At 38.0% G+C, this 72,089-nt stretch overlaps 2 protein-coding genes, 1 non-coding gene and 1 pseudogene across 6 annotated transcripts; 1 reads left to right on the top strand and 3 right to left on the bottom strand.

Moving 5' to 3' along the window:
- The first annotated feature begins 15,767 nt into the window (after positions 1 to 15,767).
- LOC122048818 (protein GLE1-like) lies at positions 15,768 to 34,251 on the top strand. Of its 4 annotated transcripts, XM_042610348.1 has the most exons (17): positions 15,768 to 16,382; positions 16,869 to 16,926; positions 18,261 to 18,373; positions 18,474 to 18,644; positions 18,724 to 18,825; positions 21,267 to 21,390; positions 23,198 to 23,346; positions 24,606 to 24,771; positions 26,765 to 26,984; positions 27,668 to 27,768; positions 27,940 to 28,010; positions 30,833 to 30,920; positions 32,095 to 32,181; positions 32,586 to 32,669; positions 33,230 to 33,358; positions 33,639 to 33,761; positions 33,841 to 34,251. In XM_042610348.1, the coding sequence occupies exons 3-17, from the start codon at positions 18,327 to 18,329 to the stop codon at positions 34,063 to 34,065; spliced, it is 1,887 nt and encodes a 628-aa protein (XP_042466282.1). In that variant the 5' UTR covers positions 15,768 to 16,382; positions 16,869 to 16,926; positions 18,261 to 18,326; the 3' UTR covers positions 34,066 to 34,251. The 4 variants fall into 4 exon arrangements, 3 of the variants coding, with proteins under 3 accessions (XP_042466282.1, XP_042466288.1, XP_042466276.1); XR_006130738.1 differs by lacking the exon at positions 16,869 to 16,926 and having other exon boundaries at positions 33,643 to 33,761; positions 33,841 to 33,963; XM_042610354.1 differs by lacking the exon at positions 16,869 to 16,926 and having other exon boundaries at positions 24,645 to 24,771.
- Positions 34,252 to 34,776: 525 nt separating this feature from the next.
- LOC122048809 (beta-1,4-mannosyl-glycoprotein 4-beta-N-acetylglucosaminyltransferase-like) lies at positions 34,777 to 37,178 on the bottom strand. The gene is made up of 2 exons (XM_042610335.1): positions 36,471 to 37,178; positions 34,777 to 36,176 (listed from the first exon to the last, which is right to left on the bottom strand). The coding sequence occupies exons 1-2, from the start codon at positions 36,537 to 36,539 to the stop codon at positions 35,076 to 35,078; spliced, it is 1,170 nt and encodes a 389-aa protein (XP_042466269.1). The 5' UTR covers positions 36,540 to 37,178; the 3' UTR covers positions 34,777 to 35,075.
- Positions 36,870 to 42,167, bottom strand: LOC122024429 (annotated as a pseudogene).
- Positions 42,168 to 68,728: 26,561 nt separating this feature from the next.
- TRNAA-AGC lies at positions 68,729 to 68,801 on the bottom strand. The gene has a single exon. It is a non-coding gene; the product is annotated as a tRNA-Ala (tRNA).
- Positions 68,802 to 72,089: the final 3,288 nt, after the last annotated feature.

The following is a 72,089-nucleotide window of genomic DNA, read 5'->3' as shown; positions in this document are numbered from 1 at the left end:
AATCAATTTCAAATTCGAAAAAATCTTTAGGCAGATGGAGACCATACCTGACTTACCTTTTTGGCCGTAGGTTCTCCCCCTGTTGAATTAATTTCTTCCGAAGATTCTCCCCCTTCATCGATCTCGGGATGTACTTCGGTTGTTGGGGCTGTCTTGGTAATTTCTTTCGTCTCGGATTCTTCTGATGACGGCTTGATGTCTATTGAGGAGACAACTTCAACCGGTTCTTCATAGAGCATTAAGAACTTTTCCCAAAGTTCTTTTGCGCTTTTGTACTCTCCGACTCTGTCGAAATCTTTAGTTGGTATTGCACTTAGAATGTGAAACTCTGCCCGAGCATTTGCCATGGACTCTTCACGTTGCTTCTCGTTCCAGAGGCGTATGCCGATTTTCTCTCCGTTCGTGTCTTTCGGTGCTTCATAACCTGTTTTCATTATTAGAGAAATACCAATATCAGAGTTAAGGAATACCTTCATTTGTTGCTTCCATGAAGAAAGCTCCCCCTCGAATGATGGTGGGTAGTCGCTAGCTCCGGCCATTATTGCTTCAGACGGCGGTTAGTCCTTACCACTTGTAGGACCGTTGGGCCGGCTAGAAGGGTTGGTAAATAACCTGTCAATTAAAAACAGATAACCCTTCCTCGAACGATTAAGCTAACACTTGTAAAATGAATTAAGCAGATAAATAGAAGCATAAAAGAAAAGACGAGGCACCAGATGTTTACTTGGTTACAACCGATGTGGTTGTTAATCCAAGGAAGATTAAGCTCAAAAACTCCTTCAGGCGGAGAAGCCAGAAAATAGAAGTTTAACTACAACTAAAGCATACAAGTGTTTGGAAATAGAATGATCGTGATTGTTGAAAGCTCGGACCAAGGCTATATTTATAGCCTTGGTCGGGCGCCTGGAAGGGTTCCGGCGCCTAGGGGATAAAATTTATCCCGTTCTGATCGAGTAAAAGCTCGATCTGTGAAAGTCACTTCCGGGCGCCCCCCGGAGCCAAAAGTCAACCCAATTGACTTTTGGTCCTTCTTCTCCGGTTCAGCTCGCCTCGGGTCTTTCCTCGGCTCCTGCCCGCTTGCTTGGGTGATCTCGACATCCGGAATAGGGCTCACCCGAACCCATCTTCCGGTCTTCTCGAGCGTGCTTCCTCGTTTTCCCTCAGTACTCATCCAGACGCCCCTCGGACCTTGCGCGGCGTCTCTTTCTCCCGAGCAATCTTCCGGCACCGCTCGGACCGCACTTCCTTCTCGTCACTCTTCCTCCTCGTCCCTCGGACGCACCGCGGCCGCTTCTCGCTAAATCCGCCTTCCTTCCGTTCGAGTACCTGTGCTCCTAAGCTCCTGCACACTTAGACACAAGGTTAGAAACAACGCAGGACCTAACTTAACTTGTTGATCACACCAAAATAACCTTGGGGTTCCAACAATTATGAGGAAACTTTTTCACCGGTAGCCATCCTTAAGTCTATCTGGATACTCTTATCCATTGCAGCTCATATGAATTATGAGATTTGGCAAATGGATGTCAAGACAGCTTTCCTTAATGGAAGTCTTGAAGAGAACATCCATATGAAGCAACCAGAAGGGTTCATTGAAAAAGGCAAAGAGCATCTAGTGTGTAAGCTCAATCGGTCCATTTATGGACTGAAGTAAGTTTCAAGATCTTGGAACATCCGGTTTAATGAAGTAATCCAGTCATATGGATTTATTCAAAGTCTGGATGAGTCTTGTGTATATAAGAAGTGTAACGGAAACGTGGTGGTATTTCTTGTACTATACGTAGATGATATTTTGTTAATTGGCGACAAGATAGTAAGGGTATGGTTGTCCAAACAATTTGATATGAAGGACTTAGGAGAGTGTGCACACATTCTTGGGATCAAAGTAATAAGGGATCGCAAGAAAAGAATGTTGTGTCTGTCCCAAGCTTCATATATAAATACAATCCTTGTTCGTTTTAGCATGCAAGATTCCAAGAAAGGTTTCTTACCTTTTAGGCATGGAATAGCTCTATCTAAAGAGATGTCTCCTAAGACATCAAAGGAGATAGAAGACATGAAAGCAGTTCCTTATGCCTCGGATGTAGGAAGCCTTATGTATGCAATGCTATGTACGAGCCCAGATATTTGTTTTGCCATGGGCTTGGTCAGCAGATATCAGAGTAACCCTGGATAAGGATATTGGATTGCGGTAAAACATATATTAAAGTACCTGAGAAGGACTAGAGATTATATGCTAGTTTACCAAGCAGACGATTTGCTCCCTGTGGGTTACACGGATTCAGATTTCCAATCAGATAGGGACAACAGTAAGTATACATCAGGCTATGTGTTTACTTTAGGAGGTGGAGCCAAGCAGAGTATGTAGCAGCCTCTGAGGCAGCTAAAGCAGCAGTATGGCTCAGGTACTTTCTAATGGACTTAGATGTGATTCCTGGTTTGCCCAAAATCATCACAATTTATTGTGATAATAGCGGTGCAGTTGCAAACTCGAAGGAACCACGAGCTCATAAGGCAAGTAAACATATAGAGCGCAAGTACCACCTGATACGAGATATCGTGAAGCGAGGAGAAGTTGTCATCGCCAAGATTGCATCAGCGGATAACCTGGCAGATACTTTCACTAAGGCCCTTCCTGCGAAAGCTTTCGATCGGCATGTGGAGGGAATGGGAATCAGCTGTATGGTAGAAGATATGGCAGCTTAGTCATTAGTATAAGTGGGAGATTGTTAGAGTGTATACTGAAACCTAAGCTTTTGTAAACATTTGTTTTGAATAAAGAATCACATTTGGTCAAATTATCTACATTTGTTTGTAGTTGTTCAATTAATTTATATTGTAGATAACATAGCATGTGGTGTCACATGCAGAAGATGATGTTATCAGTATCTTATAAATTATAAACAATAGCTCACGACCAAAATGGAAAGGAACAAATCATTAGAAGGTCGTAGTGTAATTAGGTATCAGTTTATCTTGACTGTATAATTACACTAGTACACTTAGAGTGTATTGAGTAGGACCATTTGAGGTCGTTTCTTTTATAATGACTTTATAAAGAAACAAAGACCTCAGTTATTATGGAAGTGTGTACTCTTAATCCTAATATAATAACAAGCACATATGTTTGATATTTATTTCTTTAATTTATTAATGGGTGAGATTTAGTTCGATGAATCAATAAGCCCGATAAATTGGGAAATGGTATCACTTATAGTGTGTGTTGTTGATTATAGAAGGAAGTTGTGTCCTAGAGATACTAGGTTGATAATGTCCTCAAGAGGAGCTCATAAGAATTGTCATGTTAAACCCTGCAGGTGGACTTAGTCCGACATGATGATAAGGTTGAGTGGTACTACTCTTGGACTAAGATATTAATTAAATGAGTTGTCAGTAACTCACTTAATTAGTGGACATTCGATATCTTAAACACAGGGAGACTAATACACTCATAATAAGAAGGAGCCCAAAATGTAATTTAGGATTGGTGCGGTAGTTCAATAATAGTTCTCTAGTGGAATGAATTATTATTGATAAAATTAAGTTGTGTGTTCGGGGATGTAATTTTATCGGGAGACCAAAACCAATTCCTCCTCTCGGTCCCTATCGTAGCCTCTTATTTATAGAGTACTATACCCATCTATACCCACCTTCTATACCCACCTAAAGGGGGCCGACCAAGCTAGCTTGGGAACCAAGCTAGGGTCGGCCTAAGCATTGTTTAGGGTGGCCGACCCTAGCTTGAACCCAAGCTAGAGGGGGCCGACCACATTAAATTAAAAAAGAATTTTAATTTTAATTTTTTATTATGTGGAAGATATAATTTATTACAGAGAATTAAAATTAAAATATCTCTCTTTAAAAGATCTACAAAAGATTAAAAGAAAGAGATTAGATCTCTTTCCTTATTTGTAGATTGGAAAGATATTTTATTTTTTCTCTTTGAAAATTATTCACATGTAGAAAATTAAAATTATAGAAATTTCTTTTTATCAACCATGAAGGGATTTTAAAAGGAAATTTTATTTTTTAAAATTTCCAAAGACAAATAAGGAAGTTTTAATTGTTGATTGAAACTCTTCTAATTTTTCTATTTGTGGTGGCCGGCCATGATTAGTTGATTAAGAAATTTTATTAAATTTTTCTTAATTAATTATTGTCAAAGAAAGTTAAGGAAATTTTATTATAAATAAATTTCCTTATTTGCTAAAGCCAAGGAATATAAAAGAAGGGGTAGGGGTGCCTTCATGGGTGACAACCTCTATTATTCTCCCTCTCCTATTCCTTGGTGTGGCCGGCAACATCTTCTCCCTCTCTTCCTCTTTGTGGTGGCCGAAACATCCCTCTTGCTTGGAGTTCTTGTGGTGGCCAGATACTACTTGGAGAAGAAGAAGAAGAAGAAGAAGGAGAGAAAGCTTGCATCCCTTGGAGCTTGGTTGGTGTTTTTCTTCTTCCTTGGTGAAGCTCTTTTGTTTTGGCCGAACCTAGCTAGGGAGGAGAAGAAGGTGATTGGTGGTTTCTCATCTTGGAAGATCGTTGCCCACACAACGTCTGAGGTTAGAAGAGGAATACAGTAGAAGATCAAGAGGTCTTTCTAGAAGGTATAACTAGTAATTTTTCCTTTCCGCATCATACTAGTTATTTATGGAAATAATACCAAATACAAGAGGCTTACGATTCTAGAATTTCGAATATGTTTTTCGATGTTGTGTTCTTTTATTTTTTTCTTTTCCTTGTGATTTGATTGTTCCTTTCGGTTAACCTAAAGTTATTTTAGGAAATTAAATATTAGCTTTCTATAAAAGGTTTTGTCTAGTCGGTGGTGGTTGCTCCCATATCCAAGAAGGTCATGTGCCTCGCCACGTCAGTACTGGGAACCAATTATGGAAATTAATATTTAATGGAATTAATAACTTAAGGTGACTTGGGTCGAACGTGTTAAGTTCCGCAGGAGATCCAAGTCAAAACCTAAAAGAACAAATAGATTAAGTTTTGGATCAAACGTGTTAAGTTCCGCAGGCGATCCAAAATTTAATTTAAAAGAACACATGGTAGCTAGGAAAAGGTTCAGACCTTTGTACAAAATTTTTGTGCAGTGGAACCTCTAGGTTTTCCGAGTAGCAACCAACAAGTTTATGTACGTAGACTATCCTATGTATACAATGTAAACTTTTGGAACTACATCGACATATCAATTCTAATTCATCACTAACTTTCGGAGAGGTTGAAATTATGGATCACTTTTCTAAGGATATCTTGTCACGAGATCCTACGAACCCCAAATAACCTTTCTCCTGCTTTTGTGAGGTTGAATTAGAATTGATCCATTAAGATTAACGATAGCTCATTGCTCCTCACTATATCGGTCTGCTTGTGTAGTTGACTCTCTACGTCTCAATTTTTTACGGGTAGGATGTAACACCCGTAAATTTTCTCTATTCAAAAAGGCAAAAAGAACTAGAAGAATAGAAAAAGAAATAAAAATAGATTTAAAAATGACTTTGGGCAGGATTGAACCCAAGACCTCTTATATATAATTGGTTAGAGTTTCCATTAGGGTGGTGGTAAAGCATCACACTAGCAATAGAAAATAATTCCTTATAAGCAGATTTTGGGAGAAGAGATGCTTCAACTTCCACTTAGTATAAAAGTTGAGGGATGAGAACAAAACCTAAATCTCTTCATTTTCCCTTCTCCCATACCTAGCCGAAACTCCTTCCACCTTCTTCTTCTCTTGTAGTTTTGGCCAATAACTCTAGGGTTCCAAGGTTCTAGGTTCTTCAAGAAGAGAATCTAGAGGGGAGTTCTCATCAGGATTCATACGTACGAGGTGGGTGGTTTGGAGATCAAGGCATACAAAAGAGAGTGTTGCTTTTCTTACACCCTATAAGAGTAAGATCTAGCGAAAGAAAGTGAGTACTCCTCACCTGCAGTATAAGTTGTTTTGATTATGCATGAAGGAACCTATTTGTGGTAGGTTTGTATGGTTGTATGCATGGTTAAGAAATTTCATGTTAAAGTGCATGTTAAAAGAAGATATAATGCATGATATGTAAAGATGTCCCTCTAAGTTTTGAGATTAAGAGCATGTGAGTACTTTGATTTGTTTCCCATTAAGTTTCTGGGACTAAGAAGCATAATCAAGTGCCCTAAGATACTTCCCTATATGTGTGTGGGGATTAAGTGCACATAAGGTGTTTGTCGAAATGACAACAAGTGCAATTATAAGAAAGTACTGAGTAGAAGAAAGTATTTTACTTTAAAATGACATGTACTGGACACAAGGTCCATGGGATGGGCTCCTAGATTGCCCCTAGGCATAAGTTCGCCTAGTAGTACCTTAATAGGTTCAGGATTAGCTACCTCAGATTTTATTAAGGATGCGCGCAAGTGGTACATTGCGGGGCCCAAGAAAATTGATTATTATGTTCACTACTATGTATGATAAAGTTTTCAAAGTGCATTGGTTTGTTGAAGTGAAACCATCATTAAGTGGAGAACTTGAGTTATAAAGTGTAATGTTGGTGAACTCCATAATATGCCAGGATTTTTATTTTCGTTACATTACTAGCAAGGTTTAAGTTGGTGTTTAGCATTTTAAAACTGTTTAAAAATACATATCATGTGTATATTTACAAAGCATATGTTTTAGCGTAAACTATACTCAAGTGCATGTTTATTGTTATCTTTTCAAGCAGTTTTACAATAAAAAGGCATGTTCTGTTTAATGCGTAGTTTTGTGAGTAGATGGTATTTACTAAGCCTTTGCTTATAGTTTGCATTTCCTTATACTGCAGATAAAGGTAAGGGAAAGATCGAGTAGGAAGGGGCAGCAGGAGCAATGTTTGATAGTATGGGTGACGAAACAATGGGAAGCAATCTTGGAATTTGCTAGTGTCTCACCATGTTAGATTTTGGTGCTGATGGACATATGTTCTTATCTCCGCTTAGTATAAAAGTACTATTAAGAATGGTGTACAATGAATTTGCGGTTTGGTAGTAGTTGAAGTGTCAAATATTCTCCCTAAGGTTGTGGGATAAAATGATAAGTCAAGGAGGAGTACAAAGGGGGAGAACCACTCCTTTTTGGGTGTAGGGCGTGACCCCCACACGGCCGTGACACGGTCGTGTGGAGTCACACGGGCCCAACCCTCTCCCTCTCAGCCAAGGTTGCACGGCCGTGTGCCACACACGACCATGCAAGGTTTAGTCTCTGGAAAAGTTGCACGGTTGTGTGTCACACACGGCCATGCAAGGCTTAGCCTCTGGAAAGGTTGCACAACCATGTGACACAAGGTGACACGGCCGTGTGGAAGCCACACGGTCGTGCCCTGCTCCTGCAGGGAGGGTCTTACACGACTGTGCCCAAACTAGGGCTCAGTAAGGCTACACGGCCGATCATCACCACACGGCTCAGATCCTCAAGCAATTCTAAACTTCATCTTAGCTCTGTTTCACTCCCCAAAACATGACTTAATAGTCAAAACAAGTTCAGAGTAGATCTCTGAACCAAACAGTGTACATACAATAGGGTCCTTAGTAGTATGGAAAGAAGTAACGTCCGTGGCTGGAGTTAGGGTGAAGAAGTGCGGTCGTTACAGATATGGTATCAGAGCAAGTTCCATCCTTCCGTCACCCACATGTCAAGCATTGATCCTGCAGCTTCCAAGTAAGAAAGTACCTTTTCTTCATGTACTTAGTTACTGTTATGTTTAGTAAGAAATTCTTGTTAAGTTTTAGCATGCTCATATGTGAAAGTAGTAATGAGAGCAAGTAGGGTTGATGAGTGGCTGACGTATGTTTTCACTAGTTTTGACTTATGATATATAGAATGGCTAGAGGACGACCAGCTAGACAGCCGAGGGTTAATGAACCTCAACCAGGGGAAAATGAGTCTGCACCACAGCCTAACCTTTTAGAAGTAGTAGCTCAACTTCATAGACAAGTGGCTAAGCAGCAGCAGGTTATTGCCTCTTTAACTGCTAACCAGCAAGTTTCCCCTGTAGTCCTTGTTAGAATGTATACTAAAAGCCTAGCTTTTGTATAAATATTTATTTAGAAATAAAGAATCACAATGGTCAAATACCTATATTTATTTGTTAAGTGTAGTTGTTCAATTAATTTATATTGTAGATAACATGGTGTGTGGTGTCACACAAAGAAGATCATGTTATCAATTATTTATAAATTATAAATAGTTGCTCACGACTAAGATGGAAAGGAACAAACCATTAGAATAGTCGTAGTGTAATTAAGTATTAGTTTATCTTGACTAATAAATTACACTAGTATACTCTAAGTATATTGAGTAGGATCATTTTAGGTAAGTTCTTTTTATACTGACTTGATAAAAGAATTAGACCTTAGTTATTATGGAAGTGTGTGCTCTTAATTCTAATATAATAACAAACACATATATTTAGTATTTATTTCTTTGACTTATCAATGGGTGAGATTTAGCTCGATAAATCAATAAGCCCGATAAGTTGGGAAATGATATTACTTATAGTGTGTGTTGTTGATTATAGAAGGAAACTGTGTCCTAGTAATCTAGGTTGATAATGTCCCCAAGAGGAGCTCATAAGGATTGTCATGTTAAACCCTGCAGGTGGACTTAGTCCGACATGACGATGAGGTTGAGTGGTACTACTCTTGGAGTTAGATATTAATTAAGTGAGTTATTAGTAACTTACTTAATTAGTGGACATTTGTTATCTTAAACACAGGGAGACTAACACACTCATAATAAGAAGGAGCCCAAAATGTAATTTGGATTGGTGCGGTAGTTCAATAATAATTCTTTAGTAGTATGAATTATTATTGATGAAATTAAGTTGTGTGTTCGGGGCGAATACGGGAAGCTTAATTTCATCGGGAGACCAAAACCAATTTCTCCTCTCGGTCCCTATCGTAGCCTCTTGTATATAGAGATTTATACCCACCACATACCCACTTTTACCCAACCCAAGGGGGTCGGCCAAGCTAGCTTGGAACCCAAGCTAGGGTCGGCCAAGACCCAAGGATAGAGCCAAGATTAGTGGCCGACCCTAGCTTGGAGTCCAAGCTAGGTGTGGCCGACCACATAGAAAATAAAAAGGGATTTTTATTAAAATTATTTCTTATGTAGATATCATGATTTTAAAAGAGAGTTTAAAATTTAAATCTTTCCTTTTATAGCTTTCTACAAAAGATTAAGAAAAGATTTGAAATCTTTCCTTATTTATAGATTGAAAGGTGAATTTTAATTTTAAGAAAACTTTCCTTTTTTAACCATGTTCATAATTTAAAAGAGAGTTTAAAAATTAAATATTTCTTTTATAAGTTTCTACAAAATATTAAGAAAAGATTTGATATCTTTCCTTATTTGTAGATTGAAAGGAGATTTTAATTTTTAGAAATAACTTTCCTTTTTTGAAATCATTCATATGTTTAAAAGAAATATTTTAATTTATAAAATTTCCTTTTTATAATCCACCATGAAGGGAAAAATTATTAGAGAAATTTTATTTTTAAAATTTTCGGAAACAAATAAGTGAGTTTTAATTTTGTTTAAAACTTACCTAGTTTTGGAAGCTCTTAAGGTGGCCGGCCACTTTAATAAGAGAAAATAAAATTGATTTTTATCAATTAATTTTTTCTTTTTCATGGAAAAGAAAATAAGAAAGTTTTATTAAACTTTCCTTATTTGCGAAGGCCAAGGATTATAAAAGAGGGGGTAGAGGTGCCTTCATGTGTGCTAACTCTATTCTATTTCTCTCCCTCTCTTCCTTAGTGTGGTCGGCCCTAGAAGTTCTTCCCTCTCCTTTTTCTTTCTTCTCCTTGGTGGTCGAATCTCTTCAACCTTTGAAGCTTGGAAGGTGGCCGGATCTTGTTTGGAGAAGAAGGAGGAAAAGGAAGCTTTATTTCTAGCATCCCTTGGAGCTTGGTGGTGGTGGTCGGACCTCTAATTCTCTTGGAGAATTGATGGTGGCCGAATCTAGCTTGGAAAAGAAGGAGCTTGGTGGTTCTCGTCTCGGAAGATCGTTGCTCACACAACGTTCGAGATTAGAAGAAGAATACGGTAGAAGATCAAGAGGTTATTTGCTTACAAAGAAAGGTATAACTAGTAATTGTTTTCCGCATCATACTAGTTTTCTTTGTATAGTTATTTTTGGAAATACCAAACACAAGAGGCATTAGATTCTAGAGTTTTTGGATTTGTTTCGAATTTGTGTTTCTTTTGTTTTATTTTTCAAATTTATAATTCGATTATTCTTTTTGGTTAAACCTAGAGTTATATAAGGACATTAAATATTAGCTTTCCTTAAAAGGCTTTGTCTAGGCGGTGGTGGATGCTCCCATACCCAAGAAGGTCATGTACCTCGCCATGCAGTCCTGGAAGCCAATTTTAGAAATTAATATTTAACTAAATTTATAACATAGGTGGATTTGGATCAATAGTGTTAAGTTCCGCTCACGATCCAAGTCTAAACCATTAAGAACAAATAAGTTAAATTTAGAATCAATAATGTTAAGTTCCGTTTGCAATTCCTAATTTAACTTCTAAAGAACACAATAAGTTGTTTAGGAAAGGTTCGACACTTGTACAAAATTTTTGTACAGTGGAACCAATACGATCTTCCTAGGACCAACCAACAGTCCTACCGGAAGTCAATTTGGTAACACCTACTATAGCTGAAGCACCATTAGTTACCCCTGTAGCCCCAACAAAGGTGGTGAGACAAGAAGCATACCTGATCCAGTGGCAGAAACTGAAGCCAGAGAGTTTCTCTAGTACCAATGAACCATGGGATGCTCGGGCATGGTTCAAAACTTTAGAGAGTATAATGGAGCTACTGAACTGGCCGGAGGTAGAAAAGATTAAGTGTGTCTCCTTCTGCCTCACTGGTGATGCAAGAATGTGGTGGGAACGGGTCAAGGTAAAACGAAAAGTAGATCAAATGACCTGGTTACCTGGTCTGACTTCGAGATTGAGTTCTTCGAATAATTCCTCCATATGCGAGTCACAAATAAACATTATGATAAGTTCACGGAATTTCGACAAGGAGATTTATCAGTGGACGAAGCTGTGAAGAAATTCAATAGGCTGTCTCGCCTATGCCCTGAGCTGGTCAGCACTGAACGAGAAAGGGTGAGGCTAATGCTCAAGATGCTGAGGCAGAGATAGCTCTAAATGTAGTTGGCGGAATTAATAGACCACAGACTGCAAAAGAGTTGATTAGTAGTGCCCTGATCACGGAGCATTATCAGAACAGTATCAAGCAGCAGAAGCCAGTACTAATGGAGAACAAAGGTCAAGGGAGAAAAAGACCACAGAGTCGGGAAGAGAGTAGTAATACCGATCCCGCTAGAGGAGATAATAGTTTGATCCCTCAACTCCCAACTATCTATATAGTCAAGGAGAAAAAGAGTAATACCGATCTCGTGACTCTCAAGTGTCTGAGGAGTTGAAGAGAGAATAATATCAACCCCTCGACTTCCAGGTATCCATAGAGTCAGGGAAAGTATATAATAAGAAACTAGATGACCGACCAAGGCTCTAGAGTAGGAATGACAATGGGTCAGATTTAAATTCGATCCTATATTAAACCCGTCCCATTCGGGGTAGGTTTAAATCCGGTCAAATAGGTTACGAGGCAGGTCTAAACTCGTTGACCGAGTTTAGAAGCGGTGTTGCGATGGGGTTATGAGTTTCAATAAATTCGGCCTGAATCCGCCCCGTATATATATAATAATATTTATGTTTTATATTTATATTATATAATATAAAATATATAATAATAATAACTTATTGTTGACTTGTATCTTATTTTTTTAAGCTTAGTAGATTGGTGGGTCCAACCTGCTATAGACCCGTCGGGTTTTGAGTGGGGTCGAGATGAGGTAGGTTGAAAATTAGGCGAGATGAATCCGGGTTCGAGTCCATTTTTTTCTGGTAAGGCAAGTTCTAGGATTGGCTAAACTCGGCTTGAACCTGTCCCATTGTCATCCCTACTCTAGAGAATAAGGATCTTGTTTGGATGAAGACTCATGGGCTTCTAACGCAATTGTTAAACGAGAATCACACCTACAAAATTTTGATTTCTTACTCCTGCACTGTGATGATATTATGTTTGCCAAAATCCTTCAAGGTCATGGTGATGGAAGAGAGTTTTCTAACATCAACCATTTTAACGTTCTAAATCAGGTATACGTTCCACGATGCCAAATTTGATCATGTATATATTCCACAATGCCAAATTTAATGTTTCAAACCGGTGAGTTGTCCCTGATGTTGACCAAGTCGTCATAAGCAGAAGGAAAACTATGAAGAGGGAGTTGAAGGTAGAAGAAAGTTTCTGATCAATGATGCCTACATGGCTATTAAAAGAAAGAAGGGAAATAGAGAGTTAGATGGATAACCAAGGATACCCGACTCATCCACTCTAATATTCAAATTAGTCTCCTATGTACACGTATATATTCTTTTATAACATAAAGAAATGTAATATCACATCAACTGTCAATAGATGATTAGCTTTTGAAAAGACGTCATGTCCTAATAAAGAAGGTATCCCATCATCATATCAAGAAATAAAATCACTTTTGTACTGTAAAAGATCTAATGAAAACAAACTACGTCCACCATGTTGCTACGTGTATCATGTCAGTCAATGTGCTAAGCATCTGAATACTTGCTTGGGAGAGAAGTTAAGTCGGAGTGGGGGTGAGCTGGAGTATATGAATGGCAGAGCTGATCAGAGAGAGATGAATTGGTTATATGATTGGGAAACTAGTCCATGGAGTCCAGCAGAGCTGCACAACGGTGAGGGCTCGGAGGGTGCACGGTAGCGAAGGCTGCACGATGGAGCATAGTGAGGGTGCACGACAGAGAAGGCTTCTCGAAGGCCGAATCTATCATCTGCTTGTGTGTACTTCGGAGTGGCGCCGGTGGTTGGTTGCGTAGAGAGAGAAGGAGGCGGTGCTGACAGTGATGACTGCATAAGAAGAAGGGGGAGAGCGTGAGAAGGGGGCCCGATCTAGGGTTTTAACTGGAGATCAGTCGGATTTGAAGGCAGGGGCACCCCGCTGGGTACACAGCAGGGGTAGTAGGGGCCCAGGTGGTGTCGACGCCAATTGCCGCTGTGGAGCGCCAGTGGTCAGACGTGCAGAGGGAGAAGGGGGCAGTGCCGCGGAGGAGAAGGCGTGAGAGGCAGCGACCGCGACGACGATGCGAGGAAGGGGAGAGAGACACAAGTGGCGGCTACGACGGCGACGGGATCATGCTCGGCAAGCTTGCATCACCCGCGGAGAACTTGGTGGCGGTGGCAAGAGAGGAGAGTAGGGCAGTGGAGGTGTCGAAGGAGGCAACGATGAAGGCCCCCTGTTGAGGCAACCGTGTCAAAGAAAAAGGCCTCTCTGGGAGGCGATTAATTTTAGAACTTATATATATATGGCAAAAGGTGGAATCGCTCGTCCTCAACATTCCCGTCGCACCCGACCCAAAATCATCACGAGGGATATATATATATATATGAGAGAGATAAGTTCTGGAATTAATTAAGACGTCTCGATTCATTTTTTTCTAATTTTTAGTCGCTTGGATTTAATGCAGGTGTCTCATTTTAAAAAAAAATCTTAAATTTTAAATTTGAAACCACCTTAATATATATATTATACCCCGTGAGCACTTAATTTTTTTATATTGGACACTATAACATAAAAAAAAAGTTTGAACCCTAGAGAGAAAATCTTGTTGGTACAATTTGCACTAATGATTTAACTCAAATTTTGATGAATAATAAGTAGATTACAGTTAGAGTGTTTGTGATTTAATTGCTTTACCAAGTGTGCAGAAGTTAACAGGTTTGGACGACCTGACACTAGATTGAAATCAGTTAGGTCTGCAAGGCCCAATTACCGGGCAAAGCCCAAATAGATTTGCTAGACCCGATATATGGCGGGAAGCCCGGTTGGGTCCAGGGGACCTGACACTTAGCGAGAAGACTTGGTGGGTCAAAGGCAAGCCAAGCAATTGCAGTTGGTAAGTAAAGATAAACAACTGGAGGAGAGATCCAATGAGAACGTGTTCTCAGTTGAGGGAATAATAGGCGTTGGTCCAACTTAGGTTCATTTCGAAAACCTAAGATGAGACATTAACTAGATCTTGACTAATTATTACTACGTACTATCTTATTGTGCTAACTTTATTTTGCAGGATAAATATGTTTTGGTTGCTTTGACTGACCATTTTTTGCAGGAAAGAGAAGGTTGAAAAAGAGTGGTCCGGGCATCTGAACCAGAAAATTCATCCAGAAGGTGAGTTGAAGCACGACGAATGACTGAACCCACATCAATGGTCCAAGTGTCTGAAGGTAGATAAACTTCGTGGATGAAGTTTCTACGAGAGCTTGCCATGTTAGCACAGTCCAAGTGCCCAGGAGGGGATCCAGGCGCTCGGAAGAGGCTATAAAAGCAACCTACATCCAGTAGATTGAAAACAACATTTGCTACGACTTTCATATTTGTACGCTACTCCGAAAAGCCTCTGATGACACCGAAAGATTGTTCCGAAGTTCGAAGAACGAAGACTTCAAATTTCCTTTTTTATAAACCCATGATCTTTCTCATATGTTTTCAACTTGGGACTATATTTGTAACTTTGCAACCCTAACATATACGTGGGACCATATACAAGTTTTGATACCTTGCGCGATATTCACTTGCATGGCTGTCCGCGACTAGGGGTGAACAAAAGTTCGGTTAAATCGAATTAACCGACCGAACTGACTGAAGTTAAAAGTTTGATTTAGTTAATTTGGAAATTATTTTTTCCCTAGAAATATCGGTTTAATCGGTTTCGACTTTGAAAATTGAAATTCGATTAAATCGATATTATGAGTTCAACCAAATCAAACCGGAACCAAACCAAATCAGAACCATATGGAACTGATATTATAAATTAAACCAAATCAAACATAATCAAACCAAACTGAAAAATTCAATTATTTTGGTTGAAAATCATATTAATCGATGTTTTATTAGTTCGGTCGGTTCGTTTTTTTTGAAAAGTTCGGTCGGTTAAAAAAAAGTTTGGTCAGTTCGGTTTTTGATTTAATCGGTTCGATCTAAACCGATTGCTCACCTCGGGCGCGATGCTTGTCAAGGTGCATGGATTGAATTCGGATGCCCCAATCATATTTTTTTATTTTTTAAAAATTAACATTTACTCAAATATAAATATCAAATATATTATTATACCTTGTAAATGCCTAAAATTTTATCATTTTTATTTTTAAGTTAGACATTATAATTCAATTGGAAAGCTGAACCCCAGAAATAAAATTTTAAATTTTTTTAACTTGAACATTATAACCTATTAGAGAAGCCTGAACCTAGAGGTAAAGAATAAAACAAAAACTAAAAAAACACTATATTAACCAGCTGCTTGGATTCAATTCATATTGAGATTCAGACTCTTAGATTTAAACTAGGCACCCCGAGCGAGCACAACTGCACATTATGTAGGCTTGTAGGATATTAGTTATATATATATATATATATATATATATATATATATATATATATATATTATTAATACTATTACAATTGGAGATAATTAAGTTAGTTTAGGAACAAATTCTATTAATAAATTGAGAAATAAGAAAGATATAAAAATATATAATGATATAAAAATTATTGGAATTTTTCTTGATTTATCAGATTTTTTTTTAGATTTATTTAGCGAAGCTAGCAATATTTCATTGCTTCATTTTAGTTAGGGCTCGTGAAGGTACGTTGGGTCATCCTAAACGTCTCCGTAGTCCGTCCCCGTGGTTAACATATTGAAAAGAGGAGGAGGAATTGATTGAGATAATTAAGTTAAGTTCCATTAATTTCCCCAAATCTAAAACTTCCGCCGCCTCTCGCTCTCCTTCTCCCTCTCATCTTCGAAGCACTGCCTCGGCCACCCGGCTCCTCATCTTCGAAGCCCTGCCTCGGCCACTCGACGCCGTCGTCGGCGCCGCGCCAACCACCTCCAGCCTTTCCCGTTCCGGACGGTGGGATACGGTCGGCTGCGGTGGGCCGTCGCCGGAGAGCTGAGACGTTGTCGGAGCGCCGATCTTCCGCCTCTCCTTCCCTTCCTCGCGCACGCCCGCGGCGTTGTTGCCGTAGCAACCGCCCGACCACCGGCGCCACAGCTCCGGCCACTCGAGCAGCCGACGCCGGTGCCGCAATCCTCTCCTCCGGCCGTGTTTGTTGCGGCTGAGAGCCGTCGCGCGTCCCACGACTGTGCCATGAGCAACGGCTGTAGCTGTCGCTGTTGACGCTATTGTTGTGGTCACCAGCAGCCCGACCGACTACACCACAGCCGCCGAAGAAGAAGGAGAAGAGAGATAACAGTAAGTTAACTTGGAGTTTTTAATTATTGGTTAATTAATGAATTAATGATTGATTAAATTAGTTGATGTAGGTTTGGTTGATTAATTAGATAGTTGAACAAGTTTATCTAGATAATTAATCAATATTATTTGTTTAATACTTAGTTAATAATGGATTTAATCAATTAATTGGTAAATCGATTAAATGACTAATTAATATTAATTGTTGGTTATTTGATTACTTAATTAGGGTTCTGATTAATTAATTAAGATTGATTAATTAATCAATTAATAGTTGGATTAAAATTTATTAATTAATAGAATGATAAATTTATTATATATTTAATCGGTCGAGTAAATTGAAAGGTTGATTAATAGATTCTTAACCAATCAATTAAGAGGTTAAACAATTACTAGAAAAGGGAATAAATGATTAACTTATGCTGATCAATTGGAATTACTAGGATTATTCTAGTACTTAGTTTGCTTCATATCCTGAACTCGTAGGTTTCGAGATCGAAGTAGACCCTGACTTAAAGATGGTTAGGACATTCTATGTTTAGAGGTGGGCAGTTCTTCCTTGACCTCTGTAGTTTCTTTGACCATACTGTATGAGTACTGTTATTTATATTGATTGTATAGTAGTTATTTTTTTTTTGATATCTACTCTAATATTATTTCTCAAACTTGACCTTTGATTGCTTCACCTTACTTGAATCTATTTGATATCTACATAATCTTATTGTTATTCATGCAGATATTTTTTATATACATGATGTTATCGGACCATAGCGTAGCTAAGTGGAGTTTTACTCTTGGATGTGATCGTTTATTATTTACTTGGTACTTGTTACATTGTTTTTGTACCTTGCCCACGAGACACGTCTTGGTAGCGTGGTTCGCCTGCAGTCAGTAGTTTGTTTGTGTACCTTGACTGCCCAAGAGACAGGTTGTGGTAGCATGGTTCGCCTGCAGTCAGTAGCACATCGTACAAGACATGTCATGGTAGTGTGGTTTACATGCAGTCAATAGCTTTATATAGGTACCTTGAGTTTTCATGCGACAGGCAGTGATGGCGTGGTTCGCCTGTCAGCCTATGTGGTTTGATTTGACCCATTTACACTTTAATGATTTCATGTTGAGTCATTCACATCAAGTTAGTAGATGGTTATGTTGTTATCGCTCGAGATTACTCCCTTTGACTTTATTGCACTTTAGTATTATGCACTATCCGTCTTTTGCCCGCTGAGTAATTTGTACTTACTACCCATTGTTTTCCTTTGATTTCTAGGTTAGGAGGTAGAGGATGTGTCGTGGTCCTGGCTGTTGGTCCCACTCGATATTGTTGACTGGATTTGTTTCGAATTGATTTGATGTTTCTTTTCCATTGTTGGTTGGATTTCTTTTCTCGTATCAAATATTGGGGTTTTGTTAAAATATTATGTTTACCTTTTGTAGTTTCAATACGTGCACATGATCATGCATACATGCATTAGCATATTAGGCATTTATAGACCTTCATGTTGCATCGATGGAGTTTTATTGGTTCAATATCAATTGTTTCTTATATTGTCACTAGGGGGTACCGTCCGGTTTGGCGGACAAGTATACCCTTGGGGCGTGACACGTGGTATTACTGAGTAATAATCGGTTAGTTTTCATTGTTTGTTGTTCTGCCTTTTCATATGCTCGTTTTTAAAAATTAATTTGTATAATTGCTAAACAAAATAATCGAGGCATTGTTTGTCAATATGTTATCACCAATTGGATTGGTAGACCTTGAGGTCAATCCAGGATTTGATCAACCAATGTGGGGTTTGGAAATGTTGCTTGTTCCTTGTCACCTGGTGGCTGTTTTCTTCAAAGTTACTAATGCTTGCCTTTTCAATTTCTGTGAAGGGTGTAAAAGTTCAATCTTCTCTACAGCCGCTCACATCTGTCACCATCATTATTGCCATCACAAAGATGAAATGGGATCCTGCGAAGGGTTCTGCCATCAACCCTACCCACTCGTGAGTCTCACCACCTCGCTTATTCTTCCTCATCTTCTTTCTCTTGTTCTGCCTGGGTCAGGGTTCTTTTCCTCTTTTGATTTTTTTCTACTTATTGTAGGGATTACATTCAGCTTGAGCCACCATGCAGCAAGAGCTCTCTTGTGGTTGCTTCAGTTGATCCTGATCAACAATGGACGATGGATGATTTTGTAGCAGGGCTCCAAGCATTAGAGCTGAAGCTTGGATTTTCATCTTCTAAGATACCATCACCTCTAAAGCAGTTTGAAAGGTACTCATTGTTGAGGCAATAATCAAACTTGGGTCAATAAGGTACATTATAATCTGATGCATTACTTTCTTTGATTTAGAGTATTACTGCAAGAAAGTGAAATGCACATGTTGGATAAGACGAGGTGTGAAAGTGACCAGGTAGTTGGGTGGAGGATGACTTGTCCTGATTTTGATTCAAGGTACCTTTTGTAGTTTTCTTGTTTAGTTTTACTTGTGCAAGATTTTCTTTTCTGCATTATTACTGATTTTTTGATACAAAAGGAACATGATCATTTCCTCACAGTACTAACATCGGTATTGCTTTGACAAATGGCTTCAGTAGAGATGTGGCATCAAAAAAATGTCTCAATTGTTGCCTTTTTGTGTGCTCCAAATGGAAAATGCTTGTCGATTCATGACTATCTTCTGGATGAAAGTAGGAGAAATTGTCTTCAAATTGTAACCATTAGAGTACTTTGAACCTTGGAGTAAACATCCCACATAACACAGATTGCTTCTACTACAATAACAATTAACAACAAACCAAGAGTTCCAACAAACTACTAGCTACTAATTATTAAATTTTTTATCCTCATTTCCCTTCAAATGTGATTGAGTTGATTATTAAGATGAGCATGAGAAGAATCTTACTTCATCATTGAGATTGCTTTCACATGGTAGGAGAAGAATCTTTAGAATTCTGACCACTTGGAAAACAAAAGATATTTTCTCAACATGTACAGTGCCTCGGCATTTTTTGCCTTGGGGTAACCAATATCAATTTATATTAACTTTGCATTCACAATTATAGCGTCTCTATGTGGCAACATATATGTTGCTATGAATATAAAAGTCTTGCGAGTTTAAATCGTGGCTTTCTCCGTTTATATGTTATTGCTGCAGTGATGTTTAGATTAGTAAATGACAATCTTCAATATGGGGAACCTGGGCTCAGTCTTGTTCAGGTTAAGGACATTTTATTGTTATTTCTTTCTAATTTTCATAACTATACTCATTTTTGCAAGTTTCATTTTTCTTGTATCTAAATCTCTATAAAAGTGAAAGGGTATTAAATCAGGAAAAGCCTTTTTCTCCAAGAACACAGAATGGAGAAGCACCTATGTTTTTAGTACTTTTTGAGAATAATTGGTATCTCCTGGATTTTGTGAATCACTTATTCTCCATATGATGTCTTTTCCATATTTCTACTAGTTGATTGTTGCTGAAAAAAATTGAAGGAATAGGAGGAATTAAAGATGTCTAAATTGAGGCTTGGCTTCGTCAAAGATTCTATTCCAGCAGCAATAAGATTAAATTGTCTGAAAGCATTTTCCAAATGGGAAAAGTGCATATGATAGAATCATTTTTTATAATTGGAAAGCTGTGCTTGATCCAAGAGATTTAGTTGATTTTATGACCAAGAAACAAAAACATTCAGTTGATTTACCTTTCACTGTTTTCTTAGGAATTTGCATCTAGTGGGTTTGTATAACATTAAGCTGTAGGCCCGTGCAAGAAAATTGGGTAAAATGCTATCAAACATGGGAACATCTCAACATCCTAACTCAATGAAGTTGGAATTTAATTAAATAGTAAATGCAATTTATTAATCTATTCAAGGATATTTTCTTTGTTTTGCAGTTGGCTTAGTTTGTCTAATGTATTTCTATCATGACTAAAAACATCCAATAAATGTTTAAAGAGTTAATCTAACGGTTGAATTACTATATTTGGATTTGTCTCTTCTTTTCCAACTTCTTTCACTTTGCCTTCTTCATCAATTTGATACGAGTATGAGAGTTGCCTGTGTTCGCTTGTTCTTCTTACTAGCAGATCCTCAATCCCTTCTCGCTTCTTTTCTTTTCCTCTTTGTCTTCCTTGTTAGTTCCTCCTGGTCTCTTCTTCTCCTCTTCTTCCAACTATTCCAGCCGAGCTCTATGTATACTCTTCTTCTTTCGTTTCCTACTTGTTCTACTTCTTCAAATTCTTTTTTTTCCCCCTTCTTCTTGTCCATATAGTTTCACCCTTGTCCACAAATTGAATCTTTTATTTATGCTACCCAAACCTTGTTTGGGTTCATGTTCTTGGTTAAAACCTCATCATTTATCTCAGTCTACTTATGAATTTTCTCTCAGCTTCCACCTTCCTTTCTCTCTACCTTCAGTACATGTGATGCTATGCCTCAGACTTGCCCAAATATTCATTTGGAAGTTCTTCACCTCATTTGCACGGCCATCAAACACATTCCAAAAGCAATTTTACTCCGCTTCATCATTATAATGGCAACTGGAAATTATGCTCTTCTTTTTTTGTAGTGGAATATTTTTTCTCCACTGCTTTTCAAGTTGCATTAGTCTTAAGGGTAAGAATATCATTATAATTTTAGGCATTTCTTGAAAATGTTGTTGCAATATTGTGCTTCAAATAAAATTCAGGTCAGACGAAAGCTGATAAAGTAGGCTGATTAATAATACACAGATTGACGACATTTCATTTGAATTATTTATGTTACCTATATACATTAAGACACAGTGCAATAATGCTTTGTTGATTATCTTCCAGTCTTTGCTACTTCACACTTTTGCATGCAGTTTGCCAATCTACCGTAGGAGCATTCACTAAAATTCTTTCTTTATCTTAGTGACTTTGAAGGATCTGTTGATGATTTGTCATTTGAAACAACTAAATCTTATGCCATGGACAAACAAAACCTTGAAAAAAGCATCTTTTTGGAGCTTGAACGGCAGAGTCAGCTAAGACTTAAGGTTTGATCAGTTCATAACTTGCATCTACAACTTTTAGCTTTCTATCTTGATTCTTGACAACTGAACTAATCATATGAAGCTCACATCTTCATTATTAAACACACCAAGTGCGTGTTTTATGTCATTCCTATTTTCCAGAATTCAAATAATAAGTTATTTAGAATATAGTTAACCAAACTTCTGGAGAAGTTCTCTTTATATAAGGATTCTTATGTGCCTTCATGAGTTGCCATGCCTTTAGCCATGCTTCCTAGTATATGCAATTACATTGCATCTCTTGTATGTGCTTATACAGAAAACCAGCTACTATATGTTATATGTACAAAGAATTTAACTTATCCAAACTTTATTCAATTTGGCATGATGAGTTGCACTAATCGAAACTTTATCCAGTTTGGCATGCTATTGTTGCATATACGCTAATGGAATGAAGCTCCAACAATTTGTAGCGTAGATAGCTTACATGTTGCTTCTAGGCTTTAAAAGTGATTTTCCATTATTTCCCTTCCCAAAGTTTGCGGTTCTAACATATCACATTCTGTAACTGTGAATGATGACATCACAAAATCCCCAAGATCAATTGCTGCCCTCAAGGTGTTCTTTGAGGAAATTGTTTCTGTTAAAAGTGCTTAATTGTTGCATTGCTGTCATCTACTCCACTCCGTACTATTTGTACATTGTTTTGTGTCAGAATATGCTATTAGGATGCTTTTTTATGTCACGAAGTGATAGTTAATCCTTGTAGCAGGTGATCATGTAAGAGGTCATAAATTACCAAAAACCTACATCTCATGGGATCAAGTACTCAATCAATAGAAATCCTATAGAAAAGTGTTTTCTAGTGTATATTCATGTAGTAAAAGTGTGAATAAACTCTTTGTCAAATGAATATCCTTCTCTCTCTCTATTTTTTTTTGGGTTAAATGGCATTTGAGCATCCCTCATCTATTCCACTTTTCAACTTAGAGCCACTTATCATTGTTTTAAAACAAGTTCAGGTGGTGTGTGGTTGAGTTACTAAATAGTGTATATGTTCCATTTGAATCCACAATACATCAACTTAGTTGAACAGAATCATTGTCATCATAAAATATTTGTTGAGAATTTATTAAATAAAAAATGTATTAAAAAAATGCACCCACTAGGCTACTAAATAATAAATAAAACTGCAAAGTGCATTTGGGCCACTATTTTTGAAGTTCACTAATAAAGACAACATCAAGTATCTAAACAACTTAAATTTGATGTGCATACTTGAGTATTTGGTAGGAAGCATAATTCTTGTTGAATTCATTGCAGGCATCATATTCCTCACCCTCTTTATTTGAATCAAGTTGTGATATTTTATTTTAAAATGTCGTATAGCTGTATAAGTTTAGTCCTTGACGTTTTTGTCCTAAATCTTTCTTCAAGCCTTATGCTAGTATGATCAATCATATTTTGTTTCAATCCTTCGAAATAATTATTCCTCAATTATTATTATTTTTAGATAAAAGTCATTTTTCCTCCTACTATGTTAATTTTTTTAATTTCTATTAAGTCAGAGATAAACTAGATCAATTAACCATCTAGCTCATAATGAGATGATTCCAGTTCTTGAATCTGTCATGTTAGTCTTCTAATAAATGAATTGTCTAACAGTCTCCAGCCTTTTTATTCGCAGCAAACTTTTTTTGCTTTCTGATACATCATATACAACCTTTTTTTGCAAGTGGATAACCAGTAGGCATTGTAGTCCAGTAAATGTTGATATAGATCATATTTCTATTGTTTAATTATCATTTGATGCTGATGATTAAGATATTAGGAGGAACTTAGGTCCAAGTTAGCGGACTTGGTTGCATCTCAGAGAAGTGAAATCAACAGATCAGCTTCTGCCATGACCCAGATTTCAAAATATGTAGAAGTAAAACAGGAGATGGATAGAAAGCTCGACAAACAATATCAAAGAAAAATGTATAATTTCTTTCCATCTTTTTTTTTTTTTCCGTTTTGATGCTAATTGATACTTTTTTATAAATTGGTATGGGTTAATAATTTGTAGTCAGTATCACACTTGTTGCATGTTTTTGCAGTCAAAACCATTTATTTTTTTATAACTTCTGTTTTTACCTTCTACTATATGCACTCTTACAATGCATTCATCTTTTCTTATAAATGATATACAAGGTCCATAAATCCTTACAGGTTCTGGACCTAATTCTTAATATAGTTGGGCTGACTTCTTATTGAAATTCCATCAGTGCAAATTTCTATAGAGTAATCTTATTGTATGAAACAAATCTACTCTTATCCTTCAGTACAGATCATAATTTTGTCAGGTTCTTGAAGTTATGAATTTGAATTCGGTTTTATTGTATGAATCTTTTCCTCTAGATAACACAAATCTTGTACCAATTTCTGTTAAATTGCTGCAAAAAGGAAATTTTTGTAGTTTAATAGCGCTGAACATTGATTCTCTTTTGTAAATTTCATGTCCTCCATTCATATACACTCTTTAACATTTGGGAATAAAGAGCAAATTGCCTATTACATAGCAAGCCTTATATGAACCAGAGGAAGAAGGTTGCTATTGCGATATATACCTCACTTTGTGGTCTGCACAGCACTCTTCTTTGATGATTGCCTTATAAATGGAAGACTTACGTTCTATTAAGTTATTACTAGTGTTAATTTTCCTCACGTGAGTGCTTATTTTACTATGTTAGCTATATGAATTATGATGCTTACATAGGATTTCATATCTAACTCATTCTAATCTGGACCTGTCGCAAAATACCCTGTTGGATAAAGTTTATTTAACTTCAATCCAAATGACTATTAAGCAGGCTTAAATTTTTTTATAACTGTTTAGGTTGGATTTGAGTTATCTTAGATTTTAGAATCAATTCCAATTGGAAGTCTTGCTCATGTCTGATTATGATAACAGAAGTTTGCCCTGAAATCAAACAGTGGGCACGTTCAGTTTTAAATTAACACACTGATTTGTAGGGCACCTTGCCGAGCTCATTGTGTTGTTAGGAGGATTTTTGTTATCCCAGAGCCAAGAATAATCTCTGTTGCCTGTTTGTGTTATGTATCCTTCCCTTGATTGGGTGGCAAATATGAAACTTCTAGAGCTCACTAATTTTTGTTTTCTTAACTATCGGGACTCCGAGTATGGGAATGCAGTCCTTAAACTTTTGGCCTCAGCTAATTAGTTCAATTTGTTTTAGTGCTGAAATGCTTGATAGTCACTTGTCTGCTGTTCAAAGGGATCATGAACAAAGATCCCTAATTGAAGAAAGGAGATTAAGGGATGATGCTGCTTTTGAAGAAGCCAAAAAAAGGGGCCTTATTGAAGAAAAACATCGCCGAGAAAAAGTTAAAGCAGAAGCTGAGGTTTGTTTGCTTTGATCCTAAGATGCTACCAAATCATAGGTTTATTTTTTTTTAAATGAAGTTTTAGTAGTTTAATTATTGTTTTGCAGATGCATTAGGTTTCTTTTGTTTTTCCAAAATAGTAAGATTTATTTTTGTGATCCTTTTTCTCACATCTTCCATCCAAGTACACGGATCCCTAGTTCTCAAAATACTAAATTTTCTCAGTAACCACCTGACTACCTCCTCCCTAGGGGAGATCCCGAGGAGGATTTTTTTGGGGAGTGGTATTTTATCTCAAAATCTGGCTAACACCATAATCCACAATCAAATTCTTTGTTAAATATCACTATAACATTCATAAACTGGGAAACACAACATAATTTGTTTGGTAGTTAACTGGTATAGCCATTACAGATGGAATCATGCTAGTGCCAACTAAGGTTTAAAATCTCTATCCGTGCCGAGGTTTCGGTTTCAGATCGGAACGTTATGATTTCGGTATCGTATCATGCTGTGTCGACAAGGTTTCGGTATTTTCTAATTTAAGCTTGAAATAATTTTCTAATAATAATAATTCAACTATTTCAATTTAGAATAGGAGTAGAAGATTATAAGTGTTTTATTATGAATCATAAACTTAACAAACCTTTATCAAAATTTCTTAAATAAAGGGCATATAATATTTCCTAAGTAGATTAGTAGAGACATTCTAAGATAAAAATATATGTTTTATATGTTAAGGAAATAAGAATTTTAAAAGTGAAAAAAAGCTAAACATCCTAATATTCATGGATCTAAATTTTAAATTGATTCTATATTTTTTCTATAATAAGTATATAAATGAATTAAAAAAATACTATGTTAGGTATAATAATGGTATAAATTAACTATTTATTTATTTAAATTAATTATTATTTTAAATAATATATATTTAAAATGATTAAAAAAATTAAAATATTAATTAAATAGTAAAACTGAAAAAATATAAAATAATTAAAAAATATCAGAATATTAATCTCATTTATTAGAATTTTTTATTTATTAGAATTTTTTAAAATTTTTAAATAAAATTTAAATTAGTAAAATTAATTTTCAGAATAATAATTAATAAAATTTATTTTTAAAATTTTTTTTAGATATATTTATATTTTATTGAGATAATTTAATTAGGCTTTATAAAAGCCTCTTCGAAATATCACACTTATCTTAGGAAATGTTTGAATTAATTAAATCAAAATATTTAATTTTTAAAACCTAAATTTGAGAAATCGCTCCACACTCCTCCGGCAGCGCCGAAGAGTCACGGGGGACGCCTCAGGCGCCACCGGAGGGGGGCCGTCAAAGGAGTCGTGCGACTCCTCCGGCGCCGTTGGAGGAGTCCTGCGAGTCCTCCGGGGCCGTCGGAGGAGTCGCGTGACTCCTTTGCCGTCGTTGGAGGAGTCCTGCGAGGCCTCCACCGCCATTGGAGGAGTCCCGCGACTCCTCCGGCGCATATGGAGGAGTCGCGACTCCTCTAGCAGCGCCGGTCGCGATGGAATCGCGACAAGCCTTTTGTCGCGTGATGAGCATGCCTGATTGTCGCACGACGACGAGCGCGCGTGATTCGCGTGCACACGATGACATATTGGTGTCGGTTTCGGTGCGCAGGCGGAAAGGTAAGTTTCACCCGTTCCGCCCGGCACGGGTTTCAACTATGTTTATTTCTTGCTTGTATTCTTCTTTTATAGAATTTCCATCCGCCGCAAAGGTAGGCAAAGTAGTTAAGCAACAATTGATGCCAGCTAACAATGCCATAAGCACTCAAACTTCATGATGGTAGACTCGCTTATGACATTATTATTGCTGTACTTCAGTATTAAATCTTCACAGTAAATTATGGCACATCTGTAGAACATAGTCTAACATCTAAAAGCTGTGGTGTGATAGCTAAGAATTTAGCATGTTTTTCTAAAGATATAAGGGCTTTTGAATCTTAGATGTGGAATAATTGGCAGACTCAATTTTTATTCAGGCAAAACTGAAGGCTGCAAAACTGGCTGAAGAAGCAGAAAGGACAACTATGGAGGCTGCTCAAAGAGCAGCCAAAGAATCTGCTGAAACAGAAACTGTCAGTATTAGGGAAGCTGCTGCTTCTGAAGATGCAAGAAAGAAATCTACGGACGATGATAATACAAATACAAAGGACACAGCTTCACTTCCAAAAATGCCAAAAGAGCCACTGCTGACAGATGGTAACTTATTTCTTTGATAAAGTATGCCTGATGAATTTATTAGTTTGCAGTTCACTGTGTGAAATCTTTGCACCTCTTATGAAAATGGTACATTTGGTATCTAAGAGATGGTTGCTAAGATGACAATATCTGTGACAAGAGTATCCTCTCTAACTGTTGTTAACCTTGTTAGGCAAATTTGATCAGTAGCTAAGACATGAAGCAGAAGCTCCTACCGATGTTATGTTCTTGATTCTTTTCTTGCTAGATAGAATCTGTCTTACATTTATTATTAGATATATGCCTACATTGGACCATTGTGGTGGTTTCTTTCACTTTTTGTTGTTAAATTAGTGAGGATGTATCTTGGATTAGAACAGTGTATTTTACCCAATTTATTTTTTGAATTAAACATAATTTATCTTTACTTTTCATTGAAATGAGAATATTGTTTGGAAATGGATATATGCTGTATCAGTTTGTAATTTTGTGATAACTGATCTTGCTTTGCCATAAAAAACCAATATTATTGCTGCTGGTGATGATAACTGATCTTGCAAAAATGATAATGCTATAATGTTAGATTTTTGTTTCATTTACCTATTGTATTAGACTATTAATTTTGAACAATTTTCTGTATTTGGTGAATATCTGAACTAATTTCATTGGAAGTTTGTTGTCACATGATCAAATTATGATGGCAGGGATCAAGGTTTTGGCAACTGATGCTGCACTGAAAGCAGAGATCAAAAGACTAAAAATTTATAATGAAGTGATTGAGAACCCCAATCTTCCTTCTCAGAAGGTATCCTATAACTATCTATTAAATTAACAATGGTTCAACAATGTGATGTGATGCTTTAGTTTTATTCTACTTTACTGCTTGACTTGGTTTCACATTTTGGTATCACATGCACTTTCTGTCTTCACAGAAATATATGATATAATGGATATCTTGTGTTTATTCTTATGGTAGGAACTTGATAGACGTGGGAGGCAGATCTCTAAAATCCTAAAGCAATTAACTGGAACTGTAGAGAATGTCAGGTAAAGGAAACCTCTGGTTTATTAAGCTGTTTTTTTTTTCCCTCTTGCATTGCATTTTCTTCAGTTAACTACATTATTGGTAGCTGCTTTACGCGTGGGTCGTACGTATTCTACAATTTTTAAAGAAAATTTTAGGAGTTTTGTTCTGGTAAGCTGGCAGCATTTGGAGTATAGCATGGAAGGATCTAGACATAATGACTAAATATTTTGGTTCTTTACAAAACCTTACATAATAAGCTGTAGGGTTGAAAAATAAACCTTGATTAGTCCTAATAAGTATAGAATCTGATTGATCGTCTAGAGTTAAAGGACAAAATCAATAATAATTTTTATTCTGAAGTGTGCATATGAAATGTCACTAATTCCTTTGAAAATGCTTTTGGATTGATACATCAGGCAGGAAGCTGAGGACACTGATTATTAAACCAAAAATAAAAAGGCTTTGTGAATTTGAATTGCTATTTTGAAGGGATTGGTAAGACAACATAGGAATGCTAAAAGAATCTGAAGAATAAAATATGAAATACTTGACAATTTTAAATTATATTTTTCTTTGGTATTAATAAATTACACAAGTAGAGTTATTAACTAAGAATATATTGCTAGTATGTATGCATGTATATATTGAGCAGCTGTTTCTTTGTTCTTCTATTGGTATACGTAATATATTTTATTGGTTTATCTGTTAGACTGTCCGTGTAGGCTTTTTCTTGTGGTGAGCTTGCTTACATATGATAAGGTATTGGTGGATCACCCACTGTCAGTGGGTAAATAAATGTTCTCCCTTCAATCTCATCACTGTTTCTTGACATTGGAACTGTCTAGCTCTTAGTTCCTATTCCTTTTGAGTCTCTCTCAACACTAATGCATCCTATTTCCTAATCCTTTTTTTATCTATTTGGTATGGCAAATTGTTGCCATGTGACCAAAAGTTGTTACCATGTGACCAAAAGGTCATGAGTTCGAATCCTGAAATAACCTCTTGCAAAAAGTAGGGTAAGGCTGCGTACAATGGATCCTTCCCCGGGACCCCGCATGGCGAGAGCTTCGTGCACCGGGCTGCTCTTTTTTGTATAACAAATTGTTTTAGTGGCTTGTCCTGACATGACTTGCAGGTGAGCCAGACTTGAACATGCCACATTTAGCTTATCTTGTTAAATAAAAATTCGACATGTTTAATTTGCTAGTGGTCTGACGGCCTTCCTAACCTATTTAATTCTGGGTTGTTATTTGACATGAGCCAACCTGATTATTTAATTTTATTATAATATAAACATTAACTTGCAACTCATGTAAATTTAACATTTTAATTTATAAAATTAGATATAATATATATCAAATTATTGTGTACAAGCATTAGAGATTGTAGGAACATTCATTTTTTAATCCAACAAATAAATAGTCATTATCATCAACAACAGCAAGTTGCGCTTGTCCCCACTATTTGAAGTTGGCTACATGAATCTTGTCCCTTATATATATACCAAGGATTTGAATTATAATAATAGTTAATGAGTTACATACATCAAACCGCATAATGTATACCACTTATACGCAAGATATAAATAGGTTGACATGTCCGGACCATTCTATAAAATGGGGAATGACAAGAGGAGGTTGGAGGGAGGTAAATGGAAAATTACATACATTTGGCTGCGCTCGTTAGGATAAACACAACGACGATCAACCTTGGAAAATCATGTTCACCATCGCCATCTGTTATTGCACCCTGGGGACATGTCCAGACCATTCTATGATTGTACATGATGTGAACCTTTTAGTCTGTCTTTGTGACCCCAATGTACATGGTGATATTATGTTATGGAGACGTGTAAGCCAGGACCATATTTTGATTTTCAAGTGTGCCTTTTGAGATTCATTTGTTGATTCAGGTAAGAAAGTCAAATGGTTATCAAAATAAAGATTTGACATAAACTGCCTGAAGTGGTTTAACATAGTTTTTGATGATTGATAAAGAAGTCAAAATGCACCTTGGTTTATCCATGCACTCTGGGCTTGTCTGAACTCTCCTGGAGCTTCTTGATTTGGGCCATATGGTTTGTGACTTTTGGTGTTCTGCAGGATGGCTATAAGCCAGTGACTTAAGCAGTTGGGATGATAGATCTTAGTGGCAGTTGTTTGCTTGAGCTGGTATGCCATAAGTATTTCACTTGGCCAATTTTTAGGGATTTAGAGGGTGGACCCACGAGAGCTTCTTGTCGGCATATTCCTGCTTGCAACACTTACATGAAAGTATAAAAATAGCAGCATTCCTTGATAGTGTTAGTTGATAATCCCATGAAAGTTTGGGATAATTGTATGTTTGTATCTAATTTTGATACTGTAAAGTTGGGCTTATTAATGTTGTACTTGAAAGAGAGATTGGAATCAAAGTGGAAATGCTATATCATATGGAATAATGGAATGCATTTTTCTTAAATTCTTATGCAACATATGGATCATCAGAATTACTGAGCAACCTTAAAGTTGACTCACGATATTCATTTTTCATTTAGGCTTGACCCAGTTATAACATGGTTTGGATGCTTCTTGATGTTGCAAGCTCCCCTTAGACTCCATGAACTTCAGTGTCTTCATTTTCAATCATGGATACCCCATACCTGTATATTTTCCATTTTAAAAACTTCTATGACCACTGTATTATACTTCATCATTCTACATTCTCCCATCGTGCTACTATTGTTGGAGCCCTAGTGTGTTACATAAATTGGTTGTTAGCATCTATCTTATTCGGTTGCCTTCATTTCATTTTCCTATCTAACCTTATGTCTCAATATAACTTTTGTTTTTATTGTGCACAGAACAAAAAAAGATGCACTTGTTAACATTCTCTCGACGGATATTCCAGGCTGTCCCAGCTCCATTTCTGCAATTATGTTTGCAAAACAGGTGCACCCATGGTTCTGATTAGCCTTCTCATTGACACTCGCACTTTTTATAGTAAATCCCTCTTGGGAGCTAGTCTTCAAGTTGTGTAATTACCAATAATTAGACCTTATAATCACTGCTCAAATTTGGTACAAGTCATCCCTTCAATTGTTTTATTGACTGCCCAAATGGATACAGCTCACACACATACACTATTCACCTGCCATACACATACGTAAGTTTGATTGGTTGAATGTCGTCACCTCTCCAAGTGCAACTGCTATAATATTTCCACATCAATGCTTGTTACCCGCAACAAAGTTAAGCTGCTTCACCTCAACATATGCTGATAACCATAACTTCTGCTGTTGTCAACAAGGTCCACAAACCCTTAATAATCATCACTCATTCATTGTAGTCATTGTGCATAAATGTTTTCATACATTTAGTTATCGTGTTGCAGACACCATTCTTGCCTCATGATAGATTTCGATATTCTATTTCATCAGAAGAGATGTTGAAAAGGAAGATGACAAGAAATCCAATGTTCAATTCCCTAAGAACCAAAAGGAGAAAGAAGATACACTTCTCACTCGTTGGAAGGGATGACTAAAGAAAGACAATGAAGAAACTATAATAAACCAAACTGGTGATGTAATTGTTCCTTACACTTGGAAATGACAACCTAGGAAAGTTGTTGACACCTCATTTGTGTTGAGTTTTCCTTTGTGGAGAAAGAATGATGCAAATTAAGAAGAATTTAGTTATTTAAAATTTTAGAGTTTGTAAAACTTTATATTGATAGATCCTGAGGAAAACAAGTTAATTTAGGTAGTTTTTTTTTACCTTAGCAATTGTCTTTTCTAGAGAATAGGAGAATTATTTCTAGTTTGATAGACTTCTTTTAATTATAAATTATTTCTTTCCTGAAATATTTCCAGTTTTGTATGGTTTGAGTCTTTGAAATGGACACTAATCTTTCCATGTCAATTATCTTTCAGTTTAATAATGTGTATTTTCACCTTGAGCTCTGGTCTCTGCATGAGATTATTGTTTCTTAGTTCTGCCTCAGGGTGATTGAGGTGTGATTAAATCTTTAACATTGTGTCTGATCCTACTGATTGGAATTAAAAACCATACTTCTAGGCTTCTGGCATTATGTTTGTCTTGTCATTTTAACAATGTTAAATTTTAGGTGATTGCATGGTGCGAAGACTCAACTGGAACTTTTGACAGCACTGTTTTTGCATGTGGGCGTGTCATTCTTTTAGTTACATCAAAGGTTGGTACACGACTTTCCTTTTCATGTGCTAGTTGCTAGTGTGATTATATTCTCTATATTCATTGATGCTCCAGAGTGCATGCCTCTGGACTATTGTACTTTTTTTGCTGAACAATAAAATCAGTTTCATTCAACTTTATATTCATTTTCATGTAGAGTATGAAATTTACGCCATCAAACTATATGAGTTGGGTTTTTGCCTAAATGTTTGTCACTAGTTTCACTAAAGAATAGTATCTGACCATGTAAACCGCCATATAAACCATTGTAGTTTTTTGTAGCTAGCTTTTACTAGTTTTGATTAACTGATACTGGTTTAATCTAATACATTTTTTATTAATTCCCTTCATTAAAATTCGTTCCTGTTTTTATCTTTAATCTATTTGGTCTGATGTTTCTCCCAGATTCCAGATGTGATGGATTTTCTGGTGGCTGAGTTTCATAAAGTTTGCATCTATACCGTTCCAAAATATTTGCAACCATCAGACGTAAGTTTGTTATTTCCTTCTGAACAATTGATTGTGCACTCTATGAATCTTGTTTTCCTTGTTTTTCTAGTTTAGACAATAGATAGTTTCCTTGGTATTGTTTTAATCTTCATTAGAAAATTTTCAATGGGGTATTAATTTCATAGTATGATGCACTCTTAGTACTTAAAAGCCTTGCCTTTTATCATAATATTTATAAATTGTGTGCCCACATTTAATTATTGTACTGCAATCTGGAGAGTGGACTCCTGATACCTACAAGTTTTTTCAGTTCATTTGAAGTGCAGTTTAGACTCTTTTTGATACAACACTTTTTGAAAGAATGTAGCTTTTTCCAGACTATATAGAGACTCCATTGTTTTAATATTTTGTTTTTTGTGAAATTTATTATTCATTGCGTCACAGTGAAGTTCATTAAAACAAGATGAGCTATTGATGGTTGTGAGACGTATCGAATTATTTTTAATAGCGTGTGCAAATTGTACTAGATGCAGTCTTTATGATCTTGCTTGGAAAATGTATCTCCTTTTCATTTGCTCAACTTTTCTACTTAATTCCAGCAAGCATCACAGAACGATGACTACTGGAAGATGATTGGTTACCATGAAAAAGACGGAAAAATCGAAAGCTCCGAGAGTTACCTGAACCGAGTCCAATCCTATATGAAGCTTTATGCTGCCATAATTCAGGTTTACATTCATCTCTTAAGCTGGCTTCTGTTTGTATGTTGATTTGAAGTACATGTTCTGAAATCCACAGAAAACTTAGGTGTAGAGAGAGGTAATAACAACTCAATGGCTGCTAAATTAGTTCTGATTGCTGATATATATATCTATTTCTTGTATATACTTTTTTCTTACATGCTTAATGCTTCTCACCCATTAAAATAACTGTATCAAGATGCTGTCTTTCCCGATTCACATAGATACAATGCATCTCATGTTAATTGAAACATCTTTTATTCTGAAGACAGAGATTGAGGGTATCAGAAATCCTCATGGCTTAGGAAAAGGATGGTCGTGGCTTGCGAGGTTTCTGAATGCCTTGCCCGCAAACAAATCCACGGCTTATGCTTTGGAAGCTTTCTTGAAGGTTAGTAGACTTCATATTAACTTCTATTTATGCGTATTACCATAACTTCACGGGCTAATAAATCAGCCTATGGTAGCAGATGGCAGGCTTTGCTTTGTACAGGAAATACAAATATCAATTCAAGAAGATGCTTGATGTTATTTCTCGAAGCTATTTGCCTGCGGTCAGACTCAAGGAAAAAGGAGATAGGAAGATTGTTGAAGTCGTCAAAAAACTAGAACAATATTTAGAACATGAAATGTTTCGAAAGGAACCTGATGGATGGCGTCTCCATGATGGCTTGTTGTCAAAGGAGTTGGTGTAACGTTGAACTGTTTTGTATCAGTCATTTAACATTTCATTGTAACAGCCCAATTTCATTCTAGTATATTTATTTTAATTATGATATGGCCACTTGACTTCTTTATGAACTACTTGTTAGGCACAACAGATTGTCACAGAGACAGAAAGCTAATTCAGATATTAACATAATTAATTTGAAGCATTCTAAGTTCTTGTTGGAATAAATTTTAAATGATGGTTAAGCTGGTAGGAGTGATCAATGTAATGGTTTTATCTTGGACAGACTCATGCTTTGCATTGTGTGGGCACCAATTTTATAAATTTTAATTAAATATTAGTATTAGTTTAGTAAGTATATTGTAATATAATAATATCATGTATTACACTTATTATTAACTAAAAATATGATCAATTATTTGCAGTTTGTATAATTAATTGCTTATTAATTTTAAATAATAAAGCTTGTTCATAATTCATCCACTTTTCTGTTTCCAGACAGGCCATTCGAAATAAATCAAAACAATTTTTTTTTTTTTAAAAAAAAGAAGAAACATGCCGAACAAAAGGTATCTTGATAATCTGTCAAAGGGACCATTGCACATGGTGCAGGCACTTGATAAGCATTTTTGGCTTTCCAATTACAACCATTAAAGTAAGCAGAATGGGGGGCATAACTATAATGCTCATCTCTGCCACTTTATTAATCTGTCTTCCAAGAAAAAAATCAGAAAAATGCAGGAGAAAACCAGCATCAAATTCCAACCAAACAGTATGTTACAAATCAGTGTTTAAAGGTCAGTTGAACAGAAGAATAATGCATGAATTAATGGATTCCAACTGAAATGAATCTCCAGAATTAATGTCACTCATTTTGATCCTACAAAAATGAGGCTTCAGATCACATACAATCTCCATGCTTAGTTACAATAGACTGAACTCATTCAGTCAACACCGAAATCTCCGAGTGTTTCTGGACGGTGCTTGCTTTTCTGCAACAACTCGCCGAATGCAAATGCCGCCCCGAATTCTCGCTTAGCCACGCTGCTGTCTTTTGCAGTTTCCCGGAAGGAGGAAGCTGAATTTCTCGGCATTTCGAATTAGATAACCGGGAAGATCGATGGCAGAGTATGAACTAGGAATTGGGCCCAATTTGGCAATCATCTTCTGGAACGTATACTCCTCAGGAAGCATGTCAAAAAGATCTGCTCCGTGGCATATGACATCTTGAATTCTTGCAGGATTCAAGTAATATGCGAATCTAATGCGATCAACATGGCTGTATGCCTTCATTTTGAAGGTGAATTCACTAATGTGCCGGAAGCAGAAGCTGCAGTGCCATCCTGAATCAGCTAACAAGTCGTCTGATTGCCGGAAATGGGCATATCTGGTCTTCCCGGATTTGTAACGATGAATTGAAGCTCTCCAACTGTCGTCGTCGAGGTGGAACTCGAAAGAGTAAAGGTAGTTACGGAGCTGGAGATGAAGCTTCTCAGGGATCTCATTGCACCACCTGAGTAGGTTGATCGTATGACCACTAGGAATCTCGTCGACATCAGACATGATGAGAAGGTCGTCGTCACTGATGCCGGCGATCCCGATGAGCTGATCCAATGCAACTCTCTGGTAAGACTCTTCCACAAAAGGATTTTCTCCTTTCACAAATCGGCCACCGACGGTTCCATAGGTCAACCGCGACTCTGCGAACTTGAAGCGGCGGCGATTCTTTGCAAAAACAAGGGGCTTCCTCAGGCCGGTGAACGTCGAATTGGACTCGAGGAGAATGAACTCCGACACGTAGGGGCTGAGCTCGTTCCACCGGATTTCAAGGATGTCGAGTTCGTTACTGAACAAGACAGCATCAAAGACACGCCTCGGCATTTCCCGGACGCCCCAACCGTGGAGCTTGCAGAGGCTCTCCATGGAGGCATTCTCGTGGTGGTAATGGGGTATCATCTTGAAGGGTTTCGGAGGGGCCTCCCAAAGCGGGCGGAGGAAGTAGGTGATCTTTTGGCCATGGACGTAGATGATGAACAAGAGAATGGGAACACCGACGAAGAGAAGCAACAATGCCTTGAGATCAAAGCCCCGGAGGGCGCACCGGAGCCGCGACATGCTCAGAGCTGCTTTCGAAGCCTGCAACAAAGCAAACAAATTGTAGAGTCGATGAGAATGCTATGAACATTTAGGAACTCAATCAACAAAAAAGCCACACAGATCCCTAATTTTGTGAAATTGCTCGGCGGCACGCATTCAAGAAGCCCAAGCAACATACAAGTAAGCTTTTTCGATCTAGAATACGTATCGCAGGAGATCCAATGACCTAAATTGCGAGAGAGAAGGAAAGGAAAGAAAAAAAAAATCCAATTTTGAAAAAGGAGAAGAGGAGGTTTAGATCTGCGAAACCTAGATATCAGGAAAGAGTATTACCCCGCCGCAGACGCTCCCGCAAATATCATCCGTCTTCTTGGAGCAATAAGGACAGCCGACCTCCGGCATACTGAAGAAAGCACAGTTCAGCAAAGAGAGCAAATTTTCCCCTCGGAAAGATCCGCCTTTTCGCCTCCTCCAAGATGTTTCTTGAATAGATTGGACCACGCAGCTGCTTATAGAGTGCCGATCAGTTCGATCGCCGGCAGCACCTCCCTCCCCTCCGCGCAGGATATTCCTTTTCTTCTCTCTCTCGCTCTAATAATATTAACTCCAGTAAACAACACCACAAACCACTCTAATTATAGCCGTTTGGAAGGTGGGCGACTGGGCATGTTCTCCTCTCTCTCCCCACGCCGCTTAGTCTTCTCCCAAAGCGAAAAAAAAACTCCCTTTTTTTCACCTGTTACCAAGCCAGCAAAGGTCCAAGAACGCACCCGCAAGGCATTCGCGGAAATAACCGCAGGAACTCGTGCAAAGATCGGACGCGAAAGAAGTGGCGTTTGGAGGTCGAATTAAGGCGGCGGAGAAGATGATCGCCAGGGCAGAGGAGGAGGAGGAACCGCTCGTGACTTGTCGCTCCGAGTTCGATCGTGTCGTCGAAGCGTCGTCGCAGCGGAGCACGCCGCATTTATGGGCCGCAGTCGCCACTTGACTGCGTCGAGTCTTTGGCTGCATCGAAGAGATCAAAGCGTTTCATCCGTCAATACACTTGGAACTTCTCTATAGCTCTTGACGCATTAAAAGCCGGCAAATAAATTTCGTAAATAGTATTTATTTGTTTATTTTTATTTTTATTTAAAAAAAAAGATAAGTCAAGCAGTCAAGCTGTTATTTTTATTTTACTAGATATTTTAAAATGTTATCTTAGAATCTTTTGGGTATCATTCTCCTTAGAATTCTTAAGCCCACTAAATGAGGACTTACATAGTTGGCCAAATCCATGGACTAATCCGCCAAACAAAATGATAAAGAAACGACAAAAAGAAATTCCGGAAAAACACTTTAATAAATTCCAAAGGTTTGAGAAAATTAAGAGCCACGGGGCAATGGCATAGAATTTTGGAGTCCGATTACTAATTTACATATTTATATTTTAAAGTCGACTTCAAATTTTTTTGATTATTAATTAATGTATTTGAGTTTGGATCTAAAATAACAGTTTGCTGACTATCTAGGCAGCAATTTACATTAATTAATGTATTTTTTGATTATTAATTAATGTATGTGGTTACAATTTAAAATTATCCAAGACTAATGTCAACTTCTTGGCTGACTATCTAGGCATGATTAATAAAGAATGACAGTTTGCAATGAATTAGAAAAAAAAAATAAATTTTTATAAAAAATATGGGGGGTTCTTCTCTATTATAGATTAATGAAGTTTGTTTTTATAAAAAATATGGGGTTTTCGCCTCTATTATAGACTGATCAAGTAAATTTGAGAAGCACGGATACGTAAACTCTTAGGATATTCATAAATATTTAGGGTAACATGTGAAATCTGAATTTTTTTTTTTTTTACCATCGCATTCTACTTCATCTTAGTCTAAGTCAATGAGTTTTCTTGGGACGATTTAATGGTTAGTAGATAATCGAGATAAATATCTCCATCAATCACTATTTCAAGACTACTAGTCATTCGTAATTGATTTCCTCCTTGAAGGGGTGTTGAGGCGCCAACTTAATCTAAGTCAATGAACATTAATATTTTACTTGATCAATCAGAATTCTGCATCGAAAGTATACTATTGTATTACGTCGAGTATTCGGCGTGTTCAAGCATGCCTCCTCCCATTATACTATTGTATTAAGTTGAGTATTCGGCATATTCAAACATATCTCCTCCCATACCTTGTTATTAATTATAATCATCCGTAATTATCTCTTTCATGTTAACATAAAAACGGATTGACGGGAATGCTCGTTCAGCTTTTACCACATGTATTGAATATTGCTTCCGGAACCAAACTTTATCTTGACCAATCTACCGTTGACTTTTTCAGCCCACAGACTTGGAATTTTCCAACATGGATACAGGAATCATGAACTGAGAACCTAAACTTTGAAGTTGACAATTTCAAAATTATTGAACGCAAGGAAGCATATTAATTATACGAACATGGGGGCATTGCTCATTTCAGTTTACAGCTAATGATTGGAATCATATATATGAGAAAGTCTGATTGCTTTCGATGTCAATCACAACAATTTATCGATCCCGTAAATTAACAAATGAAGTCAATGAGTTTGATTGAGTTCATCACAAGAAACTGACTTGTCAGACTCTTTCCTTCTCGACTAGCTCCAAGATTTCCCTTGACCTTTTGTGACTTCATCACATACATACTTTGTGATTCTCCCCTGAAACTTGGTGTTCTTTACCCATTCGAGGCCGATAAACCGAAGTCCCCATTGCTGAACGAGTCGTTCTCACTCTTGTCAGAATAGACGAATCGATCTGGTTGATCGTTTTCTGACTTGTGTTGCTGTTCATCACAAGTTTTTGATCTCCACAGTGCCATGATTGTCCTGAAAACCAAGAACATATTGGTTAAGCATTACAAGGACAGCATTGATTTCTAAATGCAAACCTGCTTGCTCTGTCGAACGATTTGTATGATTGGAACTGAAACTTTAACCTCCCTTCATCGTCGATCGATTTAGCGCCATGCCGAGCATCGAGTCCTCGACCATTCCTCAAGATGATCAGAAGTGCCGAGGTGCCAACCGCCATCAAAGAGGGAGGAACCACTTGAATGCACTCGATGTCTTCCCAAAGAAAGAAGAATTTGGTTTTATAACCAAATAGATTGGAGTAAAATCCGAAAATCCTGGCAGATAGAAAATTTTTCCCCTGCGCGATGAACAAACGATGAGATGAGTAATTAATGGAAGGTTCGACGTTTTAATCAGCATCGACAAAAACCGAAACCTGCAATGGCAACTTCCTCTTCAAACAGCATGAGAATTCATGGATGAGAAATTCCTCCGATGGCAACCCAAATACCTTCTGAAATGTCGAGTTCTTGTGTGATGATGGAGGGTTCATCTACAAATTGTGCAAGAAGAGATAATCAAAATAATTAATCTCACTCTGTTCTGCATATATATGATTAAAGCTTACTTTCTTTCCAACTTCCTTTTCCATCTTTTGTAAATACTCGCGAATGATCTCGTCTCCTCCGGTATTTTCCACGAATATTCTCAAATGCAATTTGCTCTGAGAAGATCGAGCGAGTTTTCCTTCTAGTGGAATCCAACAATCAGCGAGCTCAGCAGAAGAATATTGTTTCAGAAACTTGATTTCTGCATGCCCGACGGGGATTTCTTGATCAAAAGGACTGTCGAAGCTAAACACTTTGACGTCTAGTACAGATGGTGGTTCTTGCATCGCACTGAACTCGAGTATCTCTGCACAATTCTTGAATGAGTATCAGTTGCAGTTATTACAGATCGAATGGTGGATCGAAGAACATCAAGCTAACCATTCCATTTAGGGTTTTCTGTTTGAAGCTGAACTGAGCTCGTCCTACTTCTACCATTACAGGTAAACACCACATAAGGATCTGGATATCCAGGAGATGCTGATGGTAATCTACATCCTTCGATCAAGGCTATTGTGAGCTGCCATCCATCACCCTGCTCTTCGAGTCCATAATCATTCCCTGCAAAATATATATATAAAGATGTTCTATGAAGAAAATCAGGACGAGGGATAATTAACCTCTCTTTAATCTTGCTCGTATGAAGTGTGAAATCATCTTCAAAACTCTCTCCAATTGAAGAGCAAGAACTCCACCAGTGATCATCTCACAGAACGTGTCGGGCAGGTCTAAGCCATCGAACTCTAAGTTTGATAGGAGAATGTGGCAGAGCATATACGAACCTAACAAAACTGTGGAAAATACTGTAAAATTACAGAAGTAGTTCAAGAACAGTTTGCAGTCTGATTGATTGCTCGACTGTAGCGGTTCTAACAACTGATCCGATGAGCTGAGCGGCTTGATGAACTGTGATAGTGTCTCAGAAAAGCTCTCGTAGCTCTCGTTAAATCCTTGTCGAGCAGTCCCTTCGATAACGCTCTTCATGACGGTGTTTCTATGAAAATTAATGTCCCATGAAACAACAAGACGCGAGCTTTTTTCGCCCAAAGATGACTCCGGACCAGGTGTGATCTTGTATAGCAAAAGGACTTGAAAACAATCACCATATGGAACATCTGGAGTGGTGACCCGATTTAGGATTGCAAAGTTCTTCCCATCCGCCAGGAGATACACCTGTTCCTCTATCACATCGACTGCTTTAACCAACTTGGTGGCGGCTTTTGTGTAGGTAACGCACCTTGAGAAACACGGATCGTCGTTGGGTTTCCATCGCCATGAGCTTTCTTCATAGTCCGTAGTTCCCTGATGCTGTGCTAGCTCTGTTCTGAATTGTGAATTAGGCTCGTGTAGCAGAGAATTAAGATCCTTGGGTTCTGTTGCATAGGTCTGGTCGAGAAGAACACCTCCTTGAAGATTTTTTGGAAGGGCAGTTTGTTGCCTTGCTTCCATGGTTTTCATAGCATCCTCAAATGTGGCATCTAGGTGGTTCGAATCTGTAGAACTCTCGACGCCGGAAAGTGTCTCGGAAGATTCCAAATGGTCGTGAAATCTGTCTCCATTATTGTTTGGAGGTGTTTCGGCATGATGCGCATCAGGGACGATTTCCATAGGCAGGGCATGTGTTTCTTCTATTGAATATTGAGAAGAATTACTCATAGCAGAGTGATCGTAGTGTGTTTTTCCTGAAAATTTCTCAAAACTATGGAAAGTTTCAGCTTTGGAAAGGAAGAAAAGCCTAAAAAAAACTTTTTTTTTTGTGCATGGGTGGAGAGACATATACCAGTGACTTTAACCTTGGATTGCGCTAGCTTATTCCGGCGATGTCGCCTCCTCGCTGTGCAGGACCTGAACCCGGACGCGGCCAAGCAGCTCCGCCCCTCCTCGACCGCCTCCACCGTCGCGGAAGACGCTGAGCTTAAGCTTCAAGGCGCCTGGAAGATGAACTCTTGGTTCCAAACAGGATCAATTGAGCGTCCCTGTGAAGATCCTCGTCAGCGCCTTGTGCGGCTTGCCGGGCTTTATCTTCGCGTAGATGGCGGCAGCGGGAGATCCCTGGCTTCGGCTACGGATGCGTAGAAGAGACAGAGGATGGTATTCGAGGAAGAGAAGCCATGGGGAGGGCGAGAAAGAGGCACGACGCATGCAGCGGTAGAAGCCGGCACGTGGAGGAGCGTGCTCCTTTCCATCTGTATATATTTGGGGAAATTGCAATTTACTCCTAGATGTTCAAGATTTTTCATCACTTCTGATAATCTAATAAATTCGTTTCTCCTTGCACTCTGTAGTCAGATAATAAAATGCGACTCTTCAAGCCTCAACTCTCCTTGCAATTTGAGATCCCTTGCCGTTTGAGCTTTTCTGATCTACAATTTCTTAATGCAATTCCTTCTATTGCACTTACGCATTACAACCCTACTTTTATATTATGATTATAGAATTAATGTATGAGGTTAATATTATTAATTCAGGGATTGAATTGTGAACCTCCAACTCTGTATGTGGAGCTGCATGCGGCTTGAGGTCGTCGACGGTGTGGTGCAGGCTGTTGTCTGTCGATGTACTCCCACCGTTGCTGCTCCACGAGGCTCATCAATCCCCATTATTATTTCCGGCTTCAGCTGCTGGCACATGCCATTGTCGACGACCATGCAGCAGCAACACCCACACCACGAAGCACCTCTATCACCATATGCCGCTGTAACTCCAGGCTGCTCAGCAGCAACACCAGGTTCGGAACAACCTTATGTAGTCTGCTTCACCACCATTATCGTCAGCTTCCTCGGCTCCTGTTTTCTCCTGAACTTGACCATCATGTTTGGCCTTTGTTTGGGATCACCTTTGTGGTAGTTGTTAGAGAAAATTGAGAGGAGGATAAGAATATTCTTATCAGTTTCTTTATTACTATATCTAAAATTTAGGATGAATGACTCACTTTATTAAATTTAGATAATTATTTTTTACTACACACTACATCAAATATCCTAAAATTTCCATCATCCTTAATTTTTTTTTATTTTCTTCTCTTTCTTCTATTTTTTATTATTATATTTATGAAATGAAGGAGTATAGATTAAAATTTGTTTATTATATAGATTAAAAAAGTTAAATATTATTTGTTTTAAGGTGATAAATATTCTAAATTTAGAGAATCACTATTCATATCCAATCTAAATTTTAGCAACTGAGAGGTAATTAATGCAGAGGGGTTTTAATTATCCCATCCCGTAATTTAGGATAAAATCCGGATAAAAGAAATACGCGTACGCCTAAGTAGACAAGACGGACAAGGGAACACAATAATCTTCACACTTCCAATAAATCACATAAAACATCTAGTCTATTACGCCATTTACAACTCATTACCGCTGGGAGCAATCCCAATGGTTCATGGACCACGCTGCTTTTTGTGCTGTCAAGAAAGCCATGGAGCCAGGCTCACCTGTATCTGATATGCAGACTGAGTCAGGTGGTGTTCATAGTGATACACATATGACTCCGTGTTGACGGCTCTTGGTCCTGGAAGGACGGAGCATCCGAGGGACCGGGACAAGGCAAATGAGGATAAGGGCCGAGGAAGCGACTTCGAGGCATACGCTGTTGACGCATTGCACAGCCAAGCCAATGCATCCTAGGGACTTAGAGCCAAAGGAAGTAGGCTTGAAGGCAAAGGTCAAAGTCACAAAGGAAGAATCAAGTGAGTCAGGGCGAGCCTGAGGCATCCGAGACCTGGAAGTCAAAGTGGAATTAATGGATTCCAATGGTTCTTGTAAATCTTATCTTGTAGAGTGTAAACTCGGCGCATCATTGCAGTGCAACGCAATGCTCGCATGATCCGCCGATGCGGGTGAACTCTAATGTAATCGTTAGCAACGTTATTGATGTGATCACTTAAGGGCACGCAAGAATCGCCATTTAGTGCGATGACTGGTAGCGGGGTTTTCCAACGCGTGGCCTATAAAACCAAAGCTTGGGAGCTTGGTTTGAGTTAACGAAATAGAGGTGGTTAATCTCTGTTAGTAGTCTACTTGTGCCTAAGCGTCGAAAAGAGTTCTTGTGAGGGTTGTGGTGAGGTTTGCGTCACGGAGCTAGCTTGGGGTAATCCACGCGTTTGACAAGCCGTGGAGTAGGAGCCCTAATCTCCGAACCACGTTAAACGAACGTGTCATTGGTTTGCTTGTTCTTTCCTTGTCTTTAGATTAGCTTTAGTATTCGTATTTGTATTCTTTGTATTCCGCTGTGCTAACGAATACGTAGGAAGCAACGATTTGGGGGCGCCGTCTATCCAACCCCCCTTCAAGCCGGCCGATCGATCCCCTACAATTACAACCCACTAACTCCATAATTCATAAATGTAAATACATTAAATATAGACTTTTTCCTTTAACCATTACTACCACTTATTGCCATCTCATCAATCCACTAACTCAATTGTTAATTTTGAGTCATTTTATCAACACTCACTCTTGATTCAAAATTACAAACACCAATACACGATCTAAAATAAATAAACTTGTCTCTTGGAAGTAACTATGTCAAAATATCTGCCACTTGTTCATTTTGTGCTGCAGTGCTCCAACATAATTTCATTATTTGCAACTAAGTCTCGAATGAAGTGTAAACGAATATCAATATATTTAGTACTTGTATGGAAAGCTGAATTTTTTGTCATTGCAATTGTCGCCTTGTTATCACAAAAAATAGTAGTTGTATCTTTTTATTATTGGTGGAGATTTGCAAGTAATCTTTTGACCCAAATTGCTTAACATGCTCCTGAATTTGCTGCTACATATTCTGCTTCTAAAGATGATAAGGCTATAGTAGCTTGTTTCTTTGAACTCCATGAAATTACTCCTGATCCAATATACCTAAAACACTAGCTGAGATGCTCTTTCGATCATCCACTAAACTTGCTCAATCACTATCAATGAACCTGCAAAGATCAAATTTTGAAACTTTAGTATAATAAATTCCATAATTTACGATTCCAGTAACATAGCGTAAAATCCTTTTAGCTGCTCCAAGATGATGTTTTGTAGGATTTTGCATAAACTTGGAGATTACACCAACAGAAAAAGTAATATCTGGTCTAGTATGAGTTAAATAGATTAAACCTTGAACCAAACTTTTGAAATTTCTTGCATTAGTTTTTTCTGAACCATCTTCCAGTTGCAATTTCTCATTTATATTCATGGGTGTAGTAACTGAATTGCAATTGAATAGGCTGAACCTTTTAAGAAGTTCTGTTGCATATTTTCTTTGTGAGATAAAAATCTCATCAACTCCTTGCTTAAATTCAAGACTAAGAAAATAATGCAATATCCCCATATCTAACATCTCAAATCTCTTCATCATATTAGATTTAAAATCGGCCAATAGAGAATTAGAAGAACTCATATAAATTATATCATCAACATAAAGACACACAATAATATAATCATCTCTACGTTATTTTTTCATATAAAGAGTGGCTTCATTTTCACTTATTGTGAAACCATGTTGTCAAAAATAATCATAAATCTTACTATACCATGCTCGTGGGGCTTGTTTTAACCCATAAAGTGTCTTTCTCAATTTGTACACTTTCGTCTCTTTGCCTTCAATTATAAAACCTTCTGACTGATCTATATAAACTTCTTCTTACAAATCGCCATTCAGAAATGTAGATTTAACATTAAATTGATAAATAGGTCAATGTAATTGTGCAGCTAATACTAGGATAATTCTCACAGTTTCAAATCTAGCAACTGGAGAAAAGGTTTCTTCGAAATCAATACCTTGTTGTTGCGAATACCCTTCTGCAACAAGTCGAGCTTTGTGTTTATGAATGGTTCCATCAGCATGATATTTTATTTTAAACACCCACTTGAGACCAATCACATTCTTGCCTTTGGGTAGATCTACCATCTCCCGTGTTTCATTTTTATAGATTGCAATTAACTCTTCTTTCATTGCATTCCTCCATTCCTCATTTGTTACTACTTGTTCAAAGGTTGTAAGATCTACAACAAAAAGAGCAAATTGACTTGACTCATATATTTCTTTTAAAGATCTAACCTTTGCTAGAGGTACTTCATCAGAAGATTCTTGTAAGGAGGATGAACTGCTACTTCTTGAATTTGATGGTGAGGGAGCTGGTGATTCCAAAGGAGATGATTCAACACCTTTTGTTGTTGGAGTTCTGTTCTCTATTGGGATGCGAATTTGAGTCTCTTCACCTTGTGTATTCCAATTCCACTTTGAATTTTCATCAAAATATACATCTCTTGTTATAATTAATTTGCCAGTAAGAGGATTATACAATCGATATGCTTTTGATTGATTGCAATATCCAACAAATATGCATTTTTTATATTTCTTTTCGAGTTTATGATGAAATTGAGAGTTAATCAAAGCATATGCAATATAACCAAAAATTCTTAAGTGATTTACCGATGATTTTCTACCTTGCCATGCTTCATATAGTGTTTGATTCAAAATGGCCCTTTTTGGAGAAATATTCAACAAGTAAACTGATGTGGCCACTACTTCAGCCTAGAAAAGATTTGGAAGTCCTCTGATATTCAACAAACTTCTAGCCATTTCTACAACGGTTCGATTTTTCTGTTCGGCTACACTATTTTGCTTCGGTGTATAAGGCATTGTTAATTCCCTGCGAATACCATGTTCTTCACAAAATTTACTAAATTCTTTATATATAAACTCACCTCCTCGATCTATATGAAGAGTCTTTATTAAAGTATCATTATGATTTTCCACAAGCGCCTTGAATTTTCTGAAAATTTTAAAAGTCTCTGACTTGTCTGCTAGAAAATATACCCAACTCACCCGACTAAAATCATCAGTAAATATTAAAAAATATTTACTCTCACCAAACGATGTAGTTCTCATAGGACCACATAAATCAGCGTGAATTAGCTCAAAACATTCTAAAGCTCTCCATGATTGCCTACTTGGAAAAGACTTTCTTATTTGTTTTCCATAAATACACCCTTCACATAGACCAAGGGAACTAATTTGAGCTAATCCAAAAATTATACCTTTCTGATTTAAAAGTTGCATGCTTTTGATGTTGAGATGCTCATATCTCAAGTGCCACATCTTGGATTCATTATCTTCCCTAGCAATAAAAGCTTGGTTTCCCACATTAGAAATCTTCAGTGGAAATATCTTATTTTCTATCATTTGCACACTAACAATAGACTATCCAGAATCTTTGTCAGAAATAACACAAGCTCCGTTATCAAAGACAATAGCATAGCCACCCACCATCAATTGCCTGACACTTAACAAACTATGTGCCAAACTAGGAACAAAATAGACATTGTAAAGTAATTTTACTTTACCATCGCTAGTCTCCATGGCAATTGTGCCTTTGCCTTCGACTTGTATCTGCTTATTATCTCCAAGTCTTACTAGCATCTTCTGTGATTCATCAAGCTCTTTAAATAATGACTTATTGCTAGTCATGAGATTTGAACATCCACTATCCAAAAATCAAATATCATTTTGAACTTCATTAGAATGAGAATGAACCATAAATAACTTACTTTCCTCGTTTTCTTCTGTCACATAGTTTACTTGTGAGCAATTTCTACAATTTACCTTTATATGCCCAAATCTTTTGTAACCATAATGTTGAATGGAATTTTTATTTCATTTTTGATCCCTGTTAAATCTTGTCCATTAAAATGTTTCTTCCTCTGCCACGTCCTCTACCACGAAAACCTCCTCTTCCACGACCTCTGGCGGAGAAGTTTTTTTTTTTTTTTTCTCTATCTCCCCCTTTACTTGAGAACCCTGAAATGTCTTTTCATCATTCTTCTCAGCGAATATATTTCGCCTTGCCTCATGAGCTTGCAAAGAACCCATTAGTTCATCAAAAGATAAAAAATTAAAAGATCTTTTGCCTCGATCGCAGTTACTATGTAATCATATTTAGGAGTCAAACTTCACAAAACTTTTGAAATAATAATTGCATCAGTGATCTTTTCTCCATAAGATCTCATTTGACTGATAATCAAAATTACTCTAGATAATCAAAACTTCACAAGTCTTGTAAAGTTTCATTACCCTTCATAAGCAAGGCCTCAAACTCACTTCTAAGAGTCTGGAGTTTCACTGCTATCACCTTGGAGGAGCCTTGGAATTCTTTTTGCAATATTTTCCATGCTTCTTTGGAAAATGAGGCAGTTACAATTCTTGAGAAAATTGTCTCATGGACTGCTTGTTGAAGAATGAACAGTGCCTTCGAATCTTTCTTTCTGTTCTCCTTCAATCGACCTTCATCAGCATCCTCGGCATCAAAGCCTTTCTCTACTAAATCCTAAAGATCTTGAGAGTTAAATAGAGTCTTCATTTTGATATTCCAAAATTCGTAGCACTCTCCTTTGAAAATGGGGATCAGGGGTTGAGAAACTCCGTTAATTGCCATTGCAAGCAAGCTAGGACACGTCAAACCTGACGCTCTAATACCACTATTAGAGAAAATTGGGAGGAGGATAAGAGTGTTGGTTGCTACTCAGAAAACCTGGAGGTTCCACTGTACAAAAATTTTGTACAAAGGTCTGAACCTTTTCCTAGCTACCATGTGTTCTTTTAAATTAAATTTTGGATCGTCTGCGGAACTTAACACGTTTGATCCAAAACTTAATCTATTTGTTCTTTTAGGTTTAGACTTGGATCTCCTGCGGAACTTAATACGTTCGACCCAAATCACCTTAAGTTATTAATTCCATTAAATATTAATTTCCATAATTGGTTCCCAGTACTGACGTGGCGAGGCACATGGCCTTCTTGGATATGGGAGCAACCACCACCGACTAGACAAAACCTTTTATGGAAAGCTAATATTTAATTTCCTAAAATAACTTTAGGTTAACCGAAAAGAACAATCAAATCACAAGGAAAAGAAAAACAAAAGAACACTATATCGAAAACAAATTCGAAACACTAGAATCGTATGCCTCTTGTATTTAGTATTATTTCCAAAAATAACTAGTATGATGCGGAAAGAAAAATTACTAGTTATACCTTTTAGAAAGACCTCTTGATCTTCTACCGTATTCCTCTTCTAACCTCGGACGTTGTGTGGGCAACGATCTTCCGAGATGAGAACCACCAAGCACCTTCTTCTTCCTTGCAAGTTTCGGCCATCAAAACTTCTTCTAGGATGAAGAGGTTCGGCCACCACCACCATGCTCCAAGGGATGCTAGAAAAGAGGCTTCTTTTCTCTCCTTCTTCTCCTTCTTAGATCCGGCCACCAAAGCTATCTCCACCATGAGAAAGTTTCGGCCACACAAAGGAGAGGAGAGAAAAGAAAGGGCCGGCCACACCCAAAGAAGAAAAGAGGGAGAAAAATAATAGAGACATTCACCTTGAAGCCTCCTCTACCCCCTCTTTTATAATCCTTGGTCTTGGCAAATAAGGAAAATTTAATAAAAACTTCCTTAATTCTTTTGCCATTAAAAAGGAAAATTTATTTAATTAAAAATAATTTTCTTTTCTATTTATTAATGCCGACCACCTTAATCCCTTAATTAAGGAAATTTTAATTCACAAGAATTAAAACTTCCTAATTTGCTTCCAGAAATTTATAAAAATTTCTCAAATAATTTTTAATATTTCTTTTAAACATGTGGATAAAAAGAAAGTTATCTCTAAAAATTAAAATCTCTTTTAATCTACAAATAAGGAAAGATATCAAATCTTTTCTTAATCTTTTGTAGAAACTTATAAAAGAGAATATTTAATTTTTAAACTCTCTTTTAAATCATAAACATGATTAAAAAGGAAAGTTTTCTTAAAATTTAAAATCCACCTTTAATCAACAAATAAGGAAAGATTTCAAATTTTAAACTCTCTTTTAAACATGTAGATGATTTACAAATAAGGAAAGTAAAACCATCCTTTTAAACTACAAATAAGGAAAGAGATTAATCTCTTCTCTTAATCTTTTGTAGAAAGTTATAAAAGGAAATTTTTAATTTTTAAACTCTCTTTTAAAATGATGATATCCACATAAGAAATAATTTTAATAAAAATCCTTTTAATATTCTAGTGGCCGGCCACCTAAGCTTGGGACCCAAGCTCATCTTGGCCGGCCCCATTGGATGAGTAAGAAGGTGGGTATGCGGTGGGTATAAATCTCTATATACTAGAGGCTACGATAGGGACCGAGAGGAGGAATTGGTTTTGGTCTCCCGATGAAATTAAGCATCCCGTGTTCGCCCCGAACACACAACTTAATTTCATCAATAATAATTCATTCCACTAAAGAACTATTATTGAACTACCGCACCAATCCCAAATTACATTTTGGACTCCTTCTTATTATGAGTGTGTTAGTCTCCCTGTGTTTAAGATAACAAATGTCCACTAATTAAGTAAGTTACTGATAACTCACTTAATTAATATCTAGCTTCAAGAGTAGTACCACTTAACTTCATCGTCATGTCGAACTAAGTCCACCTGCAGGGTTTAACATGACAATCCTTATGAGCTCCTCTTGGGGACATTCTCAACCTAGATCACTAGGACACAGTTTCCTTCTATAATCAACAACACACACTATAAGTGATATCATTTCCCAACTTATCGGGCTTATTGATTCATCGAACTAAATCTCACCCATTGATAAATTAAAGAAATAAATATCAAATATATATGCTTGTTATTATATTAGGATTAAGAGCACACACTTCCATAATAACTGAGGTCTTTGTTTCTTTATAAAGTCAGTATAAAAGAAACGACCTCTAATGGTCCTACTCAATACACTCTAAGTGTACTAGTGTAATTATATAGTTAAGATAAACTAATACCTAATTACACTACGACCTTCCAATGGTTTGTTCCTTTCCATTATGGTCGTGAGCTACTGTTTATAATTTATAAGGTACTGATAACATGATCCTCTGTGTGTGACACCACACACCATGTTATCTACAATATAAATTAATTGAACAACTACATTTATCATAAATGTAGACATTTGACCAATGTGATTCTTATTTCTAGATAAATGTTTATACCAAAAGCTAGGCTTTTAGTATACACTCTAACAAAGAGGACAAGATGGACAAGTGGAACACAATAATCTTTCACGCTTCCATTAAATCATAAAACAGGTAGCCTATTTATAAGCTACTTACATAACTCATTACAACCCACTAACTCCATAATTCACCCCACTAACTCAACTACTTTACCCCACTAACTTCATAAATGTAAATACATTAAATATATACTTTTTCCTTTAACCACTACTACCACTTATTGCCACCTCATCAATCGACTAACTAAATTGTTAATTTTGAGTCATTTTATCAACAGTAGTCGTCTTCTTCGTCGCTCCTTTCGTCTCTATCGGGTGGGTACATTTCAAATTCTAGAGATTCTTAGTTGATATTAAACATCAAGGGATGTAGCTCAGATGGTAGAACGCTTGCTTAGCATGAACGAGGCATGGGGATTGATACCCCGCATTTCCATTTGTTTATAATCTTTTATGCCAATAATATTTTCATTTTTTATCTCAACATTTAAATCGATTTGTCATTAAAACTGATACCTCGCATCTCTATTCATTTATTACCTTTTACGCCAATAATTTTTTTTTATTTTTTAGTGATATTTTATAGTATGTCGGTAATATTAGCGATGAAATATTAACTATATATCATTGCTAAATATGATTTGCGATAAGCTTATAGTGATGATGTTAGTGATGAATACACAAATATTTATCGCCATTATTTAACGTTAGCGATGAAACCATATGACTTTAGTGACGACAAATTTCAACGCAAAAGAACTTTTCTTGTAGTGATTACCTTGGCTTGATTTTGTAAAGTATCTTTATTATTTTCTTTAATTATTATCTTTAATTATTTCTCTAAGTCTATTTGCATGCGAGAGGCATGGGGATCGATACTCCGTATCTTTATTTGTTTGTTTATATTCTTTTATGCCACACCTTTTATGGCAATAATATTTTTTTTTTAATTTTTAGTGATGGTTTATGGCACGTCAGTAATATTAGCAACAAAATATTAACTATATATCGTCGCTGAATATGATTTGTGACAAGCTTACAGAGATGATATCAGCGACGAATACATGAATATTTATCGCCATTATTTAATGTTAGCGATGAAACCATACGACTTTAGTGACGACAAATTTCATCGCAAAAGCACTTTTGTTGTAGTGATTACCTTGGCTTGATTTTGTAAAGTACCTTTATTATTTTCTTTAATTATTATCTTTACTTATTTCTCTAAGTCTATTTGTATTCAAATGGATTTCAACATCAAGGGGATGTCGCTAAGATGGTAGAGCGCGACACGGATAAAATTTTCATATATCATTGATAGAGAGTTTACAAGGTATATAGAGACCTATTACAAAGCAATAATCTTACGATTACAATTAATTTTATCTATGGAAAATCATAACTAATTGATTCTAGTATAATTTATTTACATAGATACAAAGAGAGAAATCAAGGATATTATTGCATTAATAAATAAATGAAATATTCCTTTAATACAAATGAATTTCAATATCAAGGGAATGTAGTTTAGATGGCAGAGCAATTGCTTAGCATGCGAGAGGTGAGAGGCACAGGTATTGATACCCCAATCTTTTATGCCAATAATATTTTCATTTTTTATCTCAACATTTTAATTGGTTTGTTGTTAAAACCGAAACCCCACATCTTTATTCGTTTATTACCTTTTATGCCAATAATATTTTCATTTTTTATCTCAATATTTTAATCAATTTGTCGTTAAAACCGATACCCCGCATCTCCATTTGTTTATAAACTTTTATGCCAATAATATTTTCATTTTTTATCTCAATATTCGGTTTGTCGTTAAAACCGAAACCCCACATCTCCATTCGTTTATTACCTTTTATACCAATAATATTTTCATTTTTTATCTCAACATTTTAATGAATACACGAATATTTATCGCCGTTATTTAATGTTACCGACGAAACTATACAACTTTAGTGACGACAAATTTCATCGCAAAATCACTTTTCTTGTAGTGATTATCTTGACTTGATTTTGTAAAGTATCTTTATTATTTTCTTTAATTATTATCTTTAATTATTTTTAAAATCTATTTGTATTCTAATGAATTTTAACATTAAGCGGTTGTAGCTCAGATGGTAGAGTGCTCACTTAATATGTGAGAGGCACGAGATTGATACCCTGCATCTCTATTTATTTATAATTTTTTATGCTAATAATATTTTCATTTTTTATCTCAACATTTTAATCCGTTTGTCATTCAAATCGATACCCCGCATCTCCATTCGTTTATTACCTTTTAAGCCAATAATATTTTTATTTTTTAGTGATGTTTTATGGTACATCGGTAATATTAGCGACGAAATATTAACTATATATTGTCGCTAAATATGATTTGAGACAAGCTTATAGCGACGAATACACGAATATTTATCGACGTTATTTAATGTTAGCGACGAAACCATACGACTTTAGTGACGACAAATTTCATCGCAAAAGTACTTTTCTTGTAGTGATTACCTTGGCTTGATTTTATAAAGTATCTTTATTATTTTCTTTAATTATTATCATTAATTATTTCTCTAAGTCTATTTGCATTCAAATGGATTTCAACATCAAGGGGATCTAGCTCAGATATAGCCATCAATTTGAGTTAGGCCTGCCCCACCAAATAATTTAAACAGATTGGGTTAAAATTTTATCAACCCAAGTCCGTCACGGGTTGACCCACCTAGGTCCGCGACCCGCGCGGGTCAGCCCGTGGGTTGAGAAACATATAAGCTAAGTTCTATGTCAATTTATTATCTTTCTTTGTTATAATTTTAAAATAAACTAATATTTTTCATCCATCATAAGTGTTGGGACCGAAAAGTAGCTAGAGGGGGGTGAATAGCTCGTCGCGTGCTTCGTGGTTGACGTTGTTTGTTTCTTCAAGGATGTGCAGCGGAAATACAAGAAACAAACGCATACAACGCTAACAAGGTAGATTTACTTGGTATCCACCTCCAAAGGAGGTGACTAGTCCAAGGATCCACACACTCACACACCCTCCACTAATGAAACACTCCTTTATGGTTACTACCAAAGGTGGAGAAGCCCTACAACACTCTCAGTACAATAAGAAAGAAAGGATAGCAAAATACAAGCAAAAGCTTACAAGATATGCAGTGAAAATCTAACCCTAACTTCTTATTGTAGCTTTTGATCCGCCTCTTGACTTGGAAGAAACTCCAAGAACCTTCAAGAACTGGCGATCTAGAGCTTAGAGAGAGATGTGGAGGAGCTGGTGAAGATCGGTGATGAATCAGTGAAGCGGTCGGATCGTCGATTGTTGCTCCCAATCGATCGGGAGGCTTTGGATCGATCAACCGATCGATCCAGGGCGTTCAATCTCAATCGATCAGCCAATCGAAATCGATCCAGCGATCGATTGGGACCTCTCGATCGATCCGTACGATCGATCAAGAACTCACCCAATCGATCGGCGATCGATTGGGCAGATCTAATCGATCGATCGATCGATTCAGAGATCCTCTGGATTCGGATCGATCCAGCGATCAATCCAGATCTTGGTTTTGCCAATCAAGTCCTGAAGAACCAACATCCGATCAATCCTTGACCTGTTGGTACATCATGCCTAGCATCCGGTCACCCTTGACCTGCTAGGACTCCCTCACCAAGTGTCCGGTCACTCCCTTTGACCCACTTGGACTTTTCTTCATCTTGCCAAGTATCCGGTCACTCCCTTGACCTACTTGGACTTTCACCAGATGTCTGGTCAACCTTGACCCATCCGACTTCACTCACCAGACTTCCAATCTGCCTAGCCTCACTGACTAGCTTCACTCACTAGGACTTTCACCTGGCTTCACTCACCAGGATTTTCTTCTGCCTGGCTTCACTCACCAGGACTTTCACCTAGCTTCACTTACTAGGATTTTCCTCACTGCCTAGCTTCACTCACTAGGTCTTTCCTTCTGCCTAACATCCCAGTTAGGACTTCCCAGTCAAGTATCCGGTCATCCTTGACCTACTTGACTCTTCTTCAATCAACCTTGTATTGTCAAACATCGAAACCCAAACCAAGACTCAAGCTTGGTCAACCAGGTCAACCTTGACCTGAGGGATGTTGCACCAATAATAAGTACTCGTTTGTGTCCATTTATACTTAAAATACATGTTTATGGATATATTTGATTAATGAAACCTTTTTGAAGTAAAATGTTGAATATATGAAACATTTTTTTTATTTTTTTTAAATTTTTTTGATGGGCCCGCGGGTTGGCCCTCCAAACCCACAACCACCTTAGATTGAATTAGGTTGGAAATTTTCCAACTCGCCAAATTGACGGGTCAGCCCGCCCCGCCCCGCCGGATGAATAGCGATCGTTGAAAATTTGATTTAAAAACTTTATTTATCTCAAGAACAAGAATGACACCATATTTTTATCTGGCGATGTCAGCTCCCGCTAGATTGCCAGAATAGTGTGAGCATTGATTCGCTTTTTCTCTCAAGCATTGCAGTTGAGCCCCACAAGAAGAGCGAGGAAATATTAGCTATAGCTCTCTACCTCCCTGTGGTGTAAAATTACTACACGCCTGATTCCCCCGTGACAACTTATACCCCGTTGTTTCAGCCATGACAATGTCAGACACAAGATCTGATTTATTCTGTCGCATTTGATTATCAGGCGCAGATCGGTCAATTATGCGGCCCAAGAACATGACTTCTCTATCGGTGCGTCAGCATACACAGTAGTTAGAAAGAGATCTTTATTGTATTTCCCCCGACCTATTGACAGACTGGATGGCTTTATTGTTCGTTTATCTCGGCTCCGGCCGGTAACGGTTCGTGCTAAGGAAAGCAGCACGAGGGAGACGCTACCAGTCCCCAGGCATCATCCCAGCACCACGGCCTTTTGCAGTTTCACTGCATGGATTTTCGCTTGTACGAGAACCTTCACCTGCATGCGATGATTTCTCTGGAATTTTATCAGACTTCGGGTGGAATCACTTCACGATTGCCTGATTGTCACCTTGATCGTAATGCGTGGACGTCTGTGGCTTCTCATAGCCGAATCTGATTACCATCACAGTATCTCCCCTTACTCGCGGCAGAATCTGCGGGGCACACTAGAGCTAGAGAGCCCTAACCTGGTTGCCTGGTTCGAGAACGAGCCACGACGAGCCCTCTCCGACTCAGGCTCCTTGAGCAAGCTTCTAACTTCACAATTTCCTGCATACCACCCCTTCTTTATATCCTCCTCCCCTTTAAAATCTTTTTCATCACTGTGCATAAGGTACTCGTCCTTTACCTTCTACCGACAGTACCTAACACCGCCTCCCATAGGATTCTTCTTCATGCTGCTGATAGCTTGATTATAGGAAACCTCCCACATTTTGTTCCAGGCTGCCAGGCTACTCCTCTTGTCATCCAGGCTAGGATCTTAAAATTCTCTGCCCGGTTTCCTCGGAATGCGACCCGTCTCTGATCACGCGCAACAAGCCCCCGCACGAAAATTTTAACGGACTTTTGTGCCACTCACTTGTGGCTACCAATTCTTCAACCACTGACTGTCTGTGTGTCTGAATGGTTCACGAGTGTCAAACATCAACATTAGTGGGAATAATATATCGACTGTCGCTCCAATCATAATATTCCCAAATAATCCAACAATTAGGTCGAGGAAGGTCCGAGAGAACGACGACAGGGTGGGCCTACACCTGACTGTACAGGTAGTATGTTGTAACTGGCAATCAAAGTAAAGTAATACAATTAAGTACAGTTCTGCAAGACAAGTTGATGAAGTCGCGTTTCGCTGTCAGGCTCCTATGGTCGCGGCAGCGAAGGACTGCACCGAAGAGGAAGAAGCCATAGTTATCAGTCTCTGTCAGGCCGGGTTTGGGTTGTCAAAGGCCTTAACAGGTTCATTCGGCCGAACCTCCTCCCAGGCCACCGCAAGCGCGCTCGTATATAGTTGATCCGATTCTGTCGGGCACGAGGCGCTGGACTGGAAGGTCCCGGAATACGCGCGCACCTCTGGGCGCTCTACCTACTACGACCTTGAACGAAAGACTTATCGGGCTCGAGCCCCACGACGACTTTTCATTTCTTTTCTGAAGAAGGTTAGTCTAGGTAATCAAAAAATATATTACCTGCGACAGTTGTAGACCATAGATTGTGAATTATCTGCCTCACAGACGATTCATTATCTACCTGGGTTTCATAGACTAGCTCGACCCTATAGTTCTCGAGAGGACACCGGATCCTCTCTCAGCTTGTACACCACTGTTCCCACTACTCGCCCGTCCCGTCTGTCCCCCCGACTCAATGACTGGACCTGTGAGTCGTGGTCCCGCGTGGACCAGATCAATCGAACATGTAGTCCCGCGACCCAACCAAGCACCGGGCCGGATATCGACTATACTTCTCTATTGGACACCCTCCCGGGGCTCTCTATGCCCCACGATTTCAGTAGATTTTAGCTCAGCCTGGTGTCAGGTCCTTCAGACGAGTCAACTCTTGCACACTTGGTAGAAGCGTTAGACAAACAACTCATCTAACTTTAATCTATTTGTCAAACATCAAAATCAGACTGTTAGTGCAACATGCACCAACAATCTCCCCCTTTTTGATGTAATGACAACCTGGGTTAAAGTTAGAAAAAAATGCAATAAAGCATAAAATGTTTAAAGTGTTTTAAAGTGAGTTAAATTTTCTAACTTAGCCCACTATGCTCCCCCTTTGGCATACATCAAAAAAATAAAGATATAATGCATAAAAAATAAATAAGAAAATATTGCAAGTTGAGATCTTTAAACAAGTTTCAAAGAATTATGGTATTGTAAGGAATTTTGAATACTAATTACTTTAAATAACTTTGTAAGAAGACAAAGTTCAGGTTCATTTGAGAGAGGAATAAATATTTTGAGAAAATTTTGCAAGTAATATTTTTGAATATTTTAAAAAATATGGTAAAGCTATTTTTCAAAATGATTTTTAAAAATTCAAAGTTTTCTAAATAAGAATTTCAAAAGAAAGTTTAGAGAGAAATGTCTAAGTAACATTTTCAAAGGAAGTTTAAAGCAAACCTTCTACGTGTTGGGATCTTAGATGGCTAGAGGGGGGGGGGGGGGGGGGGGGAATAGCCTCTTAAAAACTTAAACACAAATTTCTACAAAGAAACTTGTTAGCACAGCGGAATTAGGAAACTAAAACAAAGAGGAAACAAGCACACTAACACACGGATTTACGAGGTTCGGGGATAACTTGCCCCTACTCCTCGGCGTGTCCGTAAGGTGGACGACCCCTTGATCTTCGGTAGATCGCACCCCGGATAAATTCCGGCTAAAGATCCTCCTTCTCGGTGGAGTAACCTCTCCACAAAGTCTCAAGAAATATATATGTTAAAGCACAAGACTTACAGAGCTCGGTGGCAAAGAAGAATGAACTAACGCTTACAACCACGCGAGGATCAGTGGAAACAGAGAACTCACAGATAGCAGTTTCTCACCCGAGAGCTCAAGAACTTAGCACACCTCAACGATCAACAGAACGTTTTTTCACTTTCTTGCTTTCTTGTTGTTCTTTCCTCTCGCTTTTTACTGCTTCTTAAGCCCCTGTTCTCTGCTGTCACGGATCGTGGTCAAACTGCACAGAATCATCGCTGCAGCTAATCCCTCTTCCTCCTTACCTGGTTCTCTGAACTCACACCAATGAAATCACAGTCTTCTGAGCTCGAACCAATCACCAGGAGTCAAGCGGATCGCAGCCAGATCACACCAGTAGCCGTTGATGCTTCAAATGCACCATGCGCCGCGAATCACAGCAGAAAGGCCATTTGTCGCATTCCTCTTATGAACTTAATTTGAAATTAGGCTTGGAATGATACTTGTGATCCTGCAAACTCAAGAGCTAACAGCACAGAGAGTTATATCATATGAATCAGGCAGATCAAATGCAGTGGAGGAATTGCAGAAACAGCGAACAAATCTAATTGTGTGTGGATCGGTCAGCAGACCGATCCATGGACCGATCAGACAACAGTCTGATCGGTCTGAGGCTGGTCTGATCGGTCGTGGCGATCGATCAGATTGGATCCTGATCGGTCAACAGACCGATCAGAAAATTTAGTCTCACTAGATCGGTCTGCGGACCGATCAGTCATCCAAAGTATCACTGGATCGGTCTGTTGACCGATCCAACGCCTATGTGATACTAGGATTGGTCCGAGAACGATCTACCGAGCCCTCTCTGACCTAATCCGGTCCAGAGAACGAGCTCCCTGTAGGATCGAAAAGAATTTAGATATCTCTACAATAGCATGATATTGTCCACTTTGGGCCTAAGCCCTCATGATTTTGCTCTTGGGCTCTACCCAAAAGGCCTCATGCCAATGGAGATATCTTTCTCTTATAAACCCATGATCTTTTCCATGTGTTTTCAATATGGGACTATATTTGCAACCTTGCAACCCCAACAATCCCCCCCTCAAACAAAGGACCATGAGCTTCCCACGTCCGATCCTCGACCCACCAGGTCTTCCTGCCCCTCGGTCTACCCGACCTATTAGGACTTCCTTGCCTAGCCGCAACTAGGACTTCCTGCCCCTCGGTCCACCCGACCTACTAGGACTTCCTGCCTGGTGTCTGGTCCTCTTGATCCGAACATAGGAGCCCCCACTTTTTTTGTTCGAGGTCAATATTGTACTCACATGGTTCAATCAGACCATAGCTCTTGTGCATAGTCGGCGGTTAAACCTTCTGGCAGTCCGGGCTCTGATACCAATTGTAGGATCGAAAAGAATTTAGATATCTCTACAATAGCATGATATTGTCCACTTTGGACCTAAGCCCTCATGGTTTTGCTCTTGGGCTCTACCCAAAAGGCCTCATGCCAATGGAGATATCTTTCTCTTATAAACCCATGATCTTTTCCATGTATTTTCAATATGGGACTATGTTTGCAACCTTGCAACCCCAACATTTACAATGTGTTTTCCTTGGTTATAGTAATTTGCATCATGAGTACCGTTGCCTCCATATTTCGACTGGCCGGATATATATTTCTCGACATGTTACGTTTGATGAATGTCTATTTCCGTTTGCAGTTGCTACTTCAGATTCTCCTTCAGATAATCAAGACAACTATCTAATATTACCAAGCAATATACTAGAAGCCCCATATATTGATTCATCAGGACAAATTGAAAGTACAAGGGGGATGATATCTTAGGTCCTGCTCCATCTCCACAAGTTCCTGTAGACTCGGTGGCTAGTGGTGATCCACTCTCTAGTTCTGATTTTCATCCGTTTGATCACTCATCTCCGAGTAGCTCTGATGATGATATTCCTCGGCGGATGCTTCCTCTAAGCGATATTTATGCACGATGTCAACATGTTTCCACTCGTTATCTTCTTCCACGTGCTCTTATTACTTCTTCAAATTTTGTTGAACCTTCTAGTTTTACACAGGCAGTCAAAGATCCAAATTGACGTGTTGCGATGGCTATATAATTTGATGCTCTTCTTCGTAATGCAACCTGGAGCTTAGTCCCTTGTACCCCATCTATGAATATTATGGGCTCTAAATGGGTTTACCGAATTAAGTATTGTGCAGATAATTCTATTGAACGTTACAAAGCTCGCATTGTTGCTAAAGGCTTTAATCAATAGTCAAGTATTGACTTTAATGATACTTTTAGTCCATTCGTCAAAATTACAACTATTAGATTGCTACTATCTATAGCTGTAAGCTCCAATTGGCCAATACGCCAATTAGATGTTTCCAATGCTTTCCTTCATGAACACCTTGAAGAAACTATTTATATGGAGCAACCTCCTGGATTCATCCACCCGCAACTTTCAACACATGTGTGTTAACTTCAGAAGTCTATATATGGTCTTTGACTAGCACCTCGTGCATGGTTTCATTGTCTATCTGCCTGGCTTCATACTCAGGGATTTTCTAACTCAAAAACAGACTCTTCCCTATTCTACAAATGCAATGAGGAATTTTTAATATTTGTTCTGATTTATGTGGATGATATATTAATAACTGGTAGTGATCAAAACGACATTACTCCTTTACTACATCTTATCCGTCAAGAGTTTCCTATTCGGGATCTTAGCAATGCTCCTTTTTTCCTTAGCATATAGTTTTTCTCACATTCTGAAGGATGTCTTCTCTCTTAGAGCAAATAGATTACTGAGCTCCTATAATGAGCTAAAATGGATGGTGCACACCCTATCTCCAAACCAATTATTGAGGGTGGTTTTACTGCACCTTCATCCTCCTCTTTGATGTCTAACCCCCAGATCTACCGTAGTATTATTGGCGCCCTACAATATGTCATAATTACACGACTTGATATTGCTTTCGCTGTGAATCGTGCCTGTCAATTTATGCATGCTACTACTGAACATCATTGGGAAGGTCTTAAGAGAATTTTTCGATATCTCAAAGGCACTATTCTACATGGTCTTCTTTTATATCATCAGTCTTCACGAGAGTTGATTGCCTATAGTGATACAGATTGGGCTGGATCTCCTAAAGTAGGCGTTCTACTAGTGGATATGCTATATTTTTTGGGTGAAATCTTGTTTCCTAGCTTTCAAAGAAGCAACCTACAGTCTCTCGCTCGAGTATTGAAGTTGAATATAAAGCTATCTCTAACGCAACATTAGAAATTATTTGACTACAATCTCTTCTTTCAGAATTACACTTTTTCCTAATTGCTGCGCCTAAACTTTGGTGTGATAATATTAGAGCAACTTATCGTGCGGCAAATCCTGTTTTTGATTCTCGTACCAAGCATGTAGAGATTAATTTTCATTTTGTTTGTGAGCGTGTAGCGACTCGACAACTTTCAGTTTCTTATATCTCTACGGAAGATCAAATTGCTAATATATTTTTTAAGCCATTATCTAGACAATATTTCACCAAATTAGCACTCAAACTCAACGTTCAGGTACTCCTGTTGAGTTTATCGAGGGGTAATAACAATAATGGAAATAAACACTACTTGATTTCAATTAATTAAGATTTTTTATATTTGGTACATAATTAAGATCGACATGAATCAAATAGAGAAAATCATATTTCTAAGTCTATTATATTACTATGTTTATAATTATTATGATTGTATGCATTATTTAATTTTTCCATTATTGTTTTGGACAATTTGTATAAATAAACCTATCGGCTTGAATAATAAAATTATCAAAAAAGCTTTATATTATTTCTTTTCTCTACCTATTGATTTCAACAGTACCCACCCCATAGCAATGAAAGGAGCCACTAAGAAGGAAGGACGCAACCATAAAGTTGATCCCAAACAGAGGCCAAACATGATGGTCAAGCTCAGGAGGAAATAGGGGTCGAGGAAGGTGCCTGAGAAGAAGCAATAGATGATACGATAGTGGTGGTGAAGCAGATGGTTGTTTCGAACCTACTATTGCTCCTGAGCAGCTTAGAGTTGCGCAGCGGTGGATGGTGATGGAGGTGCTTCGTGGTGGTGATCAAGTCGATTGATCTGAGTGGTTGCGTGTATCTTTCTAATTTGCTGTTAAGGTTTAACGACAAACCAATTAAAGTGTCGAGATAAAAAATAAAAATATTATTGGGTTAGACGGTAATAAACGAATGGAGCTATATTTAGGTTATTGATTTTAATGACAAACCGATTAAAATGTTGAGATAAAAAATAAAAAACAATATTGACATAAAAACTGAAAGAAATGGAGACAAACCAATTAAAATGTCGAAATAAAAAATAAAAATATTATCGGCTTAGAGTGTAATAAGCGAATGGAGCTCTATTCGGGTTATTGATTTTAATCACAACCCGATTAAAATGTTGAGATAAAAAATTAAAAACAATATTGAGATAAAAAGGTTAAAGAAATGGAGATGCAGGTATTGATCCTCGTATCTCTCGCATGCTAAGCCAGCGCTCTACCATCTAAGCTACATCCCCTAATGTTTAATGCTAACAAAGCATCTCTAGCATTGGAGATGTAGCCACTTGATATCGACGAAAGGAGCCATGAAGAAGGAAGGACGCAACCGCAAAGGTGATCCCAAACAGAGGTGAAACACGATGGTTAAGCTCATTAGGAAATAGGGGTCGGGAAGGTGCCTGAGAAGAAGCAACAAACAATACGATAGTGGTGATGAAGTAGATGGTTGTTTTGAACCTATTGTTGCTCCTGAGCAACCTAGAGTTGCGCAGCGATGGATGGTGATGGAGGTGCTTCGTGGTGGTGATCAAGTTGATTGATCTGAGTGGCTGCGTGGATCTTTCTAATTTGCTATTAAGGTTTTAACGACCAACCAATTAAAATATTGAGATAAAAAATAAAAATATTATTGGCTTAGAAGGTAATAAACGAATGGAGCTCTATTCGAGTTATTGATTTTAACGACAAACCAATTAAAATGTTGAGATAAAAAATAATAAAAATTATTGGCATAAAAAGTTAAACAAATGGAGATGCGGGGTATCAATCCTTGTACCTCTAAGATGCTAAGCAAGCGCTCTACCATCTGAGCTACATCCCCTAATGTTTAATACTACCTAAGAATCTCTAGTATTGGAGATGTAGCCACCCCATAGCAACGAAAGGAGCCACTAAGTGTTAGGATCGGTTGAGCTAGAGGGGGGGGGGTGAATGACTCACTTCGTTTTCTTGATCAATTTACTTTTTCGCAGCGGACACTTGAAGGCAATGCTAACTCTTGTATTTACTTGGTATCCACCTCCTCAAGGAGGTGACTAGTCCAAGGATCCACACCACTCACCACTCTTTCACTATCAAAACCCTCCTTCTCGGAATCACACCGAAGGTGGAGAAACTTTACAAGATTACAACTCTCCCTCTCCAAAGTAAAGATCACAAACACTACAATGAAGAAGAAAAGAAGGATCACAAACTTTAACCGACTTCTTCTTTGCAAGTGAGACTTCAGAAAATGGCGGAGAGGAGAGCTTGAACACTTTTTCAAATCTAGATCACTTGAAGGATTTCTGAAAACCTTTGAGAGCAATGGAACAGTATTTTCTTTTTGGATGCTTTTGTTTTCTTTTTCTTCCACGCTTTTAAACGTCGAGAAAACTAGCCGTTTCTCACGTAGCCATTGCCATGAATCGATTGGGCTCGTATTCCAATCGATTCAAAGGTATCCGTTGAGTGTTGTCACGTTAAGATCAACAGCGTAGATCATCTGATTTGAGCCTTAATCGATTGGGATTTTGCCTTGATCGATTCAGACGTGCTATGCTTCATCGCAGAGCCTCTTTGAATTGATCGACCGATCGATTCAATACCTTGAATCGATTGGCTGATCGATTCAGGACGAATCTGTGCTTCGCACAGATCATTCACCGATCGATCGGCCGATCAATTCAATACCTTGAATCGATCGGCTAATCGATTCAGGAGGATTCTGTGCTTCGCACAGAACATTCACCGATCGATCGGCCGATCGATTCAATACCTTGAATCGATCGGCTGATCGATTCAGGAGGATTCTGTGCTTCGCACAGAAACTTACTAATCGATCGGCCGATCGATTGACTTCCCTTCAATCGATCGGCTGATCGATTCAGAGGCATTCTACCTCACAGTTATGTCTGAATCGATTTACAAATCAATTTCTGACAGTGGGCTTAGCACACATCCAATCTTCTGACTTGCAGGAGCTTCTCTTACCAAGAATCCGGTCCCCGACCTTCTTGACTTCTCTTGTCTTGCATCTGGTCTTCTGCAAGTAGGCAAGAACTTCTTTTTGCCAAGAATCCAGTCCTCGACATTCTTGGACTTCTCTTGCATCTGGTCTTCCGACCTGCAAGAAACTCCTCCTGCAAACTCACAATGCATGTTAAATCCAATGTATTAACCTAAACTTAAATAATTGTTAATACATTGAAACTTTCAGGGCATGATTGCACCAACACTAAGAAGGAAGGATACAACCACAAAGCTGATCCCAAATAGAGGACAAACACGATTGTCAAGCTTAGGAGGAAATAGAGGCCGAGGAAGGTGCCTGAGAAGAAGCAACATATGATAGTGGTGGTGAAGTAGATGGTTGTTTCGAACCTACTGTTGCTCCTGAGCAACCTAGAGTTTAGGGGTGTAAACGAATCGAATCGAGCCGAATATGCTGAAAAATTTAAGGCTCGAATTCGGCTCGAAATAAGTATATTCGAGTTCGAGCTCGATTCGAAGTTCGAAAAATTTAAAATGTTTGGTTCGAGTTCGGTTCGAATTAGGGTTTGGGTTCGAATTCGGCTCGAAATATTCGAACATGTTCGCGAACTATTCGAATTTTTACTCGAAAATAAGTTTGAAAGGCTCGAAATTTATTTATTTAATATATATTTAACTTATATTAATAAATATTAAGGCTCGTGAACGGCTCGCGAGCGGTTCGAACAATATAATTTGGGCTCGAGTTCGGCTCGAAAAAAAGTTCGAACATGTTCAAGTTCGGCTCGAATTCGATAAATTCGAATACGAATCGAATATTTTTCGAGCCAGCTCGAAAAGCTCGCGAGCCGGCTCGATTCGTTTGCAGCCCTACTAGAGTTGCACAGCGATGGATGGTGATGGAGGTGCTTCGTGGTGGTGATCAAGTCGATTGATCTGATTGGCTGCGTGGATCTTTCTAATTTGCTGTTAAGGTTTTAACGACAAACCAATTAAAATGTCGAGATAAAAAATAAAAATATTATTGGCTTAGAAGGTAATAAACAAATGGAGCTCTATTCAGGTTATTGGTTTTAATGACAAACCGATTAAAATGTTGAGATAAAAAATAAAAAAAATTATTGGCATTAAATTAGTTAAACAAATGGAGATGCGGGTTATCCTCGTACCTCTCGCATGCTAAGTGAGTGCTCTACCAGCTGAGCTACATCCCCCCATGTTTAATGCTAACAAACCATCTCTAGCATTGGAGATGTAGCCACCCGATATCGACGAAAGCAGCCACGAAGAAGGAAGGACTCAACTACAAAGGTGATACCAAACAGAGGCCAAACACGATGGTCAAGCTCAGGAGGAAATAGGGGCAGAGGTAGGTGCCTGAGAAAAAGCAACAGACGATACGATAGTGGGTGTGAAGCAGATGGTTGTTTCGAACCTACTATTGCTCCTGAGCATCCTAGAGTTGCGCAGCGGTGGATGGTGATTGAGGTGCTTCTGGTGGTGATGAAGTCGATTGATCTGAGTGGCTACGTGGAACTTTTTAAGTTGCTATTAAGGTTTTAACGACAAACCAATTAAAATGTTGAGATAAAAAATAAAAATATTAACTCTATTCGGGGTATTGGTTTTAATGACAAACCAATTCAAATGTTGAGATAAAAAAAAATTATTGGCATAAAAAGTTAAACAAATGGAGATGCAAGGTATCAATCCCTATACCTCTTGCATGCTAAGCAAGCACACTACCATCTAAGCTACATCCCCTAATGTTTAATACTAACGAAGAATCTCTAGTATTGGAGATGTAGCCACCCCATAGCAACAAAAGGAGCCACTAAGAAGGAAGGATGCAACCGCAAAGCTGATCCCAAAAGAGGCCAAACACGATGGTCAAGCTCAAGAGGAAAAAGGGGCTGTGGAAGGTGCCTAAGAAGAAGCAACAGATGATACGATAGTGGTGGTGAAGCAGATGGTTGTTTCGAACCTACTGTTGCCCCTGAGCAGCCTAGAGATGCGCAGCAGTGGATGGTGATGGAGGTGCTTTGTGGTGGTGATCAAGTCGATTGATCTGAGTGGCTGCGTGGATCTTTCTAATTTGCTATTAAGGTTTTAACGACAAATCAATTAAAATGTTGAGATAAAAAATAAAAATATTATTGGCTTAGAAGGTTATAAACGAATGGAGCTCTATTTGGATTAATGGTTTTAACGACAAACCAATTAAAATGTTGAGATAAAAAATAAAAAAAATTAAGGTACAAATGGAGATGCGAGGTATCGATCCCCGTACCTCTCACATGCTAAGCGAGCGCTCTACCATCTAAGTTACACCCCCTAATGTTTTATGGTAACTAAGAATCTATAGTATTGGAGATTTAGCCACCCCATAGCAACGAAAGTAGCCACTAAGAAGGAAGGATGCAACCACAAAGCTGATCCCAAACAGAGGCCAAACACCATGGTCAAGCTTAGGAGGAAATAGGGGTGGAGGAAGGTACCTGAGAAGAAGCTACAGACGATACGATATTGGTGGTGAAGCATATGGTTGTTTCAAACCTACTGTTGCTCCTGAGCAGCCTTGAGTTGCGCAGCGTTGGATGGTGATGGAGGTGCTTCGTGGTGGTGATCAAGATTGATCTAAGTGGCTGCGTGGATCTTTCTAATTTGCTGTTAAGGTTTTAACGACAAACCAATTAAAATGTCAAGATAATAAATAAAAATATTATTGGCTTAGAAGGTAATAAACGAATGGAGCTCTATTTGGGTTATTGATTTTAATGACAAACCGATTAAAATGTTGAGATAAAAAATAAAAAAAATTATTGGCATTAAAAGTTAAACAAATGGAGATCCCAAACAGAGGCCAAACACAATGGTCAAGCTTAGGAGGAAATAGGGGTCGAGGAAGGTACCTGAGAAGAAGCAACAGACAATACGATAGTGGTGGTGAAGCATATGGTTGTTTCAAACCTACTGTTGCTCCTGAGCAGCCTTGAGTTGCGCAGCGATGGATGATGATGGAGGTGCTTCGTGGTGGTGATCAAGATTGATCTGAGTGGCTGCGTGGATCTTTCTAATTTGCTGTTAAGGTTTTAACGACAAACCAATTAAAATGTCGAGATAATAAAAAAAATATTATTGGCTTAGAAGGTAATAAACGAATGGAGCTCTATTTGGGTTATTGGTTTTAATGACAAACCGATTAAAATGTTGAGATAAAAAATAAAAAAAATTATTGGCATTAAAAGTTAAACAAATGGAGATGCGAGGTATCAATCCCCATACCTCTCGCATGCAAAGCGAGCGCTCTACCATCTAAGCTACATCCCCGGATGTTTAATGCTAATGAAGCATCTCTAGCTTTGGAGATGTAGCCACCCCGATATCGACAAAAGGAGCCACGAAGAAGGAAAGACTCAACTACAAAGGTGATACCAAACAGAGGCCAAACACGATGGTCAAGCTCAGGAGGAAATAGGGGCCGAGGAAGGTGCCTGAGAAAAAGCAACAGACGATACGATAGTGGTGGTGATGCAGATGGTTGTTTCGAACCTACTGTTGCTCCTAAGCAGCCTAGAGTTGCGCAGCGGTGGATGCTTATTGAGGTGCTTCATGGTGGTGATCAAGTCGATTGATATGAGTGGCTGCGTGGAGCTTTCTAATTTGCTATTAAGGTTTTAACGACAAACCAATTAAATTATTGAGATAAAAAATAAAAATATTAACTCTATTCGGGGTATTGGTTTTAATGACAAACCGATTCAAATGTTGAGATAAAAAATAAAAAAAATTATTGGCATAAATGGTTAAACAAATGGAGATGCAGAGTATCAATCCCTATACCTCTCACATGTTAAGCGAGCACTCTACCATCTAAGCTACATCCCCTAATGTTTAATGCTAATGAAGAATCTCTAGTATTGGAGATGTAGCCATCCCATAGCAACGAAAGGAGCCACTAAAAACGAAGGATGCAACCGCAAAGCTGATTCCAAACAGAGGCCAAACACGATGGTCAAGCTCAGGAGGAAAAAGAGGCCAAGGAAGGTGCCTGAGAAGAAGCAACACAAGATACGATAGTGGTGGTGAAGCAGATGGTTGTTTCGAACCTACTGTTGCTCCTGAGGAACCTAGAGTTGTGCAGCGGTGGATGGTGATGGAGATGCTTCGTGGTGTTGATCAAGTCGATTGATCTGAGTGGCTGTGTGGATCATTCTAATTTGTTGTTAAGGTTTTAACGACAAATCAATTAAAATGTTGAGACAAAAAATATAAATATTATTTTTTTCTTAGAAGGTAATAAACGAATGGAGCTCTATTTGGGTTATTGGTTTTAATGACAAACTGATTAAAAGTTGAGATAAAAAAAATATTGGCATAAAAAGTTAAAAACAAATGGAGATGCGGGGTATCGATCCCCGTACCTCTCGCATGCTAAGCGAGCGCTCTACCATCTGAGCTACATCCCCTAATGTTTAATGCTAACGAAGCATCTCTAGTATTGGCGATGTAGCCACCTGATATCGATGAAAGGAGCCACAAAGAAGGAAGGATGCAATCACAAAGGTGATCCCAAACAAAGGCCAAACATGATGGTCTAGCTCAGGAGGAAATAGGGGCCGAGGAAGGTGCCTGAGAAGAAGCAACAGACGATATGATAGTGGTGGTGAAGCAGATGGTTGTTTCGAACCTACTGTTGCTCCTGAGTAGCCTAGAGTTGTGCAGCAATGGATGGTGATGGAGGTGCTTCGTGGTGGTGATCTAGTCGATTGATCTGAGTGGCTGCGTAGATCTTTCTAATTTGCTATTAAGGTTTTAACTACAAACCAATTAAAATGTTGAGATAAAAAAAAATATTATTGGTCTTAGAAGGTAATAAACGAATGGAATTCTATTAAGGGTATTGGTTTTAATGACAAACCGATTCAAATGTTAAGATAAAAAATTTAAAAAAATATTGGCATAAAATGTTAAACAAATGGAGATGCAAGGTTTCAATTCCTATACCTCTTGCATGCTAAGTGAGCGCTCTATCATCTGATCTACATCCCCTAATGTTTAATGCTACCAAACAATCTCTAGTATTGGAGATGTAGCCACCCCATAGCAACAAAAGGAGCCACTAAGAAGGAAGGACGCAACCACAAATTTGTTCCCAAATAGAGGCCAAACACCACCAATTAAAATGTCGAGATAAAAAATAAAAATATTATTGGCTTAGAAGGCAATAAACGAATGGAGATCTATTTGGGTTATTGGTTTTAATGGAAAACCAATTAAAATGTTGAGATAAAAAATAAAAAAATTTATTGGTATATTAAAAAAGTTAACAAATGGTGGAGATGTGGGGTATCAAACCCTGTACCTCTCGCATGCAAAGCGAGTGCTCTACCATCTGAGCTACATCCCCTAATGATTAATGCTAACGAAACCTCTCTAGCATTGGAGATGTAGCTACCCAATATCGACGAAACGAGCCACGAAGAAGGAAGGACGCAACGACACAAGTGATACCAAACAGAGCCCAAACACGATGGTCAAGCTCAGGAGGAAATAGGGGCCGAGGAAGGTGCCTGAGAAGATGCAATAGACGATACGATAGTGGTGGTGAAGTAGACGGTTGTTTCAAACCTGGTGTCGCTCCTGAGCAGCCTGAAGTTGCGCAGCGACGAATAGTGATGGAGGTGCTTCGTGGTGGTGATCAAGTCGATTGATCTGAGTGGCTGCGTGGATTTTTCTAATTTGTTGTTCAGGTTTTAATGACAAACCAATTAAAATGTCGAGATAAAAAATAAAAATATTATTGGCTTTGAAGGTAATAAAGAAGCTCTATTTGGGTTATTGGTTTTAATGACAAACCGATTAAAATGTTGAGATAAAAAATAAAAAAAATTATTGGCATTAAAAATTAAAGAAATGGAGATGCGAGGCATCGATCCCTATACCTCTTTGCAAGCGCTAAACCATGTAAGCTACATCCCCTGATGTATAATGCTAACGAAGCATCTCTAGCATTGGAGATGTAGCCACCCGATATCGACGAAAGGAGCCACGAAGAAGGAAGGACGCAACTGCAAAGGTGATACTAAACAGAGGCCAAACTGTTTTTGCGTTGTGGAAACCCTGAAGTCTTACCACCGGATCCGTTCGAAGGTTAAAAATTTTACATGTACATGTTTGTAATCCTAGATCTACCTTAGATCTACATGAAAGAAAGTATACCTTTGATGCGAAACCCTTCGCTTATCCCGCTCGTTCAAGGTTCTTCGGATCTCAAGTGTGTTCAAGTGTACACACCTCTAGAAATATCCACACGGGACAAGAGATGGAAGAAAAACACCTAGAGTGTGCTAGCACTCTTGAATGTTTCAACCAAGGAGGATGAGAGGGAGAGAAGAGAAGAGAGGAGGAAGAAGAAGGAATGAATGAGCACACAATGCACTTGATTCCTCAATTAAAGTGGTCGGCCACTTATTGGAAGGTTATAAACCTCCATGGAATATCAAGAGTCAAGGCTCTTGATCTCCCTCATTAGGTGACACACCTTGATGATGTGGAACACCATGATTGGCCGGCCCATGCCAAGTAGTTTTGGTCAAGTCAAACTTGACCAATGAAGTGGCATTTGGTCAAGTCAAACTTGACCCTTCACCTTCCCTCTCAAATCAAGTCAAACTTGACCCATTTATCTCCCATGGTTGATCAAATCCAACCATAGATTCAAGTCAATTTGATTTAATGAATCTCTATTCATTAAGTTAAATTGATTCAATGAGTCATAATCTAAATTAGACTCATTGGACACATGAATCAAATTGAGTCCAACTCAATTAGTTTAATTTGGATTACTCTTAATCCAATTTGGTTCATCATATGAACCTAATCCTTTTGGTTCATCATATGAACCTATTCTCCATTTAATTGCCCTTTGTGTGTGACCCTATAGGTTTTTGTAACGTTGGCAATGCTCCTAAACCCATTTAGAAGCATAAGTAATGAACGGTATCTAGCAACAGATCATTACTACCCAAGTTACAAGAATGTTGAGATCCAACATCACCTTGTGACTACTAATTGTGACCCTTCACAATATATGATAATGTCCTTCTATCCTTGACATCTAGATTGATTAAATTGAGGCATAGACCGTGTCATCCTCTAATCAATCTATATCTTGAACTCCAAGCAGACTCACTCTAAACAAATGAGTTCAATATCTCATATTGACTCATTTGGGCATGACCATGCACTTAGTGGTCTCACTCTATCAAGAATGATGATGTCACTCCCGTCATATAGGAGGGATAGATCCCATCTACATCACTCACATCCCTCCACATAATTTGTTACATACCCAGTAATCGCCTTTATAGTCCACCCAGTTGAGGGTGACGTCTGACGAAGCCAAAGTATGCAACTCTTTATGTAGGGAACCATGATGACTTCAGGTCTAAGGACTAATAGTCATACTAATAGCCACATGAGAATGTATATGACACTCATATAACGATCCATGATACTTTCTCATGGCGGGTTATTCAGTATACATTCTACAATGCATACCCATGTGTCAACTTGATATCTCTATATCCATGACTTGTGAGATTAAGTCATCGAGTTGACCTACATGCTAGTCTCATTGCATTAACATTGTCCCTGAATGTTAATACTTGACTAGGAATGATTAAGAGTAGTGTTCTCTATATCATCTCACTATCGATTTAACCAATCGATTGATATAGATAAGAACCTTCTAC

Source organism: Zingiber officinale, chromosome 1B, assembly GCF_018446385.1.
Source record: "Zingiber officinale cultivar Zhangliang chromosome 1B, Zo_v1.1, whole genome shotgun sequence".
Classification (NCBI taxonomy): Eukaryota; Viridiplantae; Streptophyta; class Magnoliopsida; order Zingiberales; family Zingiberaceae; genus Zingiber; species Zingiber officinale.
Note: the sequence above shows the minus strand (reverse complement) of the source record. Positions and strands in the feature narration are given on the sequence as shown.

Bases quoted from the DNA above. Each gene is read 5' to 3' on its own strand.
- LOC122048818 (XM_042610342.1), top strand. From the start codon at position 18,327: ATGAAATGGGATCCTGCGAAGGGTTCTGCCATCAACCCTACCCACTC. The intron at 23,347-24,605 runs GTATAATTTCTT...AATTTGTTTTAG, and splicing joins AAACAATATCAAAGAAAAAT to TGCTGAAATGCTTGATAGTC. The intron at 28,011-30,832 runs GTAAAGGAAACC...TATTGTGCACAG, and splicing joins GGAACTGTAGAGAATGTCAG to AACAAAAAAAGATGCACTTG.
- LOC122048809 (XM_042610335.1), bottom strand. From the start codon at position 36,539: ATGCCGGAGGTCGGCTGTCCTTATTGCTCCAAGAAGACGGATGATATT. The intron at 36,177-36,470 runs GTAATACTCTTT...GCTTTGTTGCAG, and splicing joins GCGGGAGCGTCTGCGGCGGG to GCTTCGAAAGCAGCTCTGAG.